At 40.0% G+C, this 72,089-nt stretch overlaps 2 protein-coding genes and 1 long non-coding RNA gene across 6 annotated transcripts in view; 2 read left to right on the top strand and 1 right to left on the bottom strand.

The window, feature by feature from the left end:
• The window catches only part of st8sia3 (ST8 alpha-N-acetyl-neuraminide alpha-2,8-sialyltransferase 3), a 24,900-nt gene extending 10,900 nt beyond the window's left edge, over nt 1–14,000 (top strand). The window contains exons 3-4 of the mRNA XM_072662180.1: nt 626–1,183; nt 7,451–14,000. Coding sequence (XP_072518281.1) covers nt 626–1,183; nt 7,451–7,733 — 841 coding nt within the window. The 3' untranslated portion in view covers nt 7,734–14,000. The remainder of the gene's footprint in view (nt 1–625; nt 1,184–7,450) is intronic.
• Nucleotides 14,001–19,779: 5,779 nt separating this feature from the next.
• On the bottom strand, nt 19,780–27,856 carry LOC140539104 (uncharacterized). 3 transcript variants are annotated; one of them, XR_011977815.1, is made up of 4 exons: nt 27,641–27,856; nt 22,062–22,188; nt 21,620–21,724; nt 19,780–21,451 (listed from the first exon to the last, which is right to left on the bottom strand). It is a non-coding gene; the product is annotated as an uncharacterized lncRNA (long non-coding RNA). The 3 variants fall into 3 exon arrangements; XR_011977816.1 differs by lacking the exon at nt 27,641–27,856 and having other exon boundaries at nt 22,069–22,872; XR_011977814.1 differs by lacking the exon at nt 27,641–27,856 and having other exon boundaries at nt 22,062–22,854.
• A 6,699-nt stretch (nt 27,857–34,555) lies between these two features.
• onecut2 (one cut homeobox 2) lies at nt 34,556–59,281 on the top strand. 2 transcript variants are annotated; one of them, XM_072661518.1, is made up of 2 exons: nt 34,556–35,929; nt 58,957–59,281. In XM_072661518.1, the coding sequence occupies exons 1-2, from the start codon at nt 34,771–34,773 to the stop codon at nt 59,241–59,243; spliced, it is 1,446 nt and encodes a 481-aa protein (XP_072517619.1). In that variant the 5' UTR covers nt 34,556–34,770; the 3' UTR covers nt 59,244–59,281. The 2 variants fall into 2 exon arrangements, with proteins under 2 accessions (XP_072517619.1, XP_072517620.1); XM_072661519.1 differs by having other exon boundaries at nt 34,556–35,939; nt 58,957–59,127.
• Nucleotides 59,282–72,089: the final 12,808 nt, after the last annotated feature.

Raw genomic sequence — 72,089 nt, 5'->3', positions numbered from 1 at the left:
TCTCAGTGGCTCCTTTCTTACGGTTTTAGAGAGTTCTTCGTCTGAGTCTCAGTTCCTCTCAGTGGTTCCTTCTCAGTCTCGGTACTTCTCAGGGGCTCCTTCTCATGGTCTTAGAGAGTTCTCTTTCCGAGTCTTGGTCCCTCTCAGAGGTTCCTTCTCACGGTCTTAGAGAGTTCTCTTGCTGAGTCTCGGTTCCTCTCAGTGGTTCCTTCTCATGGTCTTAGAGAGTTCTCCTTCCAAGACTTGGTTCCTCTCAGTGGTTCCTTCTCATGGTTTTAGAGAGTTCTCCTTCCAAGTCTCGGTTCCTCTCAGTGGTTCCTTCTCACAGTCTTAGAGAGTTCTCTTTCTCAGTCTCGGTTCCTCTCAGTGGTTCTTGCTCTTAGAAAGTATAGTCCTTTCCACAAAAGGGTTTCTTCGGGGTTCTTTAGTAAAGACAATGGGTCTGGTCAAATGGTTCTTCTCTATGATGGATAATATCTTGTATGTTGTTCTTTAAGTAACATTTTAATATCAAATTTTAGCGCCAATAATTGTGAAAGAACCCATTTTCAGAACCCTGTAGAACCCTATAACCTCAGGGTGTATCTGATGCAGTCTGTTGTGTGTGGGTTCTTGTCTGTTGCAGTAAGGAGATCGCCCAGTACATCGACGTGCCACACAACTTCACCCTGACCAAAAACAGCGTCCGCGTGGGTCAGCTGATGCACTACGACTACTCCAGCCATAAATACGTCTTCTCCATCGGCGAGAACTTCCGATCTCTGCTTCCGGACTCCTCCCCCGTCCTCAACAAGCGCTACAACACCTGCGCTGTCGTGGGCAACAGTGGGATCCTGACGGGCAGCCGGTGCGGGTCCACCATCGACAAGTATGACTTCGTCTTCCGCTGCAACTTCGCGCCCACCGAGGTCTTCCGCAGGGATGTGGGCCGACGGACCAACCTCACCACCTTCAACCCCAGCATCCTGGAGAAGTACTACAACAACCTGCTGACCATCCAGGACAGGAACAACTTCTTCCTGAGCCTGAAGAAGCTGGACAGGGCCGTCCTCTGGATCCCTGCCTTTTTCTTCCACACCTCCGCCACGGTCACACGTACGCTCGTGGACTTCTTTGTGGAGCACAGGGGTCAGCTCAGAGTGCAGCTCGCCTGGCCTGGAAACATCATGCAATACGTCAACAGGTCAGAAACACCACAGCCTACTCCAACCCCCTCTCCAACCCCCTCTCCCCCGAACCCCCCGCTTCCTCTCTTCAACATTTTCTTTGTTTCCTTCTTTTATTGTTTTCTTTCTTAGAGCTAGCGTTTCTCCCGGTCTTCTCATCTGTCTTTTTGTTTTCTTTCTTTTTTCCTTCATTTTTCTTTAAGGTTTCTCTCTCTCGTTTTTAATTTTTAATTTTATTTATTTTTATTTGATCTTTTTTTTTCCTTTTTTCAATTAGTTATTTCTTTGTTTGTTGTTTCTTCTATTTTTCTTTTTTTCTTTCTTTCATTGTTTTTTAATTTTCTTTTATTTTTATTTTAATTTATTTTTTATTTCTTTATTTCATTTTTCTTTCTTTCATACTTTTATTTTTCTCTTTCTCCTTTGTTTTTCTGTCTTTTTTCCTTTTATACATTTATGTTTCTTTCATTTTTATTTTTTTCAATTTGTTATTACTTTGTTTGTTGTTTCTTCTATTTTTCTTTTTTTCATTTTTTGTTTTTTCTTTTTTTCTTTCATTTTTTCTTTTTTTTGTCTTTTCTTTTTCTTTTTTTTTATTTCTGTCTTTCATTTTTCTTTCTTTCTATTTTTTCTTTATTGTTTCTTTTATTATTCTTTCTTTCTTTCTGTCTTTTATTTTTTTCTTTTATTTTTCTTTATTTCTATTTGTTCTTTCTTTCTGTCGGTTTTTCATTTTTTCTTTATTGTTTCTTTTATTTTTCTTTCTCCCTTTCTTTCTTTTATTTTTCTTTCTATTTTCATTTTTTCTTTTCTTTTTCTTTGATCTTTTTCTTTTTTTCTGCTTTCACTATCCTTGTCTTTCTTTATAATTCTTATGAAATAGTGAAATAGTTCATTCTAGTGAAACTTACCCACTCTGATTTCCTTCCAACATTTTAATGATCTGATTTTAAAAGCAGGTTCTAGAGCCAAACTCTTCTCAGAACTCTGGTAGAACAGTGTCTCAGGCATCAGGCAGCGTCTTCATCACCATTAGGTGAAGAACTTTCTTTGAGGAGCTTTTATTATTAGAGCTTCAGACGTCTGCTTCCCTTCACCTCCACTGTAGAACCACAGCTCTGACTGGGGGAGGTTATCTAGAACCTCCACTGTAGAACTGTTAGTTCTGACTGGGGGAGCTTATCTAGAACCCAGCGTTTCACACCAAACTCCCCCTCTGACTGACTGTGTTCTCATCTGAACTGATTAATTATGCAGAAATGTAGAAACTTTGGTGGAATTCTCCTTAAAGTGAGGCGGCTGAGTGGACTTTTTTAGCTATTGATTGGTCAGACTGTGAGGGCCTGAGCCGGTGGTCCAGCTTTACAGGTTAACATCAAATAGCATGGACTGTATTTTAATGTGAGTGAGGGGGTCTCGCTGTACTCGGGGTATTGAGCTCAGAAAAAGCTGGCTACACAGCAGCCGTGTACTGTAAAGTGATAATCTATGAAAAGAGAAAAAAAGAGACGTGCTCCGGGTGGTGTTGAGGGGTGGTGTTGGGGGGTGGAGGGGGGTGAGGGACTGTAATCAGTGTGGAGGTTTACACCAGTGCGAGAAGTAAAACGGAGAGAGCGAGTGTGAGATGACGGTCAGTGCTGCAACATTGATGGGCACTTTATTATGATCAAAAGATCAAAAGCGAGAGGTATAGAAAGATACTTAAAGCGCAGTCGGGGGGCAGAGAGACGGCAGAGAGACATACAGATGGACAAAGAGAGAGAGAGAGAGGGTTTGAGTTGAATGGAGAGACAGAAAGAGCGTGTGTGAGAGAGAGAGGGAGAGAGATCAATAGAGAGAATTGGAGAGGTGTTGTTGAATGGAGTCCTGTAGAGGTGTATGGAGAGGGGCTTAGCATGCCTCTCTCTCTCTCTCTGTCTCTCTCTCTCTCTCTCTCTCTCTGTCTCTCTCTCTCTCTCTCTCTCTCTGTCTCTGTCTCTCTCTCTCTCTCTCTCTCTCTCTCTCTCTCTCTCTTTCTCTCTCTCTCTCTCTCTCTCTCTCTCTGGTCACCAGAAATGCCTTGTTGCTGTAATCTCCTGCAATCCCATTAAAGAGAGCGGCTCGGACAGAATCGCAGCCTTTCAGCAGCTCAGTTCGGCCTCACACTCCTGAAGAGGGAGGACTTTACTGCTGATAGAGCACAGCTCCCCGAACCCTCTCACACCCCCACGCTGGGCACAGGTCCCCGAACCCTCTCGCACCCCCACGCTGGGCACAGGTCCCCGAACCATCTCGCACCCTCACGCCAGGCACAGCTCCCCAAACCCTCTCGCACCCCGAGCACAGCTCCCAAACCCTCTCGAACCCCCCCAGCTCCTGAACCTTTTTTTTCTTTTTATCTTTCTGTTGTTCCACTTAATATATATTCATTTTCTTTTTCTCTTTTCTCCTGTTTTCCTTCTTTTAATTGTTCTTTCTATATCATTTTTCTTTTTTATTTCTTTTTGTCTTTCTTTTTCTTTTTCTATTGTTTCATTTTTATTTGCTCTATTTCTGTCTTTCTTTTGTTCTTTGTCTAATCTTTTTTCAATATATTTTATATATTTTAATTAATTTTTTCTGTTGTTCTTACTTACACTATATATATATTTATATATATATATATATATAATATTTAATTTTCTTTTTCTTTTTTTTCAGTTATTTTTTCTTTTCGTTCCCTCTGTTGTTCTTTCCTTCCATACTTGTTTTTCATTTTCTTTATGTCTGTCCACTGTTTTAGATCTCTTCCTTTATTTATGTCTTTCTTTCTTTCTATTTGTTTTACTTTAATTTGTGTGTTGTTCATTTTTCAGAAACTATTTTATTTACCAAAACAGTCATAAAGCCATAATTCATGCTCACATTTAGAGCGGAGGGCAGAATGTAAACAGATGTAAGGAGATGATAATGTTTATTAAGAAAAACAAATCAAAACAAAAACAAAACATAGAAACAAAACAAGAAAAATAAACCAGAAATGTAACAAACTCTCCCTGACGGCCACAAGCAGAGTCCGACTGCACATGAAGGCATGAACACACAGCAACAGACAAAGCCAAACCGAAACACAGGGAGTAGAAATACACAGAGACTAACCAGCCACACCTGACAGGAGTTAACGAGAGGGTGGGGCTAAGACAGAGAACACCTGGGAGACAAAGGACAAGGCGGGGCAAAGGCGGAGACTAGAAACAAATACAAACAGAGCCGACGAGACGAACTGACAGGAGATAGAGGCAGTTTTAATCTCGCTTTTTAATGCACCTGATATTGGACTGGTATATGCTAATTCCCTCTGCTCTGATTGGCTGATGTTCATGGCGCCATAACATAAAATGGGTGGTGTTAAACTGCTGTAGGCGGATTTACAGTAGGTTTGTGACATCACAAAATGAAATGCTACAAAATGAACAAAACTGAAAGGCAGCTTAGTTCTTAATTTTAATTCAATCATTTAAATATTAAGTTTAAACAAATTTACATAAAAAAATCTGTAAAACGAGAATAATTAAAAAATGAATGATAATAAATAAAGTATCACTAACTGATCTGCTCTTTCTGACATCACAAAAACAACAGTACAGCTTATTTTACCACATATGGACTGTTAAAGCTACTACCCCCCCCAAGCCCCCCCCAACACACTCTGCCTCTGCTCTACTTTCTCTCCCTCCCTTTTTCGGTCTGTCTGTCTCCCTGGCTCGTCCCCTGTGGAGTGCGGTTCAGGCCGATCAGCAGTGTCCCATTAGAGCCGAGCGCGGGGCGGTAACCTTGCTCTGAGCGCTATGGCAGTGCCCAGGCCAGCAGCGGAGAGCTGAAACAGGCCGTGTGAGAAATGCCCGCTGACCTTCACGGCCTGCTGACCTTCTCTCCCTGTTAAATTCTGCTCATTGACACGGAGTATGACGAACGCTGGTTTGGGCACGTTAGCCACGAATCCCGACCCTTGTGGCTATTTTGAAACCTTTAATGCATTTGATTCGCCAGCTGATCACACACACACACACACACACACACACACACACCAGCTCGTTAGAAAACCTGGCTGTTGTTTTAGTTCACATGAGGGAATGATGGAAGTCTCCAGCTGAATTTAATACATTTGTTTATAATTTTTATAATTATAATATTTTTTCTACAAACTGGGCTTTAAGATATGATAGACTTTTAAAGATTGTCTTTAAATGTTTAAATTATTAAGAACCCAGGGTTTAGGACCAGAGTCAGGGTTGTGTTTAGGTTTTATGTTGAGTTTTCTAATCAATAAATTAATTTAAATTAAATTAAATTAAACATATATATGTTTATATACATGTACACAGTACAGCTAGTAGTGAAATGCTTTGGCGACCGTCCAATCATATAAAACATGAGATAAAAACATAAATTGGATCAAATCTATCAAAATAAATGAACTAAAAATGACATATATACAAAGATAAAAATAAGAAATATAGCATATATTACACAATGCATGTATACTTACATAAAATACGCAGTCATATCAGATTATTATATTACCATATTATGTCCACCTACCTAATAGTGGGAATAACCACAAAGATGCATATGGTATGGTATGTATGGTTGACTGCCTGGCCTCAGAGCTGTCTCAGTGTTGAGGAAGTTGTCATTTTCTGACCTTCTGACCTGTGGGACTACTGCAGACTTCGCTTTTGCTGCTGCAACACAAAAATAATCATTTGATGTTGATGAAGAGTTTTTAACAAGTTGGCTTAGAATTGACAAGATGACTAAAACATCTCATCATGTTGTTGATTTTTTTAAATTTTGTGAAGTGAAGTGATAACCAGGTTAGCTTTTGCAGATGTCATTGGAGAACCTCATGTTTCTTTATTATTAATTCTAATTTATATTTTTACATAATTGAAAAAAATCCACCTGTATTTTACATCACACTATTCCAAATAAAGGTTGTAGAAAGGATTCCTAGAGTGATACTATTAAGAAACATACTATAAAGAAACAATGTAAAGGTCCTTCAAACTTCATAACAGCAATAATCAGATACACATACCGAAATGGTATGGAACCAAAAGTGGTTCCTCTACGACATTCCTTAAAGAACCATTTACAAAACCGTTATTTATAAGAGTGTGAATTTCTGTGAAAAGCAGTGTTTTCATTTTAAGGAATTCAAAAAACTGTACAGTCAGTCCAGCCTCGTCATTTAGTCTGTGGCTCCGCCCCCTCAATCTCTTTACTGTTTATTGGATTCACAGGTTTCACAGTACTTGAGTGGCGCAACTATCTAACTGCTTGCTTGTTACATTCAAATATCATTAACGCCATCAACACCGCACCACAACAACGCGTTTTAACCTGCAGATGGAAATAAACAGCAAACAGATAATAAAATAAAGTATTTATTTAGTTATTTAATCCCAAAAAAATGAAAACAGACCCGGTCCTAAAATATGATTGGCTGAGCTGGATTCAGACGTTTTGAACCTCCGAACTCCATATGAATGTACCACTGTTTTAAACCCATAATATAATATATAATGGACAATCTTGAGGTAAATAATGTCTGCTTAGCTACCAGAGTTTACACTGACTGGTGGAGGAATGGTCATTGCGAATATTAATCATTTGATCAGTCAATCAGTCAATCAATAAATCGTCAATCAACGAGTCCCTTCAGAAAGAGGGGGAAAAACCATGCATTTCTACTCAACTACAAAACCCTGAATGCACATTAACCTAGTTTGTTTGGTGGAGCGGCTACACCACATTTATATAGCAAAACCTACGCCCTTATGTTACCTAGCAACAGTACTGACCATGTTCTGCAGAGGAAGAATGGCTGATTCATACTTGTATGAATTTAACGTTGGTGCGTTTTATCAGGTTGGATGTTCCACAATATTTTCTAAAAACTTTTAGACACCCTTCCTTGTGATTAACGAACCGTCTCTTGTGGCTCATTGCTTTAATTTAAGCCTTTGAATTTCTGTTTGATTTGTCCGAAAAGTGCTATATGAATACAGCTTGATTGATTGATTGATCGATTGGTTATAGATACAAGGAGAAGCTTTTACACTCAATTGAAAAATCTCAAATTATTCGAATTTAAACCATTAACAACAAACCTTTCGCAGACCTTAGCTCTGCTGTCTGCTGGAATATCTAAATTCCTCATCCGGTTGAATGACTGAGGCTTTTGCCAGTGTTCTCTAAGGGTGGTTGCTTACAGACTGAAAGAGCTGTGATCGGTTCCTCCTCTGTTCTGTTTCTCTCAGGTACTGGAAGACGAAGCAGCTCTCTCCGAAGCGCCTGAGCACAGGGATCCTGATGTTCACGCTGGCCTCCTCCCTGTGTGAGCAGATCCACCTGTACGGCTTCTGGCCCTTCGGCTGGGACCCCAACACGGGCAAGGAGCTGCCCTACCACTACTACGACAAGAAGGGCACCAAGTTCACCACCAAGTGGCAGGAGTCCCACCAGCTTCCCACCGAGTTCAAACTGCTCTTCAAGATGCACACTGAGGGCGTTCTGAAGCTTAGCCTCTCACACTGCGCCTAGAGGGCAAAGGCCAACATCAGAATGTCATGAGCCGGGATTTTAGGGTCAGTTGTTGAGTTTGCAGATGGACGTTTGGATGGTTCTTCTGCTGCAGGGCCTTTTTGGGAAGATCAGGTGGGGTGGGGGGTTGGTGGGGGGCATATCAACATTAAGGTCAGTAGTAGTATTGGCAAATAATTATCTGAACAGTGATGCTAGTATTGATATCAACAGCAGAACATCTGACGTTAGCATTTTTCTAAAGGTCCTGCTACTCCCAGACCAGTCTTGTCTTCAGAGACACTTCTGCAAACATCTCCCCTTCTGACATCTGCAATAAGTACATCAGCCCTGCTCTGGGTTTTCCTGGATGTGAGATCGTTTGGATAGATACACTATATGACCAAAAGTTTGTGGACACCCCTTCTAATGAATGCCTTTAGGTGTTTCAAGTTGCAACCATTTGCTCTCTCACACACACACACACAGTTTGTTGAGTCCTTTTAGAGAAGTCCTGCCAATAGAATAGGACCATCTGGAGCAGATAAACACTAATGAACCCATTGGCACCATGCTGCCGAATGCCAGGCGTGGGCTAGTAGAGGGGTATAAAGACCCCCAGCAGCATTGAGCTGTGGAGTAGTGGAAGAACTGTGTTCTCTGGAATGATGGGATGAGTTGGAGAGTTGTGGATGATGATGAAGTGGGGTGGTGATCATCATCATCCAACATCCTGACCTCACTAACTCTAGCTCTTGTCGCTGAATGCAATCAAATCCTCACAGCAGTGCTGCTCCTGCTCCAAAATCTAGTAGAAAGCCTGCCTCCTTCTTCTCTGTACAGTAGAGACAGTTACTCCAAGAAAAGCAGGAGAAACTCATTTTAATACCCTTGATTTCAGAAGACAGTGAAGGAGCAGGTGTCCCAATACTTTTGTCCATATGATTTATCAGAGAATGGTCATGGAGGACAGGACTATTCAACTACTGGGAATCCTGCAGAGTGAAAAATAGACACTCTAAGCAACGTTTCAGGACCAAATGTTGTTTACAGACTGAAAAGCTGCACGGGCGGTTAGCGCTATTCCTCATATTTACGTCTCTATGGCGCGTTCAGAGGGTTGGGGTTATCACAGAATGTCTTTTCGGTTGTAGCCGATCTCATTTCAGCTTCCTAAATATGTGTTGGAATGCATATTTAGATGGGCAGTATATGTACATATCCTCATATAGAGCAAAGAGCATACTCATATTAAGTAGATATAGGCCATAAGCGTGCATCGATGCACTGATAGATGAATATTTAGAGTTATTAGAGCTAATCATTCATGTGCAGGTCTTATTATTTAGTTCATTAGGCTTTTTAATGCCATTTCTGACTGGACAAATGGACAGAACTCGAGTCCGTCGGTCTCGCAGGCCGGGTGTAATCTATACGACAGCCATGCATCAGTGTTTAGGTTCATTTAAGTACATTATGGAGTTTTAGCGAGGTAATAAGGAATCAGATTGAGCGGTCAAGCCTTGTCCTGTAATCACTTACAAAGGTGCAAGCATATGAATGTTATTGATTTATCTGTGTGTGTGTGTGGGTGTGTGTGTGTGTGTGTGAAATATGCACAAATGTCTGTATATGAGAAAATGTGAGTGTGTTTATGTGTTACGCCCTGTTCTCTGTAGTCGCAGTGCCAGTTTCAGGGCTCAGTACAGGTACGGGTTATAAACCCGCTGAAGCTACATTAACTACACACTGCTGTATAGATCGAACCTGCAGCCTGTGCCAATACGCATATTAGCGTCCTCAGCACTGCAGTACCAGACTTTACGAACACACGAACTGCTGTGCAGACCGGCCTCTACTATGAAAATGAAATGTAGAATAAAATATAGGGAATATATTGAAATATATTTTAGTTTATAGAAAAAAAGCAGATTTAAGACATTTCTGAAAAAACCCCATTGAAATGAAATATATTGCTACATGTTCTCAGTATATTCAAAAATATAAGAAATATATTGTAATATATAAAAAATGTTACAATATATTGATTTTCAATATATTATTTTTGTATGGGGTAATACACAAAGGTTCTGGAGTCCAAGTGAACTACATAAATACTACACAAATACTGATATGCTCAGTATATTTCATAATATGAGGAGAATATATTGTATTATATTTATTATAGAACAATATATTCATTTTCAGAATATTATTTTTGTATGGGTTACGTAATACATCGGGTGACCTCTATAAAAATTAAATATATTGTTATATGCTTCAGTATACAATATTCATTCATATATATATATATATATATATATATATATATATATATATATATATATATATATATATAGGAATATGATTACAATATGAGTAGAATATAATTCAATATATTCAATAATTCAATTCAATATATTTTCAATGTATTACTTCTCAGTATTATAAAACACATGACAGGAGCCTGTGTTTCTGCACCTCTTATGTTTTACAGAAGTCATAGAACCATGATCAATTTAATGAATTGTGACATATTAACAGTATATTTCATATTGGGAGTTAAATATATTGTAATATACTTTCAACATATCACTTTTTATTAGGAAGAAACACAAAAAGATTCTGAAATCAATCAGTGAGACACAGAAGTCTCAATCAGTCTCAATCAGTGAGACACAGAACCGTAATACAATTAAACATAGTGTGACATTTCAGAGCTTTCGTTCATATTCGGGAGTTAAATATATTGTAATATACTTCACATATATTAATATTTGCACGCAAGAACACAGAAAGGTGCTGGCGTCTGGAGTTTGGGCAGCCCTGAAATGGCCAGAATTGCTATATGTTGACAGTATATTCCAAAATTGGAGTCAAATCTATTCAAATATACTTTTAATATATTATTTTTTGTATAGGGAAACACACTGGAGTTGAGTTTAGGTATATCTGAAAAGGGTAAATGTGTTATATGTTGTATTCCAATGTATTCCAAAAAATGTTTCAATATATTTTGCAATATATTTTCAATATTGAACTTTTTAACATGAGAAAAACAGTGACATTTAGAATGGAATAGATGTTATATGTTGTCATTGTATTGCAAAATATATTGAAATTGTTTTCGAAATACATTGGAAAACAACATATAACACACTTGCCCATTTCAGATATACCTAAACTCAACTCCAGTGTGTTTCCCTATACAAAAAAATCATTAGTATAAGTATAATACATTTTCAATATATTTAATTTCATATTTAATACCATTCAAATGTTTTACATTGGCTAATCTGAATTGACTCTCATCCCGAAATGAGCAATCACCAAGCTCGTTGGTAATGACGGGTCGAACACTGAGCACTTCAGGCTGCAGTGTTTTGGGGGAGCTCTGTAAACACTCTGTAATGGTGAACTGGTGTTGTAGTCGGTCTCATCATATTTCAATCAATTAATGAAATAGTCAGTGGACTGTAGCTTCAGCAGTGTGTGATTTATAAGTACATTAAGACGAGCCCTCGAGGAATGAAATATCCTCGAATAGCAGCAGCACAGATAAAGCGATGCTCAACAGAGAGCGGAAATATTTACACTGCAGGTTTACTGTAGACACGGCAAAACCTCGGATGGACTATTTTTATATGCTGTTATTCCCCACTGATGAGCGTAGCACCATAAATACTCCAGCTGAGAAACGTTCTGAGAACATCTCCATATCTTCGCTCCTGTTTCGGACACTCTTGTACCGGTGATTGTCGTTTTATGGAGTTCAGGATCAGTCCTGTTTATCCTCGTTTGCTGATTAATCTCAGTTGACTCTACTGAGTGTGTCGTGATTCTGATTCCGTGTCAGTTTGGTTGGTGAAGCAGAGTGGACTGGTCCAGAGGCCCGGTCCATGTCATTCACTCGCTCTGTCCACATGCTGTTCTGATTAACCGATTATTGATTGCAGTATTATTTTGCAGATGTGTAAAGAGAGGTTTAAGGACCTGCAGGCCGGAACTGTCCGGGCGGTACAGCAGTGATTTACCAAAGACTCACTTAAAGTCTGTTAAACGGCAGCAGGATGGTCAGCTGTACGGCACACCCACACTGTAGAGCCGGTCTGAGCGCTGGCTTTTTTTTTGTGTCTCGGATCAGTTTGGATGGATGTGTTATAAGATATATTGTGCAACAGCAGTTGCGCAATATATCATATTATATCATATCATATTGTCTTTGTACATCTGTGTTGATTTGTTGATGCAATTTTTATTTTGATTTATTTTTAGAAATGTTATTTAGAAATAGTGAGAATGATGTTGCTATCCACAAACAGTGATGTCATCATGTTCATCATGTGTCATCATCATGTTCATATTTCACAAAAGAATTAAAACAAATGGAAAGTTATTGGCAAAACTAATAAAATATAAAAAACTAACTGGTTCTTAAGTGTGATGTAATAAATATATTTTTGTGGAAATTATACACATATGAAAAATACATTTTTAATTGGAAATAAATAAAAAATAATAAATATGCATTACATTATTTGTACTTCAAATATTCAAATTCATCAAAGATCAAAGATTCAAATATCATCATCATCCATAATTATCACAAAAAAATTATTCCATTTAATTTAATAACCATTTCTTCTGGCTCTAATTCACATATTTTCATTTGTCTAATGTGAAACTGTAGAATCAGAGTCATCAGTGTGGTTCAGTATTGAAGTAGTATGGCGCTGAATAAATAATTTAATTAATCATTAAAATGAAAGCATTTATTATTGCATGTAACAATTATTCAACTCTCAATAATCATTATAGATCATAACGAAGTTGCTGATTTTGGGAACCTTATTTTAAAGTGTCACCATGCATGTTTACATTCTAATGCAAGGGTTTATTCCTGTGCAAATGCTGATCAATTTGATGGTCAATTTACAAAATTTACATTTGGTGCATTTGTTATTATAGGTTACATTGAGCAGATGTACAGTAATGCGCCTTAGAATGTACAGAAGTGTAGCTCTTTTTATACTTAGAATGTAATTTGAATATATATAATTTGAAAAAAAAAAAATATATATATATATATATTACATTTAAATATTATATTATAAATAAAATATATCTATATATATGTATATCAAATTTCATTTTAAGTGTAAGAAATTATATATATATATATTTATATATATGTATATTATATATATATATATATATATAAAATATACATATAGAGTGACTAGCAACATCACTCTCACTGTATTCCATATAATCTGAGGTTGGTGGTCTACCGGTCTACGGGGTGACTTCACTCATATCTCCAGGTGTTTTATTGTGAATCCTACATAACCTCATGATCATGCATTATCTGCCACAGTTCACCTTCTGTCAGTTTCTATCCGATACCAGTCCCGCGGTGAGGTCACAGCAGTGCTGGACGATGTGTCATCTATATTAGTATACTGTCATATTTACATATCATCATATTGCTTTTCAGTGTCGGTGTGATTATGATGATGATTATGAAGAGTTCCCTGCTGACTCCATTCTGATTTTACACTTTAATTCTATTCTACTGAGGAGTTGTGAACTGCAGTGTGTGTCGTTTACTGGCTGCTTCAGATTTGCTGTTTTAAAGAACAGTTCAAATCAGTAAGAGCTGAAATAAACAGTAATTGTCCTGTCTTTGTCTTTGTTTTTGTTTTTGTTTTTGTCTGGTTAGCGTTGATTGTTTTTGTGTTTGTGGGGTTGTTTTGTGTCATTGTAAGAAAACAGAAACAGTCCGATCAAAACGAGCTCTGTCAGGTAGCCGCACTCAGGAAGGATGGGTTCATTACTGGTATCAATGCTAATAAATATCATGTGATGCTGTGATATTGACCCCCTATCGATATCGCCCAGCACTTATCGTCACTGTATGCAGAATGTATATATGTGGACGTGCTCTGTAACGCCGTGCCGTCTGTTCCCTGTTGTCCGACGTGGTCAAAATGCCAATATTCAGCGCCGGACAGTGCACAAGACTCGGCTGAATGTTAAATGCAGTTGTAATATTGATTGCACTGGGCTGCGCTTTCTCTTTGTTCCATTGTTTTTAATTATGATTTGTAATTCTGAGGATTTTGCTTTGATCTGTGTGTTTAAACCAATGTGGGAAATCAGAGAGAACCTCTGACCAGATTCAATTACACATCATTTCCTTTATTTATTCAGTTTTTAAGGTTGAATGTAACACATTTTTGCAGCGAGGGAGTAACATCCAATAAAATTCAGATTCATGGTTCAAAACTGTTTCCTGTTTTCTTACAAGCAACGATTTACTGATGTGCTTTAGTGTCGATTTACATCCGCAGTGTGTTTCGTTTTACAGGCTGCTTTACATTGATTTAAGAAGCAGTTAGAAATAAGAATCAATGAGAATTGAAATGAACAGTACGTGTTTTTGGTTTATAGACAGATAGATAAATAGATAGATAGACAGATATGTAGATAGATAGATAGATAGACAGATATGTAGATAGATAGATAGATAGATAGACAGATATGTAGATAGATGGACAGACAGCTGGATAGACAGGCAGACAGGTACATGTGTAGGTAGATGGATAGACAGATAAATGGATAGACAGAGAGTAAGTGTTTTTGGTTTATAGAAAGATAGACTGCTGAAAGATACATGGACAGACAGACAGATAGGCAGGCAGATAGACTGATGGATGGATAAATAGACTTTGGATAGCTAGCTAGCTAGATAGATAGACAGACAGACCAATAGATAGATAGATAGACAGGCAGACAGACAGACCAATAGATAGATAGATAGACAGACCAATGGATAGACAGATAGATAGATAGATAGATAGATAGATAGATGGATGAATGGATAGATGGATGGATTGATAGAAGTATAGACAGACTGGACGTTGGGGTTCTCTGGAGCAATGGAGCTCCATTTAATACCTTTAAGATAACTGGAGTGGCAGAACTGACCATTATCAGTACTTGACCTCACAGAATGCAATCAAAACCTCCTGACAGCAATGTTCCAGCATCTAGTGTAAAGCCTTCCCAAAAGAGTACTGGCTGTTACTGCAGCAAAGGGGGTGTCAAACGCTCTGCTAATACCCTTGATTTCCAAAGAAACGCTTGGGAAACAGGTGTCCACATACTTTTGGACACCCACAGAATATCATATTTTATATAATAGCCGATTAAACAACTGCGTGAAAGTCATCGCATGCTCTTTTCTTCGCAGTGGGAGATGTGAGACATGCTTTTAATGTAATGTTAGTTCCCTAACAGCCATGGCAACTGTCCCACAGAGGCCATGCATCTCCACGGTGTTTTGCTTACAGATGCCATAAATCACTTTTCTACAGCTCCTTCTCTGAGCTGCTCCAACAGGCCTGGTCAATATGTTCCCATTAAGGAATGCTTCACATGTGCGCCTGTAGACTTTTTTTTTTTTAGAAAGGGGGGCGGGGTGGCTTCTGTCAGGGATACTTTCTAATATGATTTAAAACTAGAAACATCAATTAAAAACAATAATAAAAGTAATGCGTTATTGGGAATCCATGCTTCGAGCAGGCAGAGAGACAGCGTATTGATTCTGCGAAAGAGAAAAAACACTCACTTTTAATGTTCTTATGTCATAATTACAACAAGGCACGAGGCAGCGGTGTGTGTACACTGGGTTTAATGGCGCATACCGGACCCTTCAATGTGCAATAGCTTGTTGGGCTGATACAGATAAACTATATGTCCAAAAGTATGCAGACACATGATTGCTGTTAGTGAATTTAGCTGATATAGATGTTTAAAAACACTGACCAATGGGATGGGATCATGTCTAAGCCTAAGGTCACCATGCCCAATGTCAATAGTGGGCTAGAGGGGTATGGAGCCCCTCAGCATTGGGGTGACAAAGCTCCATCCAATATCTTCGGGATGAGCTGAAGTAACAGAACTAATCACCCAACCTCAGCCCATGAACTCACTGATGCTCTCTTTTAATGCTGAATGCAACCAAATCCTCACAGCAATGTTCCAACATCTAGTGTAAATCCTTCCGAAAAGTAGACATACTGCAGTACTGGTGGATAAACTTCTTATGAATATCCTTGATTCAAGGAAGGACGTTTTGCAAGATTATGGAGGAGCATTGCTGCAAGGATTTGATTGCATTCAGCGCCAAGAGCGTTAGTGAGGTCACCACCTCATCATCCCCAGCCCAACTCCTCAACTCATCCTAAAAGTGCTGGATGGAGCTCCACCACCATCATTCCAGAGAACACAGCTCTTCTTCCACTGCTCCACAGCTCCTCAATGCTGGGGGGCTTTATACCCCTCTACTAGCCCACGCCTGGCATTATTAGGCAGCATGGTGCCAATAGGTTCATCTACTCCAGAGAGTCCTATTCTTTTGGCAGTACATCTCTACAGGGACTAGACAAGCTGTGTGTGTGTGTGTGTGTGTGTGTGTGTGTGTGTGCATTTGCACATCTGTGTCAGCAATGGGTGCAGCTCAAAGTAGCTGAATGCATTCATTACAAGAGGTGTCCACAAACATTTGGACACATATATATATCTGATCAGGATATTCTGCTGTGTGTTCCTGTGTGTTTTTCCCTCTGTATGAACACACTCAGCGGCTCCAGCAACTGACCAGCATTTGGCCTCGGTTTGGCCACGTGCCTGCCGTGACACTTGACCTTTGAGCCTGAAAGAAGGGGTCAGAGATTAAGCAGGGCGATGTTCTGGGCCTCTTGCTTTCTTCACGCTCTCTATGCCGTGCTCACAAACACAGGGGCATTCTACAGTTCGGCAGACTAATTAAAACACAGATTTCTTTCATCTTTAATGATCTCGATTATCTTTGTTGTTTAACTCATTGATGTCTGTATCTCAATTTCTATTGGTTAATTTGTTCTATGAGTGGCCTGAGGTCACACAGGAAATGTCTAAAACTGACCAAGCCATATGGTCAAAAAATACAAATACACTGAATTATAATTGAATTGAGTTCATTTGTATTTGTGATGTTATTTGTAACATAATGGAAATTTTAAATGTGATTCTGAACAAAAACATGACCGCTGTTAAATGTTCTCTTAAATTACAAATCTGCTCAATTTCACCACTTTTTATACACCTAACTGTGAATGTCAGATAAATTTTAATATATTTTAAAATATATTTTTAAAATATATATATTAAATATTAAATATTATAAATATAATAACATTTTTCCACATTTTTAACTTCTTACTAAATTGTACTAAAAAAAAAGACTACATTGTAAATAGTTAATAATTCAAACTGAAGCATTTGCTAATGCATATGCAACCATTATAAAACCATTATACACTTAGATCAGGTTTAAACTGCTATTTTTTGGTTCACATTTTAGACCTAATTTCTATTTACTGAATTTAACACTCTGGAAAAACAACAACAACATACTGAAAGGAAAATGACCGTGCTATCTTACTGTTTTTTACTAAATGTAGTATTTAAACATGAATGAGTTCATGTTAAACCTGTGATGCATTTTTAATAAATAGCTAAAAACAGTGCTAAGCCACATTAACCCAAATTATACAAAACCCTGATTATCAGTATGCAGATTATAAACCCTAACCCCCCTCCTTTCATTCCTTTTTTTTATATGTTTTTATTCATTTTTAGTAAAACAGTAAAAAAAATTAAGCACATTCATTCTAAACAAAAGTATAAACATTATTAAATGTTCATTTAATCAATTTGATCACTTTACACCAAACTGAACAAGCTATATATCCATTTCTTTCTGAATGATTTAATGTTACATGTATTAAATCTTACATTTTATGTGCTTTTACAGAAAATTGGCTGAAAGTAAAAATCTGAAGCACTTTGTAATGTTTGTAATATCCAAATTCTTTAAAAATCTTATTTTTAGTTTGCAAATAATGATGAAAAAATAAATAAAGCTGCACTGTGCTGACGTGAGCCACTCAGCTGGAGCGTACAGTGTGGCATATTAAGTTTATTTTATTAATTTATATCTTTAAGTCATGTCATAATACTATTTTTGATAATAAAAAACAATAAAACCTAAATATAAAACTGAATAAAGTATAACCACTGTTAAATATAAATATATAATCTAAAGCACAAATCATACCAATCTTACCAATCAGATGTTCAGCACATTTTCACATTATTTAAACATGAATGAATTTATGTGGGATTTGCTTATAAAATGAGTGATTTTTAATAAACTCCAAAATTCAACATTTATCAAATATTATAGTTTTAGATTCTATTTCAGAAAATAGAATCTAATAGAATCACTTTGAAAAAGTTCCCCATTTGTAATATCCAACTTCTGCACTCAGTATGCGGATAACATCTTACAAATGTTATCACTGTAAACCAATCAGATGTTCAGCACATTTTCATAGTATCATATATATATATATATATATATATATATATATATATATATATAGTAACATTAATGTTTATGTAAGATTTGCTTATAAAATGAGTGATTTTTGATAAAGGCCTAAATTCAACATTTATCAAATATTATAGTTTTAGATTCTATTTCAGAAAAAGTGCTGAAACTAAGTTCTGAACCTCACTTTGACCAAAGTTCCCCATTTGTAATATCCAACTTCTGCACTCAGTATGCAGATAAACACCCCCCCCCCCCCCCCCCCACGCCCAAGCTTAAAAACATCTGCACCGTGCCAACATGAGCCGCCCGACTGGAGCGTACAATGTGAGCAATTTTGTGAAGCTCGTGCTCTTCTGAGGCACAAAGGTGGGCATTTGGTGACATAAGTGGCCTGTTTGAGGCCATTTGGAAGCGAGGCATTGTGTGAGGAAGGCTTTGCGATGGCATTGATTCCCACTAAACGGCACGGTGCATTGCCTCTAAAGCCATTCTCTCCGTCAGACCACAGACAAAACACACACACCCTGCAGAGAGGTAGGCCCCGTGCACAGCTGAATGCAGGGCCTGCATGGAGCTCCACACACTTTCAGCGGCTGCTTTCTGCTGCAGGGTGTGTATATGTGCGTGTATTATTCTACACAGTGCGGCCTGCTGTTTCTGAAGCTGAGGCAGGTTGTGTCTAGCTGGGAGAAAGATCTCGGCGTCACCATTTTTTCACTTATTTTCAATATGTCAAAGCTATTCTTCCCCAGCAAGAGTCTTACAGCCTGGCTTGGCCATGTGAGGAGAGGAGGAGGCTCACAAAAGCCATCTGAGTGACCCTGAAGGAGACAAAAAAGAACTCAGACAGACGCAGAGATGAAAGCAGTGCAATTTATTCAATTCAAATTAACACAAATGTTTGATCTCAATTCATTTGCATATTTACATTCTGAACCTCACAAGCTGTTTGGTTTGTGTGTGTTGTGACACTGCTTTGTTTGAAAAGGTGATTGAGGTGGTTGATGAAGGCAGAAAATTGCAGCACATTAGGATGGTCATCAGGCACGGTCGACCGGCGAGGCTCATTTACCCCACTGAGAAACTTGGACAGATGCCTGCCTGATCTGACAAGACAATAAGAACAGCAGAAGCCATGAAAGAGTGTCTCTGACTCACAAACAGAAATTATGCAAACCTGCCTGAGGCGGCCAGGAGAAATCACAAGGAGAGTGAACCACATATAATACATTATAATACATTATATTATATTACATTACATTATATTATATTATATTACATTATATTACATTATATTATATTACATTACATTACATTATAATACATTATATTACATTACATTACATTATATTATATTATATTATATTATATTATATTATATTATATTATATTATATTATATTACATTACATTACATTACATTATATTATATTATATTACATTACATTATATTACATTATATTACATTACATTATATTATATTAAATATTTTTTAAACATTAAAATACACAGGAAAACACAATGAAACATAGAAAATCACATACAGTCTTATGCCAAAGTCAAATTGCATGTGTGTTAATAATAATAACAATAGAATACACAATTACTCTCCATATATTAAATTTAACAAATTGGCAGTAAAGTAATTATAATTAATGAATAAATGAAAATGTAAGTTTATTATATACAGAATGTTATTTTTCATGTGTTTATGTTGTTACATTTTTGTTTACTTTTTACACTTAAAATATCAACACATTTTACATCATATAATATAATATAATATAATATAATATAATATGCAGTTACATGAGGTGCAGCCCAGTACTGGACGGTTAGTTCACGGTTAGGCTAAATCCCTACCCTGTAAAGTAGGTGCTGACTGAGGGTTCTGAATGCTGGGTTCTGAAGTTGTGGATCAGTGATGTCGTTCAGGATCTACAGCGTGTATTACCTGACCTCTCACACGGCCTCCGTTCACCAGAACCCACCCAGTAATGAGTGTACTAAAAATAGCATTCATCAAATTACATGTTCTAGATTCAGTGTAATATACTCACCAAACTACATGTTCTAGATTCAGTGTAACGCACTCAACAAATTACATGTTCTAGATTCAGAGTAATATACTCACCAAACTACACGTTCTAGATTCAGTGTAATGCACTCAACAAATTACATGTTCTAGATTCAGTGTAATACAGTCACCAAATGACATGTTCTAGATTCAGAGTAATATACTCACCAAACTACATGTTCTAGATTCAGTGTAATGCACTCAACAAATTACATGTTCTAGATTCAGTGTAACGCACTCAACAAATTACATGTTCTAGATTCAGTGTAACGCACTAAACAAATTACATGTTCTAGATTCAGTGTAATATACTCACCAAATTACATGTTCTAGATTCAGTGTAACATACTCACCAAATTACATGTTCTAGATTCAGTGTAACATACTCACCAAATGACGTGTTCTAGATTCCGTGTAATGCACGCCACAAACTACATGTTCTAGATTCAGTCAAATACACAAGCATGTAAATAAGGTTTCCTAAAATGAGAGGGGTTAAACCTGTGTGTGTGTGTGTGTGTGTGTGTGTGTGTGTGTGTGTGTGTGTGTGTGTGTGTGTGTGTGTGTGTGCATGGATCTGGGACGTAATCAGCCTGCATGTTTGGTGGTCTTCCTCTGGTGCAGATAAAGGGGTAAAAGGCCAAAGGTCACCAGTGAAACTCTCAGCTTTAGAAAAACGCTGAGCTCACAGCGGGTACAGCAGGTACAGCGGGTACAGCAGGTACAGCAGGTACAGCGGGTACAGCAGGTACAGCGGGTACAGCAGGTACAGCAGGTACAGCAGGTACAGCGGGTAGGCGAGGAGCTGCTGATAGACAGTGGCCGTGTGAGAAAAGCCTTATTAATAAAACTCCACAGCAGCTGGATTTAACAGCAGTGCTTCATTATGAAAGAGGAGGCCGCAGCAAGCTGGCTTGTGTGTGTTTGTGAGAGTGTGTGTGTGTGTGAGTGTGTGTGAGAGAGAGTGTGTGTGTGTGAGTGTGTGTGGGTAAACCTCTCACGTATGCAAACTGAGACTCGTTATTCATTAACTCTGGCTTGAGTCACTCAGCCAAAATACAGCTTTAGGAAATCAATATCACCATCACTTAGGATGAACAGCTCAGAGACGTACAGTGTTCAGCTGTACCTCTTATTTACCAGCAGTGTGTTTACGCTCGCCTGGCCTCGCCTCGCCTCGCCTGGCCTCGCCTGGCCTCGCCTCGCCTCGCCTCGCTCACTGTAAACACAAACACTCAGCCTCATCATGATCCGGTTATGCATTTTCTACCTGACGCTTTATAATATCTAGATATCAGATCTAGAAATAAATAAATCAGTTCTGTAAATGAGATATTTCACACACACACACACACACACACACACACACACACACATATATATATACCTTGTATCTCAGTGCTGTTTGCTGTAAATCTGGCAGTTTTTCTTTACATTGTATCAGAATTTCATGATGAACGGACCAATAGAAACGCTCCAAAATTGACTTCCACTGAAATATAAATTTTATTATTTATACAACAAAATATTATTATTATTACATTTATTCTTATTCTTATTATTATTCTTATTGTTATTATTATTATTGTTATTATTATTATTATTATAGTAGCAAAGCTTAAAATTGTAATAAATTATTTTAAATGTACATCATTATCAAAATATTAATATTTATTATTATTACAATTATTTTTAATGTTATATTATATTGTTTTATATGCAATTTCTTGATATTTTAAGTGTAATATACATTTTTTATTATATTTATTTTTTATATCCTGGATAAGGGCACATTATTGGTCAGTTCATAGTCTTAGTCCTAGTCTTACACTGAACTTTAATCCAATGAGGTTCCACCCTCAGTTCTTCAGCTCCGGCCCTCAGCTCCGTCCGCTCGTCCGTTAGGAGCTTCTGTCTCCCTGTGATTTGTGTGCTTATTGATCTTGGTGCTTCTGGCTTTAGGAAAGAAAAAGCAAAGTCATCCAAGCTGAGTAGCTTATATGCTAATGTGAGAGGTCATATGGCGCGAGCCCACGAGAGCTGACCTCTGACCCTTGTGACCTTCTGGTCTTTTCTCCTGGTGTTCTTCACTTTGTAAGACAAAAACCCTTGAAAGCACCATAATAAAATGAGAACTCACTTCCATGAGCCGCCAGTGACTCCGAGCTTCTGTCCGAACACAAAGCAGCAGCAGAGAATTGCGGATCTTATCTGGTCTGGGCTGAGGGCTGAGGGACGGTGAGGGCCACTGTAGGATCTCCATAAATGAATTCATTCGACTTTTTGAGCTTTTTGGTGAAGTTTTAGACCCCCCTGTAGTTCTGATCGGTCTTGGCCAGTGTTGGGGTTTTTTTAGGGACTTTTAATGGACTTAAAACTTAAAAAGACCGGTTTTAAACGTTTACAGCCTGGGTGCTGAATATGAATATGAGTTTATCCCTGAAAGGCAGGGTGACCAAAACACAAACAGTACTGATTGATGATCAGCTGATATGTTACCAAAAACACCAGAAAATGTGTTTTTTAACTTATTAAAAGTGCAATTTATACAATATCTATTGAGTGTTTACATAGTAGCCTCTGTACTTATGGTTTAATAAGCCTTTTTAATATTGATTTTATTAAACATAAACAGTACTGATTGTTAATCAGCTGATATGTTACCAAAAACACCAGAAAATGTGTTTTTAACTTATTAAAAGTACAATTTATACAATATCTTTGAGTGTTTTTATTTAAATGATTATTAATTACTTTGTTAATAATTCCTAAAATGAAAACTTGGTTCCTAACTTCTTCCTTCTGGGTGATTTTAATCCAGTTAACTGCTACAAATAACAGTTTTTTAAATAGATTTACATGTTTCCAGCCTCAGTGCTGAGAAAGACCCCAGTAAATCTGCTTTACAGTAGAAGTCTGTTGGGCAGCAAAGCATTTAGGCTCAAACACACTCAGTAGAAACTGTACATTGGTAGATTTGCTTGCAGCATCTCTCACACCGTTCTACACGTTATTATTAATAACTCTGTGGTCACTGTATACTGTTATGGTATAATAAGCCGTAGGGTGTAATACTGCTGAGGTTTTAAGGGGTTAATAATTCAACACTGGAATGAACACTCGGTTCTAACCAGCATGAACGGCATGAACTAGAACACTCCGCTGATTTTCATCCAGTTAAAAGTTGCAAAAAAACAAACAATTTACAGTGAAATGATCAAAGATCTGAACTCTGAAAGTCCAGTTTTAAGGTTTAAGACCTGAGAGTTCAACATGAACCCAGTAAATCTGATTTACAGGGAGTTTAGCCCTTAGAAGCAGAGCGACTAAAACCCTACATCAGCTGATTTGTTTGAAAACCACAGAACTAATTAGATTTTTGACTTATTAATAATTCAGTTTATATATTTCCCTTTATTCACAGTGAAGCCACTGAAGTTAGGCAATAATAAGCTTGTGGGTGCAGGTGTAGTTGGGTGTAGTAAGTCGTTAATAATTCCTCAAATGAACAGTCAGTTCTGACGGACATGTACTAGAACATTCTGGGAAATTTACATTTTAATTTAATTAAATATTAAAAATAATGATTACATTGTTAAAAATGATCTGAGAAAATCTGCCCAATCTGCCCAATCTGCCCAATCTGCTCTCCTTCCTGTCAGGCCTTTGGGCTCCAGTGTGTCGGATATTAAGCATACACACAGTCCAGCATGCTCTCAACTCTTCTACTAAGCATAAGGGTTTTATAATTAGCTCAAAGTTACACTCTCTTTGATGTGGTTAAACAGATGATTGTTATTAAATTGAATCCATAGAAAATAATTTCCTACATTCTGATTCAGTTCAGGAATCCCCACTGATTTAAACTGATTTTTTTAATTTTACAAAGCAATATTTCAAAGCATTATGATCTTCTCACACCAAATATTTTTAATATTTTTTATTAAATATTATTAAAATTCAATTTAACATGTTCCTGTCTAGTACCAGAGCAGACCGTGCTCTAGAGAATGGAGTTCCCCCAATAACAAAAGCACACAACTCATTTTAATCACAGTAAGGATGTTGATGGTAGATGTTCTCCATTAGAAAGTGATGCCTGGAGAAGAGGAGCCCACCTTTACAGAGCTGCTGAATAAACCAGCTGCTGCTGCTGCTGGACTGACTGACCCTCCGCAGTGGGCAGGGAGGCCTTCAGCTGCTCAAGCCTTCATCTGACCCCCCCCCCCCTCCTCATTTACCAAATTAAATACAGTGCTTTGATTGGTTCCTGACCCCAAACAAACTAGAACCTTCTAATTAATCTAATAAAAAGATCCAACTGAAACAGGAGTCAACTTTGACTCCATCCTCCTAAATTTAGCTTCCGGTTCTATTTCAATTCCAATTCAGGAATGAATGTCTAGAACGTTCTGTCCGCCTTTGATCTTTCACAGCGTTCTAAACACGTCACAACCTTCTAGAAATGCGTTCTGGGCGTGTTTGATCCAGTAGAACGTTCCAAACAGTCACGTGTAAAACGTTCTAAACACCGTCACAACGTTCTACAAATCTGTTGGACCCTGTAGAACATTCTTAACAAAAGCTTCTAAACGGGGGGAGGGGGTTCTGAGCACGTCACAGCGTTCTACAAATGCGTTCTAAGCGTGTTTGATCCAGTAGAACATTCTAAACAGCCACGTGTAGAACGTTCTAAACACGTCACAACGTTCTATAAATGCGTTCTAAGCGTGTTTGATCCAGTAGAACATTCTAAACAGTCTAGAACGTTCTAAACACGTCACTACGTTCTAAAAATGCGTTCTAAGCGTGTTTGATCCAGTAGAACATTCTAAACAGCCACGTGTAGAACGTTCTAAACACGTCACTACGTTCTAAAAATGCGTTCTAAGCGTGTTTGATCCAGTAGAACATTCTAAACAGCCACGTGTAGAACGTTCTAAACACGTCACTACGTTCTAAAAAAAGTTGGACCCTGTAGAACATTCTCAACAAAAGCTTCTAAAGGGGGGGGGGGGGGTTCTGAGCACGTCACAACGTTCTAAATGCTTGTTTAATTTAGTAGAACATTCTTAGCACGTTTGCTCCTGAAACCACGTCACAACGTTCTAAGAACGTGTTCTAATTCTGTAGAACCTTAAACATGACAGAACCTTCTTTTTTAAAAAAGGTTCTAAGCATGGCATGTTCTGAAGAAAGAAATAATAAAAAAGTCGTTCTGATGACGTCAGCGCGTTCCATAGGCGACCGGGCTCTTCTGAAGTTTGGGAGTTTTAATGAGAGCGCGCGCTGATATGTCAGCCGCTTAAATTGAGCTTAATTGAAGCAGAGACACCGCGGGAAATATCGAGCTCGCGCTCTTTCCCTTTATAGCGCGAGCGGATCTATAGCTCTGTATCTCAGCCGCTTCTACTGAAGACAAGCCGGAGGTTCTGCAGCGACCCGAACCTTCAGGTTCTAGAATCTAGAACTGAATTATATTTAGATCTAATAATTAATTTTTAGTCAATGATTGTTATTTTATAACAACAAACAATAAAATAGCAACTAATATAATAATAATAATAATAATAATAATAATACAGTAACAGGGACGTGCGTTTTCTTTACAGGTCTTCAGATCACCCCGAACCTGTGTGAGTGTAAAAGTCAGCTATCTCTTTAGAGGAAGGAGTTTGATGACCTGCTCGCGCGAGCTGCTAATCAGCTCGTCCTGACCGTGTCCAGCGTGGAGCCTCCAAACGCCCCTCTAGCTCCTCCTGCTACAGCCAGTCTCTAGTGAAGCAGAAGAGTTCCCCGCAGCTCGAGCTCAAACTCATTTGCGTTTCAAAAGCAACACTGAATCACGAGCACGCGGCGCGTGGCTAAAAGTTACAGATATTCTTATAGACACATAATAATATTAATAATATTAATAATAATAATAATAATAATAATAGGTGTTGAAGACGTGTTGTTTTAATGTGTATAAAGTTGCTGCTCCTCAATATAATATAATATTATATATATATACTACAACACAACAATACAATTCAATAATCAAATCAATAATAATAATAATAATTTTAATATGTGTGTATTAAAACAGCCATTTGTGTTTTAGTGTTTTGTTATTGACTATTAACACAAACTTTTTAAATAGTGTAAATAAATAAATAATAATTGATGTTAGAAAATATAACACTGTTATTAATTAGACAGATTCTAGTAACATCTCTAACAACTATTTTAATAACACAAAATCTTTTAGTATAATAATAAGAATTGTAATAAATATAATAATCATAAATTATACCGGTACTAAAACATATCTATTTATTTACTGTCAAAACAAAGAGTTCAAAGAGAAAATACAGAATTATGTTATTGTGTGACATATTCTTTTGAAAGTGTAATAATAATAACAACAATGTTATACTATAGGTGCAATAATTATAAATATAATACCACTATACAAACAACAACAACAACAACAACAACAATAATAATAATAATAATAATAATAATAATAAAACAATAATAATAGACTTGTTAAACAGGCATGTTATGACCTATATTAGTTATTGTTATTAGTATATTGATAGTGGAATTGCAATAATATAATATAATATAATATAATATAATATAATATAATATAATATAATATATTTTTAAAAATATGTTAATAAAAATATATATAACAAGTCCTTTAAGATATTAATGATATAATTATGTCTATGTACATATTTATTAATACTGTGTTCAGATTGTACAAAAGTATGTTAATTCAATTTGATAATAATAATAATAATAATAATAATATTATTATTATTATTATTATTAATAATAATAATATTAATAATAATAATCTGAACTGAAGCCCATTGGAGATGATTGAGCACTAAGTGTGTTTAGAGTCTAATCTGTCTAATCTAAGTCCTTCAAATAACTTCATCTCAGCAAACCTGGAGAAAGTGCGCGAGCTCGCCCTGCACCGAGTCCGATCACTCATCAATCAGCAGCACGCGCTCTCCGGCTTCTTCGATAATCTATCTATCACATCCCATAACTACAATCACTATGACTATAACAACAACCCTGTTTTAACAACCCCCCTATAGAGGGTCAGTCAGTGCAGCACGCGCCTCTGACCATCCACACTACAACCAAACATCTGCTCGGATCGCCACCAGCCTCGCGCACATTCTGCATTGGTTTTAAACCCTACTCCTCACACCACCCGCGTGCACCAAAAAAAAAAAAAAAAAAAAAAGAAGCACCCCCACCATCCCCCAAAATCCACACACTAACACACACACACACACACTTGCCGCGTGCACCCAGCAAAAGCAGCAATAGCAGCAGCAGCAGCAGCGGCAGCAGCAACGGCGCGTGCATCGGTACGGAGAGGAACGCGCGGGTGACTTACCGAGCAAAGATCGTGCAGCGCGGTCCAGAAACGCATGCATATGTGCGTGCATGCATGCATGCGCACGTTTGTTTTTTGTATGTGCATGTGCACGGTGTGCCTGTGTGTCTCGTGCGCGCATCGCGCGGTGGAGGGGGACAGATGCAATGCTAACGGTGTGGATTAGCATGGGGTCCGCGGCACAATGAGCCCTAATCAATAGCGCTGCAGCGCGCGGCAGATGGGCTGGAGACACCAATGGAGGAGGACAAGAGGGAGAACACACACACACACACACACACACACACACACACACACACTGTTCCACATGGAGGCAGATGCATTCAGGCAGCTACTGGACTTTACCTTTAGTGCCACAGCCAAACCGCGTGCACCCAAAATACAGTACATGTCTAAATATTTATGGACACCCTTCTAATGAGTGCATTCAGCTACTTTAAGTTGCACCCGTTGCTGATACTGATGTGCAAATGCACACACACACACACACACACACACACACACACACACACACACACAGCGTGCCTAGTCCCTGTAAAGGTAGAAGTACTGCCAATAGAATAGGACAACATAAGCATGACCCTACTGAGCTCCATGCTGCCTAATGCCAGGCGTGGGCTGGAGGGGTATAAAGCCCCCCAGCATTGAGGAGCTGTGGAGCAGTGGAACTGTTGATGGTGCTCTGGGTTGGGGTGGTGGTCATCATCCAACATTCCTGACCTCACTAATGCTCTTGTCGCTGAATGCAATCAAATCCTCACAGCAATGCTCCTACATAGACAGCCGCTATATTAGATATACCACAAATATTACACGGTATATATATTTCTATACTATACTATATTTAGTACATATACACTTAATATATGTAGTGTGTATATATATATATATATAGTAGTATATGTAATATTACAGCCATATATGAACTATATAAGTTACATGAAGCACTGTATACAATACTTTATATATATATACTGCACCCATATTAGATATACTATATATCAGATCTTACATTTATATATACTGCTTGCACTATATTACATTAGACTTTATATTAGAAAAACTACAAATATTACACGGTATATATATTTCTATACTATACTATATATAGTATATATATATATATATATATATATATATATATAGTGTAGCATATCTAATATACACTATATGGACAAAAGTATTAGGACACTTCATATATAAAGCCATATATTACCTATATAAGTTATATGAAGCACTGTATACAATACTTTATATATACACTACACCCATATTAGATACTATATATCTACTATATATCAGATCTTACATTTATATATACTGCATGCACTATATTACATTAGACACTATATTAGATATATTAGTTATATATGTTTTGATAGCAATCACGAGCAACCTGAGCCTGCACGCGCATTATCAGCAGTGCTGTGCTGCAGCAGTGAGCAACTTACAGTTACTTAAAGTTAAATAAAGAATGACTGATGTGCGCGAGGCTTTCATCACCAGCTAACACAGATCTTTAAACTAGTGTCTGATTAGAAACACCAACGCGGGGACAAAGTCCTCTCTCTCTCTCTCTCTCTCTCTCTCTCTCTCTCTCTCTCTCTCTCTCTCTCTCCCTCTCTCTCTCTCTCTCTCTCTCTCTCTCTGAGTATTGATCTGTTGGCATGAATAACGGCCTTCCTGTGTTTTTTTCTTTCAGCCAATCACTCTCTGCGTTTTGGAGCGCGCGAGAAAGCAACGCGACACACAAAAAAAAAGCAAATCAGACCCAATCAGCTTCGGGTTCCTCGGTCACTGCATTGGTCACAATTAAGGGTCGTCATCAGAGATCGATACAGAGGGACTAGTTCCAGTTTTTATGGAATTTACAGGCACACTTTTAAATACTGAAACTCTTAAACTGTCTCTTTAACGGGCTGGACAGGGGTTGTGAGGCAGGGGCTGGGCTCGCTGTTAGTCATCAGCTTTTATCAGCTGTTGTGCTTCATTATCTGGATTCGGAGATGTTTGTAAATTTGCTCTTTTGTGAGTATTTTTACCCCCATTTTAGTGCTTTAAAACTGAGAAAAATAAAGCTGAAGTGTAGCTGTAAGAGATGGTGCTCAGTTTCTTTTTAGTCATTAACTTTTATTTTCAGGTTTCTTTTCTGGATTCAGAAATTGATACAGAGTCACTAGTTTCACTGACTTTCATACATTTGCTCTTTTATGAGAATTTTACTCATAAAAGTGATTAAAAAACAAAATAAAACAGGAAAAAAGTACTGTTTGTGTATTTGTGAGAAAAAAGTCAAATTGTAAATTTGCTATTTTGTGAATATTTCACTTAAAAGGTGCTTAAAACTCTGAATTAAAATCCTGAAGTGTACATTTGAGTTTAATTTTAGTCATTACCTTTGATCTTTTCTGAGTTCAGAGCTTGAAACAGAGTATCGATACATTTGCACTTGTGTTAGTATTTTACTCTTTTAAGCTGCTTAAAAACCAAAAGTCCTGAAGTGCACTTGTGAGACGATTCAGAAATTGATACAGTGTCTAGCTTCACTTACGTTTATAATTTTGTTCTTTTATGAACAATTTTACCCATAAAAGTGCTTAAAAAAAACGGAACTGTATTTTAGTCAATAACATTCATCACCTGATTCTTTTCTCTAGGTTCCAGAACTGATACAGAGTCAGTAGTTTCACTGACTTTCATACATTTGCTCTTTTATGAGCATTTTACTCATAAAAGTGCTTAAAAAATTTAGTCATTAACATTTAATGGTGTTTATACTGCAAAAGTAGTATTTGTGTATTTGTGAGAAACAAAAGTCCCGAGTTACCTTTTAGTCATTACCTTTTATCACCTGATTCCTTTCCTGAGTTCAGAGCTCGATACAGAGTATCGATACATTTGCACTTGTGTTAGTATTTTACTCTTTTAGAGAAATACAGAGTGTCTAGTTTCACCTACGTTTATATTTTTGCTCTTTTATGAGCATTTTACCCTTAAAAGTGTTTAAAAAACAAAATGGGACTGTATTTTAGTCAATAACATTCAACACCTGACTCTTTTCTCTAGGTTCAGGAATTGATACAGAGTCACTGATTTAATTTTAAAATGGTAAATTTGCTATTTTGTGAATATTTCACTTAAAAGGTGCTTAAAACTCTGAATTAAAATACTGAAGTGTACATTTGAGAGAAGGTGCTCAGTTTAATTTTAGTCATTAACATTTAATGGTGTTTATACTGCAAAAGTACTATTTGTGTATTTGTGAGAAAAAAGGCATTAAAGAGTTACTTTTTAGTCATTACCTTTTAATCTTTCCTGAGTTCAGAGCTCGATACAGAGTGTTTGTTAGTATTTTACTCTGTTAAGCTGCAAAAAAGTCCTGAAGTGCACTTGTGAGAGAAGGTTACTTTTCAGGATTCAGAAATTGATACAGAGTGTCTAGTTTCACCTACGTTTATACTTTTGCTCTTTTATGAGCATTTTACCCTTAAAAGAATGTCCTGGTTCTCTTTCCCGGGTTTGAGTTGATGGTGTTGATGTGATGGTTTTCAGCTCCTGCAGCTGCTTTACTGTAGATCACTCCTCTCAATCCGAAGCTGCAGTGTTTTACTTTACTTTACACCAGAGCAGAAGATCCAGCCAGAGAAGAACAGAGTCTAACACACTGCAGATCCTGTGGATGGACTCAGAAGCTCCACAGCACCTCTAGAAGATACTCTAGAGCTTTTGCACTTGTACTTTATCTGACGGTCATTAGTTCTTGAGTTGATTTGTTTTAGAGCACTCGTCCTCATTTCACATTTTGTCCATCGAATAACCTAAAATGATGAAGAGCTTTTGAGGGACAATTGAATTAAAAACGTATAAATAAATTGGCTTTTTATGGAACAAGTCGTTGGTTAAAAACGTCCAGCTGCTCTGGATCAATGGAAGCAAATGAAGCTTTGAAAATGCGTCCAAATAATTTCCCAATTCCAAACCTTAATCTGTGTAACAGCAGCGTTGAGCAGATTGTGTTACTGCACTCTCTACTGCACAAAACCCAGAAACCCAGACAGAGCTTCTACCTCCTAACAGTGGAGCTCTTTCCTTCAGAGAAGCTCCAGATGAAGCCAGAGTGTGGTGAGGAGGACACCATCCTACACCATCAGAAGACTCTGTAACTGGAGGAACCTGGAGAGTTCTGGTACTGGATACAGGAGTCTGACCCACTCAAACCCAGAACAGCACCTGAAGACCAGTTTCTGAGGCTCACACGACCACACCTTGTAGCTCAGCAGCTTAACACTGGAGCAGGCCTCCGTTATAGCTGTGGGTGTCGTCACAATGATGCAGACGCGACAATCTCAGCTGGCCTCCAACATCTATAGATGTTGTTATCTGGGTGAATGCAGGTCATGATCTTAGGTGGACCATATTCAGTGTCAAGACAACATCTATTTCCAATCTCAACGTTTGATACAATTTACAGACCAGAACCCAACATCTGCTGAACTTTAGATGTTATGCTGTTTGTGTTAAGTAACCAAAATTCAAAGTTTGTTGGACGTTGAAGCTTGATGTCACCCCCAATGTTGTTTTTTGATTTCCAAAATTGTTGTTTTTTTGGGGGATATGTTACTTTGATATTCAAAATTTAACATCTGTACAATGTTTGGTTTTGGTTTCAACCTTATTTTCATTTCTAAATAAAAGTCTTTGTCCATCTAATGTTGGAGTTTGGTGTCAATCAAATGTTGGTTTTTGACAGATGTGACTTTGATTTCCATCTAATGTTTAACATCTTTTTAACGTTGGAGATTAATGTTGCAGTGTTGTTTTGTAAGTGATGTGTAACTTTGATTTCCAAAATTTAACATCTGTACAATGTTTGGTTTTGGTTTCAACCTTATTTTCATTTCTAAATAAAAGTCTTTGTCCATCTAATGTTGGAGAATGACGTCAACAAAATGTTGGTTTTTGACAGATGTGGCTTTGATTTCCATCTAATGTTTAACATCTTTTTAACGTTGGAGATTGATGTTACAGTGTTGTTGTTTTTTTTAAGGGATGTGTAACTTTGATTGGGTTTTGGTTTCGACCTGGTTTTCATTTTTTTCAAATAAAAGTCTTGTCCGTCTAATGTTGGAGTTTGGTGTAAAGCAAATGTTGGTTTTTGACAGGTGTGACTTTGATGTGATTTCCATCTAACGTTTAACATCTTTTTAACGTTGGAGATTGATGTTACAGTGTTGTTTTTTTAAAGGATGTGTGACTTTGATTTTCAATATTTCACGTCTGTATAATGTTTGGTTTTGACGCTGTCCCGAGTTAAATGTTCAACTAAAGTTCAAGCTCTATCCAACGTTAGAGTGCAACGTCTTTGCGACGTCAGGTGCCTGGAATTAAAGGCTCAGAACGATGCGGACTCACAATGACTTTGGTCACTGGATCAGGCTATGTGGTCACAACGACCGGTTCCGTTTCAAGACGTTCAAATGGCCATCATCATCATCATCATCATCATCATCATCATCACCATCATCCTCATCCTCACATAGGGACTGTGTCTTCTGCCGTCACAAAGGCACGCTCCGTTTCCAGAAGGCGTCCCCGCGCTCCAGGCTGCTCCTCCTCTGACAGCTGATCAAAAGGGGGTGAGGTGTGTGTGGGGTTGTGTGTGTGTGTGTGTGTGTATGTGTGTGTGTGTGTGTGTGTGTGTGTATGGAGGGGGGTAAATAGGTCACGCTTTTCAGACCGCTGTCCCCCTCGCGCTTAATTACAGGCCCTTTAAACAAAAGCAACATCTGCGCGAGCTCCAAACGAACCGGCCGCCCAGCGCGAGGTGCCACGAGCCCACGCGGTTACAAGCCCGGGGAGACTCCTGCAGCGCGTGCACCGTCCTGGGAGCAGTAAAGAGCAACTGGCTCAGCTACAATGAAGCGCGCGCTCGTGTTAGCGCCTGCTAATGCACGGACGTTCCGAGACGCTTGCATGCGAACGCTGTGTAGATCCGGGTACTGTGGGATGTCAGGTCCAATGCCTCCCAATGCAATTGAAGTTTGAGATTTAATGAGCTTGTTTACAGTATCATTTTTTTTTTATTAATAAAAAGATACATATGTTAAATTAAATATATGCTAATTATATTATTTGATGTATCCATATCACTTTTGGTAGGGTGGACTGTACAGTATACAGCAAGATACAAAGTATCAACCTGGAAGATCAATTAAGTTCAATTAACTACGTCACTAATTGGTCGAATTTGCATATCAACTCATTTAATTGCTTCCACAAGCATGGCATGATGGATAGAACCATAAAACTATTAGCAGGCTTATGCTCTCGTTACAATTATAATAAATACAAAGGCTGTGTTTTTGTTTGTTTTATGGGCAATTTTTAAAATTGCGGCATATTTAAATATTAAAATGAGCAATTAAATGAAATGAAAACGTTACAATTAAAACTGAAACAGTTTCTGAGTTTTAAATTCCAGATGTAGAAATTGCACCAATTTTGTTTTTATTTCCACCCGTTTTCCGGCAAGCCCCGCCCTCCGGTACAGAGAATGGCCAGAAGCTCGTGCACACCATCGTCTATGGCAGCCCGCTACTAAGTCCAAACTAGCAGCAAATCCTCGCGCAGGAGGAGGGCCATCCCTAGCCAATCATAGCCAACCCCGGTGCTTGTCTGGAAACGGGCTGTGAAATAAAACAACAACGTCTCTCAACCTTTCTTGAATCTCAGCCCGAGACTACGAGATTGGACGCCACCGAAGAAGAGGCGTGGTCTCAACAATGCGATTGGCTGCCGGACACGCCAGTCACATCTCAAGCCCTGCCCCCTTTTCTTTCCCATCATGCTAGGCTGTGCGGGCAGCAAGCCCATCCCGGACAGCTCCAGCTGCTCCACCAGAAGACGTAGGAGGAGGAGAGGGCTCGGACATGGAGAGAATCAGCACTGGCCCGTTTGATAGAGATTGGTCATTTTTTTTTTATTTATAAGCCAAAGAAAAAAAAAAAACCCAAAACAAAACAAAAACCGAGAGGCCTTAGAACGAAGAAGAACCCAGAAGAACATAAGGAACCCAAGCGCGCGTGCCTGGCACAAGAACTACACGCATTTAAACGGATCAGATGGACTGAATGAAGACTGCCTACAACGCCTATCGATGCCTGGCCAAGGATCTGGACGCTTACGCCATGAACCCGGAGATGACAATGGACAGCATTGGCAATCTGCACGGTGGTGGTGGTGGCGTGGTGGGTCATGAGCAGGACCTGATGGGCAGCCCCAGCCCGCACCACAGCCGGGGCGGCGCGGGGGCCTCGTCCTTGCGGATACACCAGGACTTGGCTTCGGCGTCGTCGCGTCCGATGGTGTCCGGCATGGCCACGATCCTGGACGGCGCTGGAGAGTACCGACCGGAGCTCTCGCTGCCGCTCCACCACGCCATGAGCATGCCCTGCGACACGTCCCCCCCTGGGATGGGCATGAGCGGCACCTACACCACGCTGACCCCCTTGCAACCGCTGCCCCCCATTTCCACGGTTTCGGACAAGTTCCACCATCCGCACCACCACCACCATCACCACCACCACCAGCGCTTGTCTGGGAACGTGAGCGGGAGCTTCACGCTCATGCGGGACGAGAGGGCTCTCCCGGCCATGAACAACCTCTACAGTCCCTATCATAAGGACATGGCCGGGATGGGTCAGAGCTTGTCCCCGCTGGCCAGCAGCCCGCTGGGGAACGGCTTGGGCTCCATCCACAACGCCGCCCAGCAGGGCCTGCACAACTACGGCGCGCACGGCCACGACAAGATGCTGGGCTCCAACTTCGACCCCCATGCCGCCGCCATGCTGGCCAGGGGGGAGCAGCACCTCGCCCGAGGCCTCGGTGGCCACGGCGCGGGCATGATGCCCCACCTGAACGGGATGCACCACCACCACCACGCCGGGCACCCGGGCCACCCTCCATCGCACGGGCCCGTGTTGGCCTCCAGCCGGGACAGGCCACCCTCCTCCTCCTCCTCGGGCGCCCAGGGCAGCGGCTCGGGCCAGCTGGAAGAGATCAACACCAAGGAGGTGGCGCAGCGCATCACGGCCGAGCTCAAGCGATACAGCATCCCGCAGGCCATCTTCGCGCAGAGGGTGCTGTGCCGCTCGCAGGGCACCCTGTCCGACCTGCTGCGTAACCCCAAGCCCTGGAGTAAGCTCAAGTCCGGGAGGGAGACCTTCAGGAGGATGTGGAAGTGGTTGCAGGAGCCCGAGTTTCAGAGGATGTCCGCGCTACGGCTGGCAGGTAAGACAAGGTGGAGTTTCCCTTACTCTCGATTCTTTACCAAAGCTTGCTTACGTTTGGTTTTCTTTAAAGAAAACTCTCTATTTTGATTTGGACTAAATTAAACCCTCTATTGCGTTTAATTTATTGGATTTTTAAATCAGTGATTTTAAAAAAATGTGAATTTGCATTTCTTTAAAGAAAATTCTGAAAATGTTTTGCGTTTTTTTTTTTGAAGCAGAAAATGCGTTTTTCATTTCTTTGGATAAAATTTCCCAACGATCTCTCACAGAGTTCTGTGTTCTTAAGAGTTCTCCAAATGAACAACACCACTGTGGTTATTTCCACCAAATGTTGTCTTGCTCTGATTTTCTGCTCGCGTGAATTTTGATTTTGACCGTTATTGGTCAATAATTACGATCAATACCAATGACGAGTGTTTCATATCCAAAACACTCATTATATTGATCAGAACAAGGCGCTGCAAGATTGTCAACTGAAGTGAAAAATGTTTATTTGTCAAAATAAGTAGAATCTGGACATTTTCTATTTAACGTAGTTTTTAAAAGAAATTTAAAAAGTACCAGCGGAAAGACTCAAGAATTTTTTAGTCCTGTTTATAAATAAACTGCGGCACAATTTAAGTGTACGGTTGTTTTTAATAGTTCGCACCATCTAAACAGTTACTGGTTTTGCTTAGAACAGATCAAAAATAAATAAACAAGGAGAAATGCGAATTATTTATTTGCGTTTTAGAGGAAAACTGCGGTTTATAAAGGAGGCTGTGGACAGATCTAAGTAGTGGCTGCTGGGTTGGAAGCTCTGGTAGTCCCGCTCCTCTGTCCTTGCAGCAAGGTTGTTGCCCCCTCTAGCGATGGCCAGCGCATCTCCAACAGCCCCTTTCCTTTGTTCATGAGAAGAATACGAGGGGTTGAATGGTCTTCATCACTTTTTAGCCCTGATCAAAAGCCCTGTTCTGTATTTAGATTGATACTGAAACTGGTTTCTGAATGGCGAAATGATTCGTCCAGGTAAAACTGGGATACTTCTGATAAAGCATCACGGGCTGTGTTTCATATCCCAGGCTAATTGTCTGGATGATCAGACTGTTGTTGTCCAGATGCTGGAGGTGTTGTGAAGACACGAGAGGGCTGTAGAACTGCAAATGCAGCGCAAATCGGGTTTTAATCGGTAAATTCGCATTAGTAATCGCATGATGCAAATATGAAATTACTGTTACATCAATACTTCGCAGAAATCGGATGTTCTGAGAAAGCAGAACACTGTGCATCTCATTGTACTCACGCTGTACATGAAAAAATACCAGCATACCAAAACACTGGCCAGTTTTATCAGCGCATACCATCGTGGAGTCCATCGATTATTCGAATATGGGCTAACAGCACATGTTCAATACATCCACATAATGAAGTGGCGTTTGGATGGACGGCATGAAAATGGTCTGTCTTGAGAAGATCTATTGAGATGGAATGAGAGGAATGTGATTTTCTTCGTAGAGAAAGAGATACATCAGTAACATCCGAATTCCTGAGTGTTGGTAAATAAGGATTGGCCGCAGGGTTGTTTTTGGAAGCGATGGCTTCTTCTTTTTTTTTTTTTACCGTGCTTTACATATGGGGGCTATTTTGGAGGGGGTGGGGGTGATCACTGCGAGGCAAAGGGGCGATTGAAAAGAAGAACAGAAGCTGCATCGGCTCAATGAATTATTGATAGAAATCTCCGCGTGACCCCGCAGCTCTCAACGTCACCTTGTCTTGGGTTAAACAGGCAAAACGGGAGCGCGCGCTTGGCTTTTGTTCTACGTTAGATTTGTGTTTTTGTAAGAAAAGCAGTGTGAAAAACCCTTATAAAAATATCTCGTGCATGCCATAACTAGTATATTCCTGGAATAAAATGATCCTAAATGGTGCCTGGTTTAGAAGAAGAACATTGTATAGAATTTGTGTAGAACTTTAAAGAGGAACTAGAAGTGGAGGAACATTTGTTTAGTAAATATCACATTATGGGACCTTTTTACATGAGAAATAAATATATTAGATTTAGTAATATTATAAAAAAAAAATAGTAAAATGGCATAATTTGCAAACTACAGGAGTAATATTATTATTAGGACTATAGTATCATATAGTACAGTACAGACTATTGTGATATAATATAATACAAGATATATAGGATTTCCATAATAACAGTATAGGGCATTAGTATACTACTGTACACTGCACAAGTGTTATAGATTCATATAAGACTGTATTATTCGCTGCTACAGGAATACTATAGGAGTTTACGACTCATTAAAAACTGTGTAGTTTCTTATTGTTTAGTAAATTCAGTTTTGTAATCAACATTTGGGTATTTCACAGCAAGGGTTGTTCTGGGTTTAGAGGACGTTTTCACTTTCTGGCATTATTTCTAAATAGAAAAGAGCTGTAGTTATACTATGAAACTATAATAACAGTATAGCAAATTGGCATAATTAATACACAGGTGTTATAGATTAATATAAGACTATATTAGTCCGAGTTTAAGAGGAAACTTCATCACTTTTTAGCACTGATTCAAAAGCCCTGTTCTTTATTTAGATTGATACTGAAACTGTTTTTTGAATGGCGAAATGATTCGTCCAGGTAAAACTGGGATACTTCTGATGAAGCATTACGGGCTATACGAGTGTATTACTGTACACTGCACAAGTGTTATAGATTCATATAAGACTATATTAGTAAGTACTACAAGAATACCATAGCAGTCTACAACATGCTAAAAACTGTGTAGTTTCTTACTGTTTAGTAAACTAGATATTGAAATTAGTACGTTGGTATATTTTACAGCTAGGGCTGTTCTTGGATTCAGTGCGTATATAATGTTTAGATTGTGTTGTCCTTTTAAATGTTGTTTAGGAAATCAAAAAACTTTTCAATGTGCGTTTTTTTAAAGAACATTTTTTACATTGTGTACAAATTGCAATTAATTACTACTGTAAACTGTACACGTATTCTAGAATAATATAAGACTATATTAATTAAAGTAAATTGGATATTATAATCAAAATGTAATCAATAGTATATTAGTTTAGAGGAAATACAGAATGTTGCGTAGCGAATCTTTTAAAGCACAGTGCTTGGAAAATTGGAAAATAGATATTAGATATTGTCAGATTACAAGAATTTCAATAGGAGTTCTATAATAACAGTAGAGTCATTTGGGGAAATGAGTATAGCACTCTATAGAAGTGTTCTAGATCTCTATAAGACTGTGTTAGTAAGTGCTACAGGACACAGTATTTCAGAGCTAGGGTTGAGCTCACAGACCTCAGTCATATTAAGGACACCTCTGCTTTTATTAAACACAGTCTAAAGGTATAAATGAGATCGGCTTTTGCAGGACAGGCACGTTTCTCCTGGCCACGGCCGGCGATTGCAGGTGCCAGCTCGGTGATTTCAACAGAGAAAATGGCCCCTGTCTTCATGCTGTTCATTTGGTCAAACCAAACGTGACATTTGACTCCGGGCTCATTCCTCGTCTCACCCCGCAGCAATCAGCCCAGAGCAGCAGCCCGAGAGCTGCAGCCCCACGAAAATGATCAAAAGGGACAGGCAGCATTAAGAGTTCAGGAGCGGCGAGATTGGAAAAAGCGCACGGCTGGCTGTAAAGTTAGCTAAATAAATATATCTAGAACCACAGCGAGAGTGTTGGTTTTGGGGGACGTGGACGAGGGGTCGCCTTCAGGCCTGACTGTTTTGTTTTTTTTCGTTCTTAAATGAACTGAAGACAGAAGACGCTGATAGAGGTGGAGATCAATCAGTGCTCAGTCTCAAAATTGAGATTAGAATCAGAATTCTGATTGATCAGGCTGATCAGGCTGATTAGTTTAGGCAGAATAGGACTAGTCAGAGCAAAGGCAGGCAGCCAGTGTGGAAACCACTGTGTACTCAAGAACCCTTGATGAAATCATTTTAGAGGGTGACGGTAGTGGTAATAACGGATGGTTTATACTGCATGTATGTTAATGAGGAATGAGGAAAGGAATCTTCACCCTTAAGTTCTTCATGGATTCTTTACTAAAGATGGTGGTTCTAGATAGCTCCATGAGATCCTGATGACTAATGCTTAAATGTTGATGCATAAAGGTTCTTTCAGTGCATTACCTCTTAAACCCTGGTTTAATGATTCACTTATAAATCCTAAAGTGAAATCTATTATATAGCCATTAATCATACTAGAGATTGTGGCGTCCCACAGGGCTCTATTTTAGGACCTATGAAATTATATATACACATATATTATAATTATAGTAAAGAGGTGTGGACTTGCAAACAGATTAATTAACCAATAATTCAAATGTTCGAATGTTTCTACACCTGGTTATTGTTTCTACACGGGTTGTTAAATAACATGTTATTGGTTTTGCTCATTTTATTAAGTTACATTTTAATATATAAGTAAATGCTTTTTGGTTGTACAGCTTTGTGTTCAGACTGGAGCTTTTTTGGAGATTAATCATTTCATTTTAGTCCTAAATTAATAAAAAAAATGCTTTAAAAATACTTTATCAGACAAATGCGTGTATCTAGATCTCTGTTGAGGTAAATCTCTGGAAGATTACAAGTGCATAAATGGCGGCAACCATAACACAACTGTGTAGACCCAGCGCACATTGGTCCGGATGCGGAAAAAAGTAAGAAAGTCCAGAAAGGCCATAATGATATTTTTCTTATTCAAATTCAAAAATTTCTTGTGATCTTAAAATAACAAAAGTTGTTTTCTTGTGAAACAGTTACTTGTTTTGATCTTGAGATCAAACAACTTGTTATCTTGAAATAACGAGAAAAAGTTACAAAATAAACAAACTATGGTCAAAATAAAAAAATAGAATTAACTCATGGCGTTTGTGGATTCAGTAAAAATAAAAAACAAGAGAAGAATGGAGTCCAACACAGTATTATTTTGGAAATTACCTTTAGTTTTGCTGTATTATCTCACTGAGGTAACAGCACTTTTACTGGAGTCTGGCTTTAGGAAACTCTACACACCCCTGCGTTTTACTATAGTCTATTTGTGTCTCGCTAGTTAGGCCACGTTCTTTCTGGACCTAAATCTGAAGTGGAAAGATCTTAATTTCAGCTCTTAGTGTGTACGGCCTACTGTATATAATCTCCCCGGGTTTATTTCTGCTCCTGTGTTTCAGTCTTGGCTAGTTTTGTCACTTTCTCAGACAAATGCGTGTAGCTGAACGGTTGTGGATCGATGTTGGGGTAAATCTCTGGAAGATTAAAAGGGCATTAATGGCGGCAACCATAACACAACCATGTGGACCCAGCACGCATTGATCTGGAACCCGATCCGGACTTGTTCCAGTAAAAGCTGACGAAGGGAAGTTTCTTCCCAGCACGCCAGCGACTGACTCGGCGCGAGGAAAAAAAGGGGGGGGGGGTGGAAATAATAAATAAATTAATAAATAAATAAGTAGAAATAAATAAAAACCTCTCCGCCTCTGCTTCGTGGGCCAGTCACCGGAAGCGACGCCATGACTGTTTTGGAGTGCCGTTTTGCGTCCAATCAAAGCGTTGATGCACTGCATGATAGATAGAACGGAATACAATGGTGATTAATTAATTCCCACCTAATTAGTTGATTAATTCATCCATTGAGAGGGAGGGAGTTTAATGGCCTTCTTTCTAAAGAGGCGAGATTCTCTTAATGAGCCCAAATGAAGCTGGAGGATGCCGTGAAATAATGCTGTTAAACATGGGATTGCAGGACAGTAACAGCTCATGCCTTTCCTTCTGCTGCTGGATGGTTAGAAATAATTGACTGTGTGAGTCAGATGTGCTCAGGGTACTGATGCAGCCTCTTCAGACTGAGCTTATGAGAGGCAACATGAAAAATTATGGCAGATAATAGCCAGGTAACTATTAGCTACAGTGCTTCACTACACAAGGCCTACAGTCTGCTAGAGGAGCCAGTGTGAATTAGGGAGTCTGTGGTATTAGGACAGAGACTGAAACCCGGCCCAGTCTTGTTTTACAGACTATTTACAAGCTGTAGTCTGTTGTAGAGCTGCGTAGTTTGCCAGGCCTTGATTGTGTTGTGAATTAAATCAAATGCAAATGCAATACGTAGCGTATCCTAGGTGACCGTGTAGATAATACGTTATTTTAAGGGTTAATAGCGATTCACCTGGGTTATATAAGCATATCTCAAATTATAATGCATACAAGGCACGTGAATCTTAAAGCCTAAAAGTGTAGACAAGCTGCTGATCTGCTCAGTAAAACACTGATAATAGAATAAAAACTAATAATATCACTCTTACAGAACGTGAGGTTCTCCATCACTGTGTTCATCATTAGAACATCTCCAAAGTTCTCCTCTCTCATGGAGTCTAGTATTATTTAGAGTTCTCCTCAGATCAACACCTGGTTTGGTGGTAAATCAGGGCTTAATGATGGTAAATCAGGTGAGCTGCTGCTGCTGCTGCTGCTGCTGATGGAGGTGAACACATCCTCCACGCTGTGCTGACTGGACTGGGGGGCATCCAGGAGAACCCTGGAGGAACCGAGCTCTGTTCTTCAGACTAGCTCACCAACAAGATCACACTACTTTCTTTCTTCAGAATGAGAAGCTCTTGTTTCTCCTTTTTACTGGATTAATTTATGTTCACCTGCATCTGTTCTGATGAGATCTGGAGCTTCTACAGTAAAAACGTCAGAGGAGATGGGATTAGATTAAATAAGCCCAATGTGTGGACTTAATGTTTTGGCAAACAGTTATTTTATACAATCCCTTAAACTCTAATTGAATGATTTACTAATTAGAAAATCCTAAAACCACTGTATAGTCGTTTCATTTTCATGGCGTCCCACAGGGTTCTATTTTAGGGCCTATTAAGGTGATTATATCAGAGTAAATTCTAATAGTAATGAAGTGTGGCTGGAAAGGGTTCAAAGGGGTAATCCAATCAAGCTAATTAAGTCAGGCCTTGAAGACAAAGCAGAAAGTGGATCTTCTCAAAAGCGTCAGCATTTTTTTGTTGTTTTTTTATTATCTCTCCAAACTGCTCAAACAGAGGGGCTCTGAAACGTCTTGTGATAGGGGGATAACTGTCAACATGTGCTGGGCTGGAGCAAAGGGCAAAGTTTTTGTCTCTCAGCTCTGAACACTAAAAAAAAAAAATCCAGCTGCGTTGCTGTCAGCAAACGGACAGGAGTGCTCAAGCAAAAACATGTTTTTATCAGACAGGCCGCACTGAGGGTTCTGTTTTCCGGCCCGAGAGAGGCGTCTGGAGGGTTGGTCTGCAGGCGCTCACGCTTTTCTTTCTCACTCTTACAGCAGTCTTCAAGCAGGCCAGGCTTGATTCGGGGTGTAGCACACAGCAGATACTAACACCGCCTCTTACCGCTGTCAGTCTGGATCAGTCAGCCCAGTCTGCTGGAGGTGCGTTCTCAGCGGACGTGCAAACATCATGCAGTAACATCTCTATAATGTGTCAGTGGAAGGCCAGAGCTAGTACACTGCGTGGACAAAAGTATTGGGACACCTGCCGATTCATTGTTGAAAAAGAGTCAATCCTGCTACTACTAGATTCTGGAGCAGCATTGCTGTGAGGATTTGATTGATTGCATTCAGCGACAAGAGTGTTAGTAGGGGTCAGGTGTGCCCCAACCCAAGTGCTGGATAGAGCACCACAGTTCCACTGCTCCCCTAGCTCAATGCTAGGGGGCTTTATACCCCTTTAGCCCATGTCTGGCATTAGGCAGCAACTATTTCATTGGCAGTACTACAGTAATCTACGGGGACTAGACAAGCTGTGTGTGTATATGTGTGCATTTGCACGTCTGTGTCAGCAATTGGGCGCAACTCTGTGTAGGATCTCTGTATAGAGTCACACATTACTACAGTCTATCATTTTTAGGTTTGGTTTTTAGTATGTTTAGGAATTTGAGAGGTCTCTAGGAGCCTCAATGCTATGCAATGATTTTTGGTGGTTGTATAGTTACCCCTGAGGCTGGTAGGTACTGCAACGATAGCAGCGAACCCAACAAATGTACCATCATGGAGGGCTGCAGGTTGTTGTGTACAATTGTGGATTCATTTTACAAAGGAGTTGTGTATATGGTTCCTCTAACGGAGTTGCAGATGTGATTGTCTCAGTTGGTTACCTGCAGGGCCGGCCCAAGCCTTTATGGGGCCCTAAGCAGATTTTCATTTGGGACCCCCCATACCAGCACCTCAGCACCAGGTGCTTCATTATTTCATAGGGAGAGAGATATTATGCAATACGCTAAAGCGCCAGGGCCTTAATCGCCTACCCAAGCTACGCATATCTAGTGTTGCTGAGCCAACTATGAAAATAAATGAATACAAAAATATCACTTTTACCTGTGTAATACCATTTCATTTTATTATTCAATGTTATTTATTTTTTATTTTTTATCATGATATCTTGGTGGCTTTTGGTGCCCTAAGCGGCCGCATAATTCAAGCATGCCTTGGGCTGGCTCTGGTTATCTGTGCATGAGTCTTAACTTCATCATTTCGGGGTTGTTAAGCCAAGTCTTAAGCCCACTCTGAGCAAAATGAGGTTCTTTATATAGGGCTATTCGACTTCTAACAATAGTGGAACCCTTACTGGTGCTATCCACCCATTCATGTTCATATTTAGGATCTGCAGCCTATTTAGTATTACTGGGCACAAGGCAGGAATACGCCCTGAACAGCTTGGCAGCTTTTAGGTGTTGTCTGTGTTGAATGTTGAACTGCATTCAGACAGTTCTTTGAGTTGTCATGGTTCTATATAGAACCATTATCTTTATGGTGGCAGAGAAGGTTCTATGGCTTGTTCTTCATCTTTAGAACCCGTTTGATGCTGTATCAGGTCTTTGTTTTAACCTCTTGACCCCTAGAATTCTAGTAAATACCAAATATCAAACACAATAATAAAAGCCTTTCATTTAACCAAAATCACAAAGGTCAGGATTGACTTAAATATTACTTTATATAATATAACAAATTAACACTCAGATATAAATGTACTAAATTACTATTTGTTTATTTATTTATTTGCAACGGTTATTTTATTAGTCCAGTCTCACACCAACAAATGTAAGTGAAAGGATCGGTTCCATGGATCGGCCTAATTATCTGATACCCGATCCAGCTAATTTAGTTAATATTGGGACAGATATCCGATCTTAATACCGGATCGGTGCATCCCTACTATATATATATATGTGGTAGCAGGTTGAAAGGACCTTTCTCAGAAAATTCCCAGGAGGATATAGATGAATGAGGCCCAGTGTTCTGCTCTTGGTTTGTTTGGACTGGCATATAAAACACATCCATGGCGTTGGAAAAAATCACCAAAATATTATAACGACCCCCACCTGAGGGCTAAAACCCCTGTCTGTTGTTGTCCCGTTATTGGGACAGCTGTAATGTCCCCTGAGCTGGGCTGCTGTTCAGACCCCCCTCCGTCTTATTTACCAGTTTGGCTGAAGATGATTTCCTCAGCAGTGTTATTACATCACAAAGTAAATGAGCTGGACGATTGGCTGTATCTACGGCGATAACTCCGTCCGTCCGCAAACAAACCTTTGAGCTGCTGATGTCATCAGCATTAGCCCACTCGCACCGGAGCCCGAGCCCCCCAGGATAGACTTTCGGCCTCGCTGCTATCCGTCTGATTAGAGAGAAATGTGCGAATGTAAGGACAGCAGCGTCTGACCAGCTGCCTTCCTCAGTCCTTCAGAGAGATTAGGTGATATTCCTTCTGCTGCTAAAGCAGATGGAGGCTCGGAAACTGGTGGCGAAAGAAAGCTGATACACTACGGAGCTCAGAGTGGAGGGAGAGAGGGAGTCAGGACAATGTTCAGTTCTCTTTCTCTTTGCTTTCGCCCTCACTGAGTAATCTGTCCATTATTCTGACGGTTGATTGAGTTCTAATGAGCTCTTTTCTTGGAAAAAACAGAACTTTCCTCAGCATTGAAGCTTCAAAACATACACCCAGCCCATACAGTCTAAATCAGTACTGGTATGGTCTCCACAGGACCTCTGAGGGTGTCCTGGACATGGTATCTGGACACCTTCAGGCATTAGCAGCAGATTCTTTAAGTTGTGAGGTGGGACCTCCATGACCATCCTCGAGCCCTGGCCGCCCATGATCAAAGGTTATCCTTCCTTGGAGCCATTTTGGTTGGTAGATACCGGGAACACCCTACCGGGTGCATCCCTAATATATATATGGTAACAATATATCACTTCTAAGACATAAAGAGAGCTTTTTTTACGATTATTATAATTATGCTGCAAAATATGCTATGATTACACTTTTTGTGATTAATCTTGCAGATAATCAGTGTTCTTTAAGCACTGACAAATTTCACGATACACTCATATAAGCATATTGTTACCAGGATAATGATATTTATCATGATACGATAAAATATTGTGATATTGTCAAGCTCTATGTACACTCAATAATAATAATAATAATAATAATAATAATAATAATAATAATAAAACACATAAATAAATAAATAAGTAAAGCTGGTTCAAATAGCTATAGCAGAGTGAAGTAATACCTTATATCAACATCAAAGATTTGTAAAAGAGTGTGAAGAACCTTTTAAAGGTTTAAAGAACCTTCGCTTGTTGTACTAATTTAAAGGTTTTTACTAATTTAAAGATTTTTATTAATATAAAGGTTCTTCATCCTGACACTTAATCTCTATGGCAACACTGTTCTTAACAGAACCAACTGTGATTTTAAACCATTTGAGGCAGCTTTATTTTTAAGGGTGTAGATTTATGAATTATATATATATATATATTATAATTTTATGTACAAATGCAGTGAGAAAGTGTAGAATTTAACATTAATCTTAAAGTCCTTGGACATGCCGCTGGCTCCTGGCTCGTTCCCCCCACTGTTATAACGTAGCTTCACCTCAGCCAGTTTGCTCTGCTATGCATGTAGTTACTGGTTCGTAATCCTTGGTGTGATAAAGGTCACGGGGCATGAGGGGTTCAAGCCTTTATTCTATCTGAACGTACCTAAATGAACAATAACAAAGCCTTCGTAGCTCTTCAGTGATGTGTTAATGCTCAGTAACCATAACTGAGGTCCATCAGCCTGTTTCATATTCAGCACAGCAGCTGGACCCTGTGATCATGACAGTTCTACTCTTCACCCATCTGTATCTCGATCAGCCTTCCTTTCTCTCTCTCTCTCTCTCTCTCTCTCTCTCTCTCTCTCTGCGTCTCAAGTGCCTGGCCTGCGCATTAAGAACATCCGCATATGCACAGAATGACACAGCTAAGTGCAAGGCTGTAACATAATGCATTTACCAAGTCCTTTTACTCCCTCCCTTGTGCAGACAAGCTCACACACACACACACACACACACACACACACACACACACACACACACTCACTCACACACACTCTCTGACAGAGCGCCTGGAGTGCGGTCGTCCCAATCAGATGGTGGTGCTGTGAAATCTTACTAGCAGAGCCAAGGACACACGGGCGCTTAGCTGCTCGGACGGTTCCCGTCCAATAGTCTGACAGTACAGTGTGTGTGTGACCTGTTTCTATTCCAAAAGAAGTGTGTGTGTGTGTGTGTGTGTGTGTCTATCAGCGTGTCTGCTGCCTGGTCTGTTATGTGGAGGTTTCACTCAACAGACGGAAACATCATTGCTGCTCATGTTTTGTGGTGAAATATTGATCTGGAGCACCCCCCCCCCCCCCCCAAACCCTCACCCCATCCCACCCAACAGCGATCAGTTCCGTATATCTCTCTCACACACTCGGCCCGCACAACTCATCAGTCCCATAACACTGATATAACACAATACTGCTGAAAAACGCAAACATTCAATGGAAGTTTTACAGGTAGACACTCTCACTGACCACTGACTTTCTGTTTATTTGGGTTTATTCTAATGTTATATAGAGTTAATTACAGGTAGACACTCTCACTGACCACTGACTATGTTTATTTGGGTTTATTCTAATGTTATATAGAGTTAATTACAGGTAGACACTCTCACTGACCACTGACTTTATGTTTATTTGGGTTTATTCTAATGTTATATAGAGTTAATTACAGGTAGACACTCTCACTGACCACTGACTTTCTGTTTATTTGGGTTTATTCTAATGTTATATAGAGTTAATTACAGGTAGACGCTCTCACTGACCACTGACTTTATGTTTATTTGGGTTTATTCTAATGTTATATAGAGTTAATTACAGGTAGACGCTCTCACTGACCACTGACTTTATGTTTATTTGGGTTTATTCTAATGTTATATAGAGTTAATTACAGGTAGACGCTCTCACTGACCACTGACTTTCTGTTTATTTGGGTTTATTCTAATGTTATATAGAGTTAATTACAGGTAGACACTCTCACTGACCACTGACTTTCTGTTTATTTGGGTTTATTCTAATGTTATATAGAGTTAATTACAGGTAGACGCTCTCACTGACCACTGACTTTATGTTTATTTGGGTTTATTCTAATGTTATATAGAGTTAATTACAGGTAGACGCTCTCACTGACCACTGACTTTATGTTTATTTGGGTTTATTCTAATGTTATATAGAGTTAATTACAGGTAGACGCTCTCACTGACCACTGACTTCATGTTTATTTGGGTTTATATAGAGTTTTACAGGCATAAATCACAGGAAGACATTTGTGTAGAACTGTATCAGTTCTATAAATTCATATAAATATCCCGGAGTGATCTTCCCCCGATACACACACTCCTCTTACGCACCACTGATGACTTTGGATCACCCCACTCCACTAAGCCGTCCCACTAAGAGTCCAATCAGGCATAAACAGAGTTATTATAACTGACCACAATCACACCATCACACACTCAGCCTCACTTACGCTCACTCTGCACACTCTCCCGCTTCGCCCGGATTAAATTAGGCATCATTTGTGATCAGTTGCTTTGCATTTAGGCTGTTTTGCAGGCGGTTTGGGCCTGGAGCTCTTGTAGAGCTTCGAGTAATTTGCTGTGCCTTTGAAACATCACTCCGTTCCACGTCCTCCGTCTCTGCGATCATCAGTCTCTGCGCCAAACATTAAGCGCATCCGAGCCCACAGCAAACAAATGGAAAAGGAGCCGTGCCTTCGCAGCGTTTGCCAGTCAGACTGCACCTACATGTATAATTCAGAGCAATAACAGCTTGGCTAAAGCATCGTGTTCCTCTCCAGCCGGGGCGTTTCATGCTGAAAGGACTGCACTGATGAATCTGCTCCAGCCCATGTGGGAACCTTGCATTAGTGTCAGTTTCTGGGCCTTTGTAAACATGCAGCAGACTAAACAGCAGGCGTCCATAACCATTTAGTGGCAGGAATAGCAAAAATCCATTAAACGCAAGAGTGGAATTATTTCTAGGATCATTAATAGAAGGCCTGAAGCTTTTTCTGTTGGTGTGAGACGCAGACGCATCATGTAAGCACTCAGAATTGGAGGTTTTCATGCAAATACTGAGCTTGTGATGTAAATTGCATCTTTAGGAAGCTTAAACATGAGGATGTCAGTGATTGCACGTGCTAAATTCTCATGTTCTGGTACATATTTTATGAAAAGTGCTGAAATTAAGGTGTGAAAGTGACCAGTTTTGTAGTTTCCTGCCTATTTATACATATATCCATGACTAAAACCATCACATTTTTCAATATTATTGAGGCATTGTTAAAATCGACTGTGGGAAATGGTGTAAAAAAAAATACACAAATGCATTATTATTAGTTTTAATAGCATGTGTTATATTGATATTTTTTCTTTTAACTGCTAGCATGTCTTTATAATGTTAAATGATTAAAATATTGCATGGTTTTAACTCTCATGCAAATACTGAGCTTGTGGTGTAAATTGCATCTTTAGGAAGCTTAAAGATGAGTATTTCAATAATTTTGGGATATTGCACATGCTAAATTCTCATGTTCTGGTACATATTTTATGAAAAGTGCTGAAATTAAGGTGTGAAAGTGACCAGTTTTGTAGTTTCCTGCCTATTTATACATATATCCATGATTAAACCATCCCATTTTTCAATATTATTGAGGTATTGTTAAAATCGACTGTGGGAAATTGTGTAAAAAAATGCACAAATGCATTATTATTAGTTTTAATAGCATGTGTTATATTGATAATTTTTCATTTAACTGCTAGCATGTCTTTATAATGTTAAATAATTCAGATATTGAGTGAATTTAACTCTAACAGGACTGTAAAAATCCACCCTGTCCACTGTAATATTCCTACAGATTAGAGCTGTTCTCTTGGAGACAGCAGCTAAAGAATTTATACACTTGTTATCATAATTATTAGACTTTCAAACATTATGCCATCAATAACACAATGTCAGGCTGTAGGCCGGAACAATGCCTTACAACATCTGCCGGATGTGTGATTTGAATATTTCGTGGACGCGACCACGCCGTGCCGCCATATCTGTAGGGTGTTGTGCATCTGTTATTGGAATATTGATCGCTTTTCTCAGCATTGTTATGGGATTTAAACAGATTGTGAAATGAAACACACACCGCCTCTGGCCTGTTATTAATTACCGGAGTCATACAGACTGAGAATTACCCCGTCTTAGTGTGCTCAGGCCTACGGGGCAGCATGGAACACAGCCTGGCGGTGGTTTGAGCTGGACTCTGGTGAGGCTATTGTCCGCAGCCGCAGACCGGACTCCAAAAGCACAGCCGTGCAGACGCATAACATTGATTTACATTCGCCAGAGAAGAAAGATACACCGGGAGAGGAGCTCTTACTCATTTGATGAAAGGCCAGGGAAGCCCTGCGGTATTGATCGGATTGATTTAACCTTCCCCTTTTAGAGAAAACCCCAAAGTTGACACCCCCCCTCCCCCTCCTCCCACCACGGAAACGCTTCGCCCCATTTGAATAATTATAATTATATTGCTTTTTGGTCGCACTGTAATGCACTCTGCGAAAGCCAGCTGGGACTGAATCACTGCTACATGGTCGGATGTGTGTGTGACTGCGTCTCCTACAGCATACACAGAAGGTGTGTGTGTGTGTGTGTGTGTGTGTGTGTGTGTGACTGCGTCTCCTACAGTGTTTTGTGCTGTTCAGTGTGAGCAGGTCACTGCATGCGTGTCTATACCCAGGCCTGGTCGCCGCTGAACCGTACTGGGACTGTACTGGGATCTTGATGATGGTAAAGCAGCAGCGAGGCTGAAGTAATAGGATTCCTTTGGGGACTATTTTGCTGCACCTCACCCTGCATGTATCCCTCCACCATGAGTGGGTTTTTAAAAATGTCTGAAACTAATGTAGAATCATTGTATGGGAGCTTTTATAGGTTCAGGCGTCTGGGTCCATTTACTGGTGAGAATGGAGGGCCATCAAACCCCATTCTGTACGACTTCAGTTATAACAGATTAATTATGAAGAAATTAGTATGTTTTTATGTTTTATGACTTTATGTTTATTTGGGTTTATTCTAATGTTATATAGAGTTAATAGCAGGTAGACACTCTCACTGACCACTGACTTTATGTTTATTTGGGTTTATTCTAATGTTATATAAAGTTAATTACAGGTAGACACTCTCACTGACCACTGACTTTATGTTTATTTGGGTTTATTCTAATGTTATATAAAGTTAATTACAGGTAGACACTATTACCGACCACTGATTTTATGTTTATTTGGGTTTATATAGAGTTTTACAGGCATTAATCACAGAAAGACGTTTGTGTAGAACTGTATCAATTCTATAAATTTATATAAATATCCCAGTGTGATCTTCCCCTGAAATTAGTATAAACATAAAAAAACCTGAGCAGATTTGATACAGTGCAGGTTTTAGGCCCCTAATCCCACTATTTAAGCTCCCGTCTCTCAGCGGTGAGCAGGTTTTTACTGTAGAAGCTCCAGAAAGAAAGTAGTGAGATCTTGTTGGTGAGCTAGTCTGAAGAACAGAGCTCGGTTCCTCCAGGTTTCTCCTGGACGCCCCCCAGTCCAGCCAGCACAGCGTGGAGGATGTGTTCAACTCCATCAGCAGCAGCAGCAGCAGCAGCAGCAGCTCCCCTGATTTACCATCATTAAGCCCTGATTTACCACCAAACCAGGTGTTGATCTGAGGAGAACTCTAAATAATACTAGACTCCATGAGAGAGGAGAACTTTGGAGATGTTCTAATGATGAACACAGTGATGGAGAACCACCACCACCACTTTCTGTAGAAGTGATATTTATAAATGAGCTCGTCTGTATATTTCTGATTATGCATCTTAAGTCCCACCAAGGCTGCTGCTCTCCTGTGGAGCAGTAAATATAAAGAACGCTGCAAACAGCAGCAGGAGAAGCTGCTCTTATCTGATTTCCCTCCCCAGCGAGATAATTAACATCGCTTACCGTGATTTGGGGAAAATAAGCTCGTTCAGGTTTATCTGTTGCAATTAAAACCTTAATTCCATAGATAAAGCATAAACCAGCGTTTCTTAGGCCTCTGTCTGAACAGCCTAGGTTCATTTGCACGTTATTAATCAGGCCTCTCCGCTGGATCCACAACGTCATTTTGAAAAGGACGGTTAATCATGAACCAGCTCTGAAGAACCAGCTGTAAGGGAGCAGCTTTACAGGCCGTGTTTGCAGCAGCGTCTTTGTCTCAGCTGAGAGCTTCGGCAGATTCAGCTCAGGGTTTAAGCCATCACAAATGAGGCTGTGTGTTAAAGGGTATAAATTATCACAAATGAGAGAGAGAGTGTGTGTGTGTGTGTGTGTGTGTGTGTTTGAGTGTGTTTGAGTGTGTGTGTGTTAAGAAAATGAGCGTCCGTAATGGGTGCCTCAAGCAGAATGGCTGTGGACACTCATATTACCCTGCTACAGCACGGCCTGTTTATATAGAGAGCAGTTGGTGAATACTGCCATCTACTGACAATACAAGAGGCATGGCATACACACAAACACAAGCACACACACCTTTGTGTATTAGTGTGTGTGGTGTTTCCATACATATATGTATATATATATTGGGGTGCCATGTAAGTAACCTGGCCATATATGGTGGAGTATTTCATTCCAAGTCATTTTGGAGCGTTTCTATTGGTCCATTCATCACCATAAACAACACACAGATTGTCTAGTCCCTGTAGAGAAGTATGACCCTATCATGACCCTATTGGCTCCATGCTGCCTAATAATGTCAGGGATGGGGTGTCTAGGAGATAGGTATAAAGAAGCCCCCCAGCAGCATTGAGGAGCTGTGGAGCAGTGGAGGAAGAACTGTGTTCTCTGAAATGATGGTGGTGGTGGAGCTCCATCCAGTACACCTTTGTACTCATCTAGTAGATGTCTAGTAGAAAGCCTTCTTCCCTGGACAGCAAAAGCAGGAGAAACTCCTTATAATAGCCTTTGATATCAGAGAAATTATGAATGAGCAGGCGTCCCAATACTTTTGTCCATATAGTGTACAGTCAGTATCCAGGGTCTTGAATCCTCATTGATGCTCATGGAGGCCCCACCTCCCAACTTACGGACGTAGAGAATCTACCCCTACCATTGGCTGGGTCTGACCTGCAGGCGGTTTTAGCACACGAGCTGTATCGTGCTTCCAATGTGCACCAAGATAATCGCAATAGTAGCATTTTTAGCAGTCCGTATCGTTCAGCCTGAAGCTGTATGGCCATTGCTGGCTTTCAGAGATGCAGACAAGCAGCATTAAATGGGAAGGGAATCAATAGCTGGGGAGGCAGGGATCTCGCCCACAGGTTAGTGCCGTTTTGGGTATGAAGACGCCGCAGTGTGGTTCGCTTCAGCACCGCGGACAGCAGCCCGAGCGCATCCCCTCTGCAGTGCTTTCGCTCTGGAGCATGAATTATACATGCGGAATGTAGACGTATCGGTGTGCATTTCTCTCTATCAAATATTTAGCCCAGCCGAGCTGTGAGAGGGAGCTTTTGTAGCGCATGAGGGACCTGGTCTTTCGGTGCAGACACTGGAAACGTCTCACAGATCTGTCTGTCTGCTGTCCAGGCCGGACACTAACATTTTCAGGTTTAAAGCAGCATTATGTGACATTTCTACCTTAAAATACCAGCTTCAGAATTACTGAGAGGCTCAACGGACTGTTATAGGGAGTAGGGCTGGCGATACGATGCGTATCATGATATAGGGGTTAGGCTTCAGCGTTGTTTAACTATCAATTTACTATCGATTTTGAGAGTCGATAATCAAACATAGTGTCGCAATACTTATATATATGTTTATCGATATGTTCTTACACCCCTAATAGGGAGAACGGTGTCTTTATCGTTCCCACTGTGGGCAGGACAACCAATCAACAAATCCATTAATCAATCAATCAATCAATCAATTAATCAATTAACCTTTATTTTCACTCAGAAATACACTATGTTTGTTGACACCCCTTCTAATGAGTGCATTCAGCTGCAGCTATAAGTTGTGCCCATTGCTGACACAGATGTGCAAATGCACACACACAGCTTAGAGACGTACTGCCAATAGAATAGGACTCGAAACTAGATGAGCCTATTGGCACCGTGCTGGGGTATAGCATTGAGCAGCAGCATTGAGGAGCTGTGGAGCAGTGGAAGCGCTGGGTTCTCTGGAATGATGGTGGTGGAGCTCCATCCAATACGTTTGGAATGAGGTGAGGTGGGGTAGTGATCATCCAACATTTTGACCTCACTCTTGTGTGACCGCTCTTGTCACTGAATGCAATCAAATCCTCACAGCGATGCTCCTTTTCCTCCAAAATCTCGTAGAAAGCCTGTGTGAAAGCCTCTGTGTCTGCTGAAGGAAGGGTACGGACATGATGACAGAGAAATAAACACACTCCACACACACACACACACACTGAAGCTCTCTGCATGCGAGCCGGTGTTTATTTGCACCCTCCCTTGGAGTTTCCTCCTCTTACATAATAGTTTTGTACTCAATCGCGTACTTAACCTGATTTCTATTGATCGTGCCCGGCCTCGGTTGTGCATACTTAATTCAGAGAGGTAATCAAATCAAATCTTAAGCCCTGTGTATGTGTGTGTATGTGTGTGTGTGCACATAGCTGCTGCAGTGTTCACACTCTATCATTCTGTCATTAGGTTTAAGCTACACACACCAGGCAGCTGCTGTTTTCATGCCCTGTCTTTGTTTCTGCCGACTGGGAGTTCTTTCCCGGCTGGCTCTAGGCTGTAACAGAACCCGCTTTAATTATTGATACCCCAGCAAACCATTTTAAACATTCTGATTGACCAGCCTGCCCGCTTTAATGGCATACACTATATGACAAAAGTATTGGGACACCTGCTCATCGTTTCTTCTGAAATCAAGGGTCTTAAAAAGATTTGATCCTGCTTTTGTTGGAGTAACTGGCTTTCTGGCTTTGGAGGGGCATTGCCATGCGGATTTGATTGATTGCATTCAGCCATAAGAGCGTTGGTAAGGTCAGGATGTTGGACGATCTTCACACTTGCAACGGTTGCATCCTAAAGTAGCTGAATGCATTCAGTAGAAGGGGTGTCCACAAACATTTGGACACATAGTGTAAACGTTATGTGGACGTGGAGATGAGCTTGTTCAATGCTAAATATTAAAACATTGCTGTGAGGAGGATTTGATTGCATCAAGCCACATGAGAGCATCGGTGAGGTCAGGTCCTGATGCTGGATGATTAGTTCTGCCACTCCAACCCATCCCAAAGGTATCCACTGCTCCACAGATCAATGCTGGGGGGTTTATACCCCTCTAGACAACGCTCGGCATTAGGTATAGTGACCTTAGGGTCACATGCTCACGGCTGCTGAAGAGCGTCCCATTCTATCGGTCAGTGCTTTGCTATGGAGGCTGGATACTTTTAGATGTGTAGTATATTTGAATGCCAAAAAAGGACTGTTCTAAGGTCCTGTGACTGACCAGACCTGCTCTGGCGTCCCAGCCTGCCCCCGTGGATGCTGGGAACTGAAGTGTGTGAGTTTTAAAGAACACACATCTCATCTTTCCTTCGTCCTGATGGAAAAGGTTGCACGAGCTTCTAGATCGCATTGCATTGTGGGCACCATACAGGACAGCACAGAGGGGGTGGGCTCAGGACACTAGGTGCAGGCTGCAGGCTACTAATTGTGGGCTGATTTTAATCCAGTATGAATTTGCCTTAGCTTTTACACTACTAGTCTATAGCTTCCTCAGTCTGACAGCAATGAATCCAGTATGAATTTGCACTAATAATTGTGGAGTCGTTTTAAACCCGGTATGAATTTGCCTTAGCTTTTAACTACTAGTCTATAGCTTCCTCAGTCTGACAGCAATGAATCCGGTATGAATTTGCAGTAATAATTGTGGAGTTGTTTTAAATCCAGTATGAATTTGCCTTGCGGAGCTTTTAGAGTACTAATTTGCAGTGTGTAGCTTCCTCAGCCTGACGGCAATACATCCAGTATGAATTTGCAGTGTTCATTTTTACAGTCTTTTGGTAATCAATGCTAAGTGATTTTAAACCAGTATGAATCTGCATTGTTAGTTTCTTGTAACTGTCCAAGGAACCCGGGAAGAAGGCTTTCTACTAGATTTTGGAGGAGGAGCATTGCTGTGAGGATTTGATTGCATTCAGCAACAAGAGGGTTAGTGAGGTCAGGATGAACACAGTTCTTCCACTGCTCCACAGCTCCTCAATGCTGGGGGGCTTTATACCCCTCTAGCCCACGCCTGGTATTAGGCAGCATGGTGCCAATAGGGTCATCAGTGTTTATCTGCTCCAGAGAGAGTCCTATTCTATTGGCAGTAGATGTAGAAGGGTGTAGAGATGTAGTTTGAAGGTGTGGAGAGGAGCAGATGCTGGGATTGCCTTTTCTTTTCAAACTGCATCGTCTCCCGCGGCTCCGGGATTGAAAGACGGCGGGGTTTGTTTGTGGCCTGGGCTTGTTTTTATTGTGCTGTCATCACTGTGCATTTGCTGTTTATCGACTCTGTCTGTGTTTAGCAGCCGTTAAGCGCTCTCCCAATGAACCTTCTCTGTTCTGCACCATCTGAGGTCACGTAAACACAGTCGGTAGTTATTGCTCTACCGTACGCCATCATGCTGCATTGTCGGCTGCTTTATTTAGAGAGCAAGCTCGCGCCGCGCTCCTCGCCCATTTATTCCAGCCTTTGTTTTGTTCTGCTCCCTCTGGCCTCGGCTGATAATGACCAGCAGATCATGTGTTAAAGCCTCTCTCACTGCACACGGCTCGCCGGCCTGCACCGCCGCCTAAAAATACCCTGCAGCTTTTCCTCGTGCAGGCTGGGTCATTTGGGGAATCGCAGCGGCCACAGAGGCAATTACCTCGAGGGCACCTCAGTTCTGCTCAGATAAGCCAAAGTCCTGAACGTTTCCTGCAGAATAAGACATTGATCTGAGCAGGGCCGAGGCAAAAAGAGATGTTCTCGAGTTCAAGGAAGAAAGGAAAAAGATTGAGAATTAAGCCCAATTCAAGCTGGATTAGTTTTACCTATGAGTTTAATCCAGTATGAATCTGCAGTGTGTGTAGCTTTTACTGCTGATACCAATAATCCAGTATGTATCGGCATTGTGTATCTAATAATTCAGATGGGAGTAACTGTGGAGTCAATTTTATTCAGTATGAATCTGCAGTGTGAAGCTTTTACTCCTGATAGTAATAATGTGGAGTGAATTTAATCCAGTATGAATCTGCAGTGTGTAGCTTTTGAATTGTAGAATGATTGTTAATCCAGTATGTATCAGCAGTGTGTATCTAATCATTCAGATGGGAGTAATTGTGGAGTGAATTTAATCCAGTATGAATCTGCAGTGTCTAGCTTTTACTCTGGATAGTAATAAACCAGTATGAATCTGCAGTGTGTAACTTTTCCAGTCTGCAGGTAATATCTTTCATAGTTTGCTGTTAACTGAGGAGTGATTGTGGAGTAAACCAGTATGAATCTGTAGCGGGTGTTTAGATCTGCTGGTTACAATTACAGAATTACTTTAATCCAGTATGAATCTGCAGTGGGTGTAGCTTTTAAATTGTAGAACAAATTTAATCCAGTATGAATCTGCAGTGTGTAGCTTTTAAATTGTAGAATGAATTTAATCCAGTATGAATCTGCAGTGGGTGTAGCTTTTAAATTGTGGAATTATTTTTATCCAGTATGAATCTGTAGTGGGTGTAGCTTTTAAATTGTAGAATTACTTTAATCCAGTATGAATCTGTAGTGGGTGTATCTTTTAAATTGTAGAACAAATTTAATCCAGTATGAATCTGCAGTGGGTGTAGCTTTTAAATTGTAAAATTACTTTAATCCAGTATGAATCTGTAGTGGGTGTATCTTTTAAATTGTAGAACAAATTTAATCCAGTATGAATCTGCAGTGTGTAGCTTTTAAATTGTAGAATGAATTTAATCCAGTATGAATCTGCAGTGGGTGTCGCTTTTAAATTGTGGAATTACTTTAATCCAGTATGAATCTGTAGTGGGTGTAGCTTTTAAATTGTAGAATTACTTTAATCCAGTATGAATCTGTAGTGGGTGTATCTTTTAAATTGTAGAACAAATTTAATCCAGTATGAATCTGCAGTGTGTAGCTTTTAAATTGTAGAATTACTTTAATCCAGTATGAATCTGTAGTGGGTGTAGCTTTTAAATTGTAGAATTACTTTAATCCAGTATGAATCTGTAGTGGGTGTATCTTTTAAATTGTAGAATTACTTTAATCCAGTATGAATTTGCAGTGGGTGTAGCTTAGCTTAGAGCAGAGGGGGACCAGCTCTGTATTAATACAGCCTATGGGTTTAGAATGGGAGGTCATAAAAAGCTCCTGTAGGTGCAATGTGGAGGCGTCCCAATACTTTTTTATTGTTATTCATATAATTAACACTGGTGAATAGTGAGGAGTGTGTTGCTGATATTCATCACATGGTGATTTGCATTTCTGCATTTCTGCTAACTCATTTCCCTCTCTCTTCTTATGTCTCTTCTCTCTCGCTGCTCCTGGAAAAACCACAAAAGCCTGCAAAAGAAAAGAACAAGACTCCAGCAAGGAAAGGAGCAATACACCAAAGAAATCCCGCCTGGTTTTTACTGACCTCCAGCGGAGAACACTACTGGCCATCTTCAAAGAGAACAAGCGCCCATCCAAAGAGATGCAGCTGACCATCTCGCAGCAGCTGGGACTGGAACTGAGCACTGTTAGCAACTTCTTCATGAACGCCCGCAGACGGAGCCTGGACAAATGGGTGGACGAGGGCAGTCCCGGAGGAGCCTCGTCCACCTCCAGCACTTGTACCAAAGCCTGATTCCGGAAAGCGTTGGGCGGGGGATGGGGGCAGCACAGGGAAAGAGCGAAAGGGGTGGGGTAAGGGGGTCGGGATGGGTTGGGAAGGGGGAGGGGGGGTTGGGATGAAGAAGGATGCAGCGGCAGCGGCGGCGGCAGTGGCAGCAGCAGCGGCAGCTCGGGTTCTTCTTATGCTGGGAAAGGGGTTTGTGCGCCAGGGAGTGGGAATGGGAGTGGGAGGGGCCAGTCAAAAATCACCATTTTCCAAAGAAATTCCTTTTTTCTCGGGTGGAGCTGAGGACGGGAGCGGGGCTGCTTACTGGCCAGTGTAGCAAACATGATTCATCATCAGTGTTCATCCAACTAAAACATCCAGTAGTCATGTGAGAGAGAACAGGACCTCAGTACACTGCCTCCACCCTGGCGTTAGCTTTTGGAAATTCCCACTGGGAATTACGCCATTCCCTGAAAAACATCACTTGCATTGCAATACTGCAGAACGTCACATTAAAGCCGGCATGCCCAAAGAATACAGGATGCGCAATTTCCAGAAGTGAATGCCAGGGGGTCCGAACACCTTTCCATGACCTTGTTCACACCCGGAACGAATGTAATTCCGCTCTGCTCCGTAGGTTAAGCAGATAGTTCAGCCGTCAGATGACCTGCAATGCCAAATCTGAGCCGGTCTACTCACCTAAATATCCAAACAGTGGTCGTCCTGCTGACAGGTGGAGCAGTTTCACCGATTGTCCATTTGACAGTGTCTGCTATTGGCAGGGATGCAAGCACAAATCTATCCTAGTTAAGTAAAGGCAATGTTCAGGAAAACACACACACACACACATATACACACACACACATAGCAACTGCTACAATGGCAGTTTTTTTTTTCTTTCTATCTTTGTTGTTCCTCGAGATATTAGGTGGTCAGCCGAGTATGTGAGCACAATTTTGAAGCACATATTTCATTTGCAATAGAAAAGGGGCTGGACCATGGAGACCGTTCTTCAATCATTAGAAAACTCAGGATGCCATTTCTATGATGCGACTGAAGAACGTCTACAGCTGTTTCTCTCTTTATTATGCTCTCTCTCTCTCACATGTGGACACACCCATACATGCAGAACGCTGGAAAACGAAGGTCTGCTAAGCTATACACGCCCGAGCCATTCATTCAATAGTAGATTTGTAGATGTATGTATATATATGTATATGTATGTGTGTGTATGTATATATATATATATATACTGTTAGACAAGGAGCCGAATGAAAGTGAACTGGCATTGGCAATCAGGGCCTTTCTAATAGAATAAAAGAGGACAATCTCCTAAGCAATGCCTGCCAGTTTAGCTTTCCCAAAGCTTCATTGGAAAGGGAGGTGAGGTGGGCAGCTCAGTGGACAGGTGGACAGGTACACCTGTTCTGTGCATTATATAATATTTCAAAGCAGAGACACCGAGCTGCCAATCTCACGCCCATTATTTTTTTTTAATCTCAACACATGAATTTAGAGGATTTCGAGGATTTAGAGGTTTAGCCAACACACTCTCACCCATCCGTCCGTCCATCCATCCGTCCATCCCAGCCCACCCCAATCTTAGCTGAGAACAGAGCCAGTATGCAGCCCCCCTCCCGGCTACACAGAAGGCCAAAGGCTTTAATGGATCATTCAAACGGACACTTAAGACTTTTTCTATTTATTGACAAATCGAAACCAAAGAAACTTTTTCTGCACCTAACTGTTCTACAAACGAAAAAAACAAACTGTAAAAAAAAAACGACGAAGAAAAAAAAAAAAAAGAAAACAAAGAGGAACAGCGACGAACAAACGACGAGGAAGAAGATAAGGGTGGAAGGAATGACCGTGATAACCACGACGACGCCGATGATGATGATGATGATGATGAGAAGGACGAGGAGGACCGAAGAGGACTCACTCTGCTCTGTTCTGACTCGTCGGAGAGAGACTGTGGACAAGCGGAAACGAGGAAGCAGAACAGGGCTGGAAGGGTTTTGGAAAATCAAAAAAAAAAGAAGGAAGGAAGGAAGGAAAAGGTGTCGGAGGCGCGGAAGCCGCTTCCCGAAGGCCGAATAATGTGTCTCTCTCTCTCAAAACAAAAAGTTGAAGATTGTCTTTAACGTGTGCCTATGCAGTTTTACACCAAAATGGAAAAAACGAACAACAAGAACCTCATCAGCTACAAAACCAAAGATTCCCAACGACACCCTGCAGCAGTTCCCTTGCCCCTCTTCCCTTCGATTCCTGCCAAAAGCCACTTCCACACGCATGCACGATGATGGAGTGTGTGTACATGCTTGCTACATGTGTGATCTGTGTGTATGTGTGTATGTGTGTGTGTGTGTGTGTGTGTGTGATATATGGATGTGTGTGTGTATGTGTGTTTGTGTGGTGGTTTCAAACAGTGTGCCTCTGTCCAAACATGGGAGCTCTGGAGGTTCAGTCGACTTCACCCGTCCAGCACAGCCTACCTCGCCTCGCCATTATCTAGCTCTGCCAGAGTTGGGTCTCAGATAAGCTCCGCCCCTTTGTCCAGGCGTGCAGGGAGTAACCTGGCCAGTGTGCCGACCAAAGATAAACTCCCTCCAACACACCCTGGTGGGGTTTCCCTGGCAGTTCATTCATTCGTTGAATTAATTCATTGAGACATTATCACAACACCACGTTCTCCAAGCTTTACACCTGGCTTTACACCTGGCTTTACAGCCACGACACGCTGACCCAACATTCCCCAACAAACAGCAACTGCCCAACATTTGATACCATTCTAGAATCAGCCAATAGAACCAGTATGAATGAGGGGTGACGTTCTAGATTAGCTCAAATGAATGAACAAGGCGAATGGAAGAACACTCTAGAACAGTGTGTGTGCAGGTAATATTCTAGAGCAGTGTAGATATGGGATAACAATCTAGAACACTGAAAGTGTGTGAGCATTCTAGAACAGCGTAAATCAGGAGAACATTCTAGACTAGTGTGAATGAGAGTGATCATTCCAGACCAGTGTGAATCGAGTGGATGGTCTAGAACACTGTGAATAGAGTGGACATTCTAGACCAGTGTGAATGGAGTGGACATTCTAGACCAGTGTGAATGGAGTGGACAATCTAGACCAGTGTGAATGGAGTGGACATTCTAGACCAGTGTGAATGGAGTGGACATTCTAGACCAGTGTGAATGGAGTGGACATTCTAGATTAGTGTGAATGGAGTGGATGTTCTAGACCAGTGTGAATGTGATGGACATTCCGAAAACTCCACCAATCACAACGAGGTTGCTGGTATTTGTTGGAGAACGTTGGGTCAGTGTTCTAGATCTACAGTGTTAAGGTTAAAACGTCTGATACGTCTAAAATCAAAAGACCAATCTGATCCCAACACATTCACCTTAAGCCCCGCAAAGCCTCAACAGTCAGCCCTAAACCGCCTGGGTTCATTTCTTCCCGAGTCGACTGACATAAAACCATCCCAGCTCTCCAGCAGCGACTGAACGCGAGCTCCCACGTTTGAGCGAGAGCTGTTCAGGGGTCCAGAGGGTCAAGTGATCCAAGGCACAACCAAGACCAACTCCATTCTCCAACACAGCGTACGCACTCGCAACCGGAACGTCCGAAAGCCAACAGAAATAACAACCACCTAGCCGACAGGTTCACTGTTTCAGAGGAAACTGCTCAAATATCGGTCGAATAGCTTTATCTTTAAGTTTTCTCTCTTTAAAGCTTCTAGTCCAAAGACGCTCCGCCCACCGCGGCCCTCTCGGCGATGTTTGGCCCCGAGGGGGCCAAAGGGGGCGGAGTCCGCTTCCACTTTCACTTCAGTCAGGTCTTGAGAAACGTATAGGCCAACTTTGGGTACGAAATCCAACCAAAAAAAGCTTTACATTGCTTGTCTTTAGTACTTACATTACTTTTGCCAATGTACAATAATACGTCTTTCCTAGTTTTTCTTTTTTTGCAATATGTGATTATTTATGTAATTTATATTTCTTATAATTCAACTTAATTTAAAATTGCCAAAACTCCCCAAAACCCCTTTTCCCTGATTAGCTTGCCAAAGTTTACATTTCTTTTCTCTTCGTGTCTTATTTCATTTGTGAGTGTCTGACACTGTCAAACTTATTTATTTATGACAAAGTGTGCTAGAACACGTGCATCGTTTTCTTCTCTTTGGTTTAATTGTGATTATTTAATGTTATTTAATTAGGTTTAATTGTTCGGATGAATATTTATGGCTATTTGAGAATGTTAGTGCATCAAAGATGCAGTGCTGATGTCCCTCATGTTAATTTATTATTAGTTAGCTTTACTTTAAAAAGCAAACAAAGGGTGTGTTTTATTTTGACGTAGCTTTAATGAGAACAGAAGGTGCCCGATGTGTTAGCTGACAGATCTTTAGTTGGTTTAAACCTGTTGCTGAATATTATTTCATTGATTTTTAGATGCTTTCTTTTTGTTTTTATTGTTGATTTTCATCCAAATGAATTTTCTTGAATGAGCACTGCATCCCGATTTACTGTCAGAAGACTCCTGATCACCGTGACGGACAAGCAATTCATTTCAGCCTGCTGATTTTATTATTTTTTGTTGTTGTTGTTGTTGTTGTTTATCTTTTCTTCTTCGGAAATGGATCGGACAGGGCGACACGTTAACAGAGATCAAAGCAGAACTCACCAAAGATAAAAACCCACGGACGCTGAGAGGCCGTTTGTTCATTGCTTCACTCGTAGAAGGAAAACAGAGGATTCCCTTAAAAGAAAAAAAAAACTAGCTGCTTCCAAGACTGACTCGTGTGCGTGTAAAAAAGTCTTTCTATTTCTATAGTGAGAACCAAAGAGGCTACCTCACTGAATTTTCCATTTGTAATTTTAATCGTGTTGATGAAACCAAAGATACCAAAGATTTTTTTCTCTAGTACGGTCTGCGCTTGACCCCATGCTGTCGTTTTGGTAATGTCACCCTCTCTTTTATAACCCCCTTACCCCCAACCCCCAACCCCCCAAACCCTCTCAACCTCAACCTTCTCTTCGGTCAGTAAGCGGGTGTTTCCGAAGGTCCCTCACCGGTCAGAATGTCAGCGATACCAAAGCAAAAACAGACCCGAGGTACTGCACATCATCTCAACCCGTAAAGTGTGACTGTTCTTCATGTTAAACCTCAGTAAGAGTAACTCTGCAGGGCGTCTGTGTTTCTTGATTGTAAAGATGGCTAGATCATCTTCTCCGTTTGTCCTGAGAACGTTCTGATTGTAAAGGTTTGACGAGGTTTGGTTCAGGTTTTTTTATTTCTATGTGTTTGTTAGCAGTGCACGACTCTGTATTGCAAAATCTATTAATAAGAGTGCCAAAGTAGACCCCCACTGTCACAAGTGACTCTAGATATTCAAACCTTGCATCTGTAATTTTCTCAATTTCATGATGGACCAATAGAAATGCTCCAAAAAATCTTTTTAGAGTGACTTTCCTTGAAAGTTAAGAAGGTTTGTTCCTCATTCTGTAAAGTTGATCATTTAAAGATACAAGGTTTTTGCTTGACAATGACGATTTGCAGGGGTGGACAAAGTACAGAATGTCTGAACATGAGTAAAAGTATAAATAAATGTCATCTGCTTGAGTTAAAGTACAAAACACTTGGTTTCAAATCTATACGTTTGAAATGAATGTTTTAATGAAATAAATTGAATTTGGTTGCAGATAAAGGAGTAAATGGTTCTGATTATCTGCTCATTCTGCTCAAATACAGCTTTCAAAAACCAGTAGAAAGCAAGACAGAATGTTAATGGGTGATTTTAAAACTGTAGAACATTACGTTCTAATAACATTAATATCCAGTATGAAGCTCTAATAACATTAATATCCAGTATGAAGCTCTAATAACATTAATATCCAGAATGAAGCTCTAATAGCATTAATATCCAGTATGAAGTTCTAATAACATTAATATCCAGTATGAAGTTCTAATAAAGAAGTTCTGATGAAATTTTAATCCAGAATACAATTCTAATACCATTTTAATCCAGAATGAAGTTGGAAGATTTTTTTATCCAGATTGAAGTTCTAATAATAATTTAAACCCAGAATGAAGTGCTAATAAGTTCTAATACAATTTTAATGCAAAATGAAGTTTAAATAAAATTTAAATCCAGAATGAATTTCAAATTAAATTTGAATACAGAATAGATTCTAATACAATTTTAATCCAGAATGAAGTTGAAAGATGTTTTTTATTTAAAATGAAGTTCTAATAAAAATTTAAACCCAGAATAAGGTGCTAATTAGTTCTAATACAAATTTGATGCAAAATGAAATTTGAATAAAATTTAATCTAGAATGAAGTTCTGATCAAATTTGAATCCAGAATAAAAATCTAATATAATTCCAATCCAGAATGAAGTTTGAACTAAAATTAATATCCAGAATGAAGCTCCAGAATCTCTCACTTTTTAAATGTGATGATCAGGAAACTTCACAGAAAGTCATCCTAAACAGATCTACATTAAACATTATTGTGTTATTACACTTTACTTCCAGAAATATTTAAAATATTGAGTGAAACATCCTAATATTAAGTTTGTTGATGTTATTAATTCAAATAAATTAACATGCCAATGTCTACAGCTTTCAATAACCAGTAGAAAACAAGAAACAAATGAAACTGTACATCATCATAACGTTCTAATAACATGACTGTCCAAAATGAAGTTCTAATAAGTTCTAATAACAGTTTGTTGAGAAGTTATTAATAAATAATAATAAATAAATTAACCTGCACATGGCTTCTGAGGGAAAGTAATTAGTAATAAGACAAGTAATCAAAATAAAGTGAATTGTGAATCAAGTTACACAGGTTAAGAGTTAAGAGTCTTACTCAAGGACCCTTATTGGAGTAGTGTGGTGGGCTTCTCCGGCCTGGAAAGGTGGTGTCAGTACTCACTACACTGCACCAACCAATGGCAGCATTTCTACATTTGATTGTTATTGAATTGTTGTACTTTGACTCAAGCGGAGGTGCTGAGTACTGGAGTGATACTGTACCAGCAGTCACTTAAGCACAGGACTGTCCACTCTGTCCAGCCCTGAACACACAAATGATGGACAAATCCATCAGGACTCATCAACCGCAGCCATCAAGTATCCATTTCAACACAATGCAATATTCACGCCAATCTCTCCACGGAATCCAAAGCCACATTCGTACGTTTAACAGCAAACCAAAGAGACTGGTGAGGGGAACCTTCTGGAAAGCCCTTCGGAGATCCATCGCCACGGTGACGGTGATGCTTCTGTTGGTACAGCTACTCGTATTTAATCATTCCTTCCTCCTATTGGAAAAATAATAAGTGCTGAGGCGCTGGATGACGGAGAGAATCCGTTTGGGAGGGGTGCAGGGATGTCCTACACGGAATAACACAACATCAACAATGGGCATATTGATCCGGTCGGGAATGGGATTTACGGTGTGTAATACCTCACTGTGTGTGTGTGTGTGTGTGTTAGGATCAGCAGTGAGGAATGGGATGGGATGCATTGAATTGACCTGATTCTTGATAGCCCCCTGTAGATGATCTGCAGATGCTCCAACTGTTAACCGACCATCTGGTGGAACGCAGCTGGTTCCTGGACTGGGGCTAAGGTTACGTTTAGGGTTACATTGACTTGTCCTGTTATTTTATTCAATAATATCTTATATAATGTGGATTAAATCTGGGAAATTAGTCCCAAATGTTTGTTTTACAGAGTTTTGTGGACAAAAAGTGAATAAAATGAGTAGGAATGTTCTGCTCTCCTCTGAAATATGATGGATTTGGATTCGGATTCTGGATATTAATTGTATTAGAGTCCGTTTAGAATCATTTGCAGTTCTGGCCATCATTCTGGACTCATCTGACCCTTCCTCAGTCGTATTTAGAGCTTCCCAGAGTGCGACTGGTGATCAGAAACCTGCAAAGTTGCACTGAACATCATATTCCACATTCATCTCCAATCAGATGGTCTTAATATTGTGGCAAGTCCAGTGTTTCCAAACCTTCTAATATATCCGTTACGTCCAGCGCAAAGTTCAGAGCATCTGAGAAGCATCTACAGCAATCAGCCAAAACATTAAAACCAGCCTAATATTGTGTAAAATGCAAAGGTTGCAGCTGGCAGCTTGCCAAGCCCAGGTATCGAACCCACAACCCTGTCATTAACAGCCCGTTAGCAGCAGGTCATATAAGTCCTGTAAGCTGGGGGCCTTCATGAGCGTCAATCGATGACCCAGTCGTCTAGAACATCACAGCTTGGTCCTCGTACGTCAAAATGTGAGCCCCCTTGTTGATTGACAGGTGCCCCTAAATCCAGATTGACATGTCAGTGGTTTTAATGTTATGGCTGATACCAGCACATCCAATGCGACGGATTCTCTTGTCTCTCATTTTCGGGCCTCAGGTGTTATTATTTTTCCATACAGGACCCCAACCCCAACCCCAACCCCGACCAAGCCCCCCTCCCACCCCCTCTCAGCCCCCCGACAAAGACGCAGAGAGCGCTTTCGTTGCAAAGTATGAGATAACCATGGGATGAGTGCCTTGCTTGAACCAAAGTTACTCCTGCGTTATACCTCAGAGTCAGTCGCACCTGAGCGCGGACCGGGTCTCCTGCTGCTTTGCAATGCAATCATGCAAAGATCAAAGGGATAAACACTGATACCAAAGGCTTCAAACTATCCTCTTCTCCTTCCTTCCTTCCTATCTGTCTGTCTGTCTGTCTGTCTGTCTCTCTGTCTGTCTGTCTGTCTGTCCGTCTCTCTCTCTCTCTGTCCTTCACTCAATGGTCGCATAGCTTTAAACAATAAGAGAGAGGGGACTGGAAACACAGAGGCATGTGCAGAGCGCAGACCGTGCTTCCTTACCAAAATTTTTCTCAGATATACCTCATAGATAATAGTGTTTAGGGTAATGTTATTATAGCGTATGTAATAAATTATTCACTTGCTCTTCTTTTTTTAACTGTGACTTTACGAGACAAACGGAAAAAAAAAAGCTTTATACATTTTAAGTTGTGATTTTTGTAATAGTTGAAGAGGTGCGCTTACCAAACAGAAACAGATGCTTGTCTTATAATCTCTTGTTAATGTGATTGATTTTTGTTTTGTTTCATTTTTTGTGGTACAGAGGTTGTTTGTTTGTTTCCTTTTTTCCAGTTTTTTATTTTGCTTTGTTTGTTTGTTGTTGTTGTTCTTGTTGCTCCTGTCGTCGTTGCTTTTGTTTTGATCTGCTCTCAGCTTTTCTTTGATCTTTTCTACGTCCTTCAGCTTTGCTTTTGGAGGGTGGGCTCAGACTCTTTGTAGGGATGTTATTTTTGGATTGGTGATGGTCGCTGGATTGAGCCCCAGGTTTACAGTTTTCATACTTCCCTCCTTTGGTCTTTAGGCTTCTATCTTACCTCCACACTTTCCTCGTTTATCCCTTTTTTTTTTGTTATTATTTCTCTTATTTTCCGTCTTACTCGTTTTGTGTGAAGGTGTAGCATAACAGTTAGCAGCTGTCACTCAAATGCTGTAGCCCTGATTTGATGCATGAGTATATTTACGGTTAGCTAGCGGTGTGATGCATTGTGGTTAAGAGCCTTTACGTTCAGGATCCGTCCCATTTGAGCCAGTCTCAGTTCTGCATGTCAGCCTGCTTCTCAGTTCCTGAAAGCTCTGCTCAGTTGTGTAGATATCGGCCCAGCGTCTGATCCAGTGCAGTTTGACTCAGGCGTGATACGAGACAGTATGTACTTTGGGAAGGTAACATGCCGTAGTTCCCCTAGACACACTGCAAGCCTGCAAGCCTATGTGCTAATAGCTCAACACTAATAGGCGCCAGTCTACACTCTTACAAATAAAGGCCCATACACCTTTTAAAAAGGGATTCTTCAAGGGTTCTTTTGGAAAGGCAGTGGTTCTGTGTACAACTATTTGAATGACAATTCTGTAAATCAATCAATCAGTCAATCAACCTTTCTTTTCACTCGGAGGTACATTGAGGGTGACCCGAGCATATACAGTAAACAGGGATTAAAAGAGAATATAAAAATAATATTTAATCAACTTACTTAATCAACTGTGAGCAGCAAAGGTAAAAGAGCAAATAAAAAAAGAAAAGAAAAGAAAAGAAAAGAAGCATATATAATGTGTATGTAAAATTGATCAATAAAGCTGATCTAAAATTATCAAATTGAAATTTTAGTAGTAAGTGAAGGAAAAATAAAAATATAATAATAATAATAATCCTTCTCCTACTACTACTACTACTACTACTAATAATAATAATAATAATATTAAAATAAGGAAATAATAAATATAAACCATACAACTAAAATAACAAGAATTAAAGAATTAAAATTAAAATTAACTTAATAAAACTGTAAGTAAATTGTAAGTAAGTTTTTCAAACAATCAAAAAAAATTAAAACATTTAAAACAAAAAATAAGATCAGAAAAATAAATTAAAAAGAAACTAAACAAACTAAAATGATGCCAAAATAATACTAAAATAACAGCATTAATAAAACTAATAAACACAGCTAAAGTCTGTATAAGTATAAAGTATAAGAATATAAATATGAAAGTGAAAATGATAAAAAACAAACAAAATAACAATAAATAAATAAATAATAGATCAGAACAAAATAAGCTCATTAAAATCTAGTAAAATCATTAGAAATGGAGTGAAGTTGGTTAGACATTTCAATGGTCAGAAGTTTAAACTGACTGAATGACTCCAGTGAATTCCAGACGCTGCGGCTCTGTGACTCCGGAACCTTATCTGGAGGTTCTATAAAGAACCACCACTGAAAGGTTCTTTAGGGAACCAGTATTAGTTCTTCTTCACTGTTAACACATAGTACTGATGTTTTTTGGCTCTTCAACAATAGTGAAGCTCTTTCAGTAGACAAGACAAGACAAGTTCTCCATCTTAGAACCATTAAAGCATGGTTCTTAAATTTGCCATGCTTCTCTAAAGATATATAGGTTCTTACAGGCCGAACCCACTGAACCATTATAGTGGTTCTTGTTCGCCCAGAACAAAAACAAGAAAGGATTAAAAGGGGTTCTTTGACTCTTTGACAATAGTGGTTCCATAAAGAACCAAATACACCATAGAACCAGTTCTCCTTCATAATACCATTAATCAAAGCATTCGAATTGTTGATTGCCACAGAGCCACTGCCTTTACTAAAGAACCCCGTACTTCCACAGTCTTGTGGCCTTTTGCCAAAGAACTCTCGCTAAACTCGGCACCTTTATGGTTCTAGAGTGTAGAACGAAATCGCGAAATCGCGTCCAGAAGCCTCGATCTACAAACGTCACAGAATGAACTGTACCTGACAATCTGCTTCTCCTCTGACCACACTTCATTCTGCTGAGAACTCTGCTCTGAGGCAAGAAGTGCCAGCATCGTCCCCCAAGAGCAACACCTCCCAGAACAGGATGAACAGTCCTAAAGTACCCCTTCTTAGAACCAGAACCAACTAGTGAGAACCCAAAGATTCGACTGTTTGAAAGAACTGGGACCCATGTGTTCTAAAGCTGGTTCAGACTCAACCTCACCTAAATCTAGAACCTCCCAGCTAACATGTCCAAGTGGGGTCTGTCCAGGGAGCCCGGAGCCCAACTGGGAACCAGAACGTTTTGTCCACGGGTTCCATGTTGGCCCGAAAAATGGATCTCCACTAGGGTCAGTGATGGGACATAGTCATGTGGGCCTCATCTGGCTCATCAAGCCTAGATGTAGGACCCATGTGAGATACTGATGGGGCCCGGTACCAACACATGTGCCGACCCACTCAGAGCCCCATGCACGGCCCATATGAGCATGTTGTCTGGGTTCCAGCTAAATTCCAGTCCTTGGTTTTGCTTTGATTTGAAATCAGTTGCTGTAAAAATGAAAGGATTTGTGTTGATTAAAGAATTCCAGACGTGGGTCGATCCAAAGAGATTTGTTCTGATGATGAAAAATTGGAAAGCATCATGTTCTTCCACAATGTGTGAACTCAAAATAATAAAGAAATCACAATGGTTTCATCCTGAACTGCTCGCTTTTATGATTCGGACCAGTGCTGGGAAGGGTGCCAAGTATGGTTCCTGAAGGTTCCTCATGAGCTGGAATCTCAAATCTTGAGCTCTTGATTAGAAGGCCTTCACGGCCTCCAAGTATTGTATTATTAACCAAAGCTAACGGACTGCAGATTGTATTCCCTTTGAATTCTTCAGCAATGGAAGAGTGTTCCTAGTTTAGATTCCTCTCTGAAAGGAGAACCAGTGGGATGGATGCACTGGGATGCACTTCTATTTAATGTACTATACATAAGGTCTCTACGCCTTTATCTGTGCGTATCTGCAGCCACAGTACCCTGGTTTCAATGCCAAGCATCCAAATAAAACCTCAGAAGCATCAGAACAATCGATTCAGTGCTATTAGAACATGAGCAGCCTCCACTTTAGACGCCCAGATACGGTCACCTTATCTTCAGGGTACTGTTATGTACATTTAGGCCCAACTACAGTGATTTAACCCCCGGGCGGGACGTCCCAGCTGGAGCTCTGTGAAGGGATTTTACGCAACCGAGGTGTTTGCATGTGTTTACGTTCTTGCTTTTGGAGCAAACAGTGCATTCTGGGTCCGATTTCTTTAAACCAAGCCAAGTGTATGAACCCCCTACAGCCAGGAAGGGTCTCCAGATAGTATTCGCGCCTCTCATCTTCGCAATATGAGTATCTGTGTGTTTGAGTACGAAAGAAAAAAGAGCGATAAAAAAGAAAAGAAGACATTACGGTAATGAAGAGTAAAAAAAAACATATGTATCAGTGTTACATGTTTCAATGACTGC

This window comes from Salminus brasiliensis, chromosome 18, assembly GCF_030463535.1.
Source record: "Salminus brasiliensis chromosome 18, fSalBra1.hap2, whole genome shotgun sequence".
NCBI lineage: Eukaryota > Metazoa > Chordata > Actinopteri > Characiformes > Bryconidae > Salminus > Salminus brasiliensis.
The sequence above is the reverse complement of the archived record's forward strand: the minus strand, read 5'-3'. Positions and strand labels throughout refer to the sequence as shown.

Excerpts from the sequence above, each read along its gene's own strand:
- onecut2 (XM_072661518.1), top strand. The coding sequence starts at position 34,771 with ATGAAGACTGCCTACAACGCCTATCGATGCCTGGCCAAGGATCTGGAC. Across the intron at positions 35,930-58,956 it reads GTCCGCGCTACGGCTGGCAG|CCTGCAAAAGAAAAGAACAA; the intron begins GTAAGACAAGGT and ends AAACCACAAAAG.